The sequence below is a fragment of the Pyrus communis genome, chromosome 12 (genome assembly GCF_041283825.1).
Source record: "Pyrus communis isolate YQ-2024b chromosome 12, ASM4128382v1, whole genome shotgun sequence".
In the NCBI taxonomy this organism is placed as follows: domain Eukaryota; kingdom Viridiplantae; phylum Streptophyta; class Magnoliopsida; order Rosales; family Rosaceae; genus Pyrus; species Pyrus communis.
In genome coordinates, this window is record NC_142576.1 from 25,380,466 (window position 1) to 25,444,054 (window position 63,589).

The following is a 63,589-nucleotide window of genomic DNA, read 5'->3' on the forward strand; positions in this document are numbered from 1 at the left end:
GAAGCTTGATGATTTTTGCTGCCAATAATTGATCGAAAATTGCATCAGCCTTGGTGATATCAAAAGTGTATACTTTTGATGACTTACTCGTTTCCTCGGTGGCCAAACGGGTTTTGGCGTCTTTGGTATTTACTTGCGCCAAGGCCTTGCAAACATAGGGTTTGTCTATTATTATCTCGGCCGCATCCACACTAACATACTGAGGGTCTTCACTTTCGGCCGATGCATAGCTCACCGTGGGGTTCTTATACAACGTCCCCCGGGATGGTGACTTGGATATCTTTTCTTCTCGGAGCAGATACTCATATTGTTCGACGTGTTGAGCAAGTTCGTACATATCTCGAATATTTGCCCCCAGAAACTTCTTTTTGTACTCCACGTCTAATCCGTTAAGGGCGATCCTGACGAACTCCACCTCCGGGAGTGGTACTCGGCACCAATTCCTGGCCGACTTAAACCTTGTTAGGTATTCCATTGGAGATTCGTCAGATGCTTGAGCCATCCTGGCCAACGACGATACGGACATCTCCATCCCTGGCCGATAAAATTGTTCATGGAACTTTTCGACCAACTCTTCCCAACTTTGCACGGAGTTGGGTGGAAGATTAATGTACCAGGCGAAAGCTGAGCCTGTCAGTGAAAAGTTAAACAACCGTAGTTTGTAGAAATCGCTATTGACGTCCCCACACTGCGCTGTGAACCGAGCCACATGTTCTAGTGAGGATAAAGATGATTCTCCGGCGAAGAGGCTGAAATCGGGGATCTTAAATCCTCGTGGGTATTCAAACCTTTCTACATAAGCTGGGTATGGATGGATAAATTTTGGAAACTTCGGCCCTTTCTTCAGGGCCGAGTCAATCATTCTCTGGACTTCGGTGATGTTTACGGAAGCGGCTTCTTCTCCCTGGCTTGGTCCCTCGGCTCTATTTCCTGGTCCTCTTCTTTCCAAGAGGACTGGTTGTGGCCGAGCGGACCCTCTCTCGGCTGGGATGGGCAAATTCGTCGGGAGCTGCCGAGGCTGGCCGACCTGGCCATCTTCGAAGGCTTTACTAACCAGTAGTTCAAGCATTCTGGTATGTGTATCGCTGTTACTACGTATTGCGTCTAGCAAATCATTCATCTTCTGACCAATCGACTGCTCGACCTGACGATATTGTTCATCTAGTCGTCTCCGAAGGAATGTCCTAGTTGGTGGATCGGAACCTTCCCCACCATCGTCATCACAATCTTCCACAATCCCTTCCATGAACATCCCAGCTGTTTGATTCGGGACTGCGGGGTTGTAAGGTTGCCCGCCGAGACAGACCTCATTCTCTCGGCGTGTTACACTTGTGGCCTCGGGCGGCGCAATTATGATCGGATTTTTTGTAGAGTGCAAATCCTGCCCAAGGCCTTGCACTGGCAAGTCAGTCGTTGACTTTCCCATGGTTGTTTTCTGCTTCGTAGACCGTGTCTCAATGGTCATGAACTCCGAAGGTTTAGCACAAATGGTCCCACTGGGCGTGCCAAAATGTTGACCCTAATAATTACAAGACCTACGTGGCGCGCAGGCCGAGCAACTAGTAAGCTAACTACGTCCTTCGGTTGAATGCGGGGCGTGCCAACTCGTCGGCCGAGCTCGGCCGAGGAGTACAATTTGTTGATGTCGCTTGGAGCGCGTCGTTGACTTCTGTATCTTGCGATTGCGACCGAGGAAGGAACGCTCTCGGTCTCTGAGTTCTACAGCCTGAAGACAAGGCTGCCAATTCTGCGGAGTTCAATAATCGTCGGAGCCCGATTCGGTCACCGTGATTATATTCGTGAGAGTATAAGCACGTCGAATCGAGACCAAGGTGTATGGGCACAGGTACTCGAACGTGATGTATGTCTTGATGGTAAACGTAGTTCGGCCGTCGGAATGCCGAACCCTGAAACCTACTTGCGAGTATCCAATCATAAAACCACTCGGCGTCCTGTACGCCGAGCAATGCGATTCGTAACACCTAACTATGCCGAGAAAGCTTAGCAAGGTGACCTCTGCCAACAAAGGTTCGAAAACCTTTCTCGACCGAGACTTGGATAGATAATCGGTCGACCTCGACGCAGTGCTGTTTATCCAAACTGAAGGTGCTTCTCGGTCGGCTGATTCTGCGGCAGCAGTGCTGTTTATCCAAACTGAAGGTGCTCGCCGGGCGCTTCCACAGTGCTGTTTATCCAAACTGAAGGTGTGTCGGCAGGAAAAGAAAAGGAAAAAAAAAAACTAAAGGTGTTTGAGAGGTTTTGCGCAGGGCAATTGTATGCTGATTCTGAAGATCCTTTTCTGTTGCATGATTTCTTGTATTTATAGTCCCCCATTCCTTGAATCTGACTCCGATTTGGATCGGGAGTCCTTTTCCCAATTCGCCTCTTCCTCGAACAATCCTACTCCTACTGGGATTCTGAATTTTCCTTCTTTTCGGGACTTCATTCCTTGCTGGTCGAGAATCCTAATTGCATCAGGATTTCCTCGACCTTTCTATTTATCCGGATTACCTCTGATGGGATTTGGCCGACCCTGCCAGCTGGCCCGGGCCTTATTATTCGGCCCATAGTATTTATCATCTCCTTGGGCCGAGCACATCCTGCTGCTCGGCCCAGCAATAATATTTCGGGCCCAAACAGATACCCAAGGGATCCGGTGATTATGGTCATTCATCGTACATCCTGCGATCAGTTTTTGTTAAGTACTATTTATATTTAATTTTAAAATTTAAATTTTAAATGATTTCTGATCTCACGATGTACGATGAATGATCATAATCACGAGATATTCCGAATCGCTGGGAAAAGAACCGGATTCTTTTCCAAAATTATATTAATTGGCGTTTCATGTCAAAATATATAATGTTACATGCAAAATTTCTTTTTACATGACACGACGTTTGGGATGATATACCTCACGCACTTCCAACCCAATGAGGACGTTAAATCTGATACGTTATCATAGTATTCCAGACCTTCCCGCATGACATTTCATAATTTGTTTTTGGACAACCGTAACGCCCCATTTTATGTAGTTTGGACACCATAAAATGGTGTCATCATTTATATTCTAATATAAATAAAGGGACACTTTGGATGTGGTCCTTAACTATCAATGTTCTTTGACTAAAATCTTTGTGATTTTTAGTTTTTGATCAAAATCCCTGACATTAATGTAATAATGTATTTATTTTATTTTTAAACTGAAAATGAAATTTGTAGTTATTTATGTTAATGAGATTTTAAATAAAACGCATAATTTATGGGATTAAAAATATTAAAGATAAAAATTATGTAGCTTACATGTAATTCATTAATATATTAATACTAGGGAATTTGATCAAAATCTAAAAACTAATAAGATTTTAGTCAATAAATATTAGAAACTAGAACTGGATACTAATTTTTTCATAAATAAATAACAAACTTATATGTCTCGTGTAATTTTTTATTTTTATATTACAAGATGTATTTTAATTTGAGTGAAATAATAACAAAGTTTTGAATTCATCAAAAAATACTTGAGGGTCGCCACGTAACCTACTTAAAAGGACACCTCCCCGCTTCCCTTCGCAACCATCGTCACCCCCCTTTAATTTGGTCTTCCCTCCTTTTCTCATTCGGATTCTTCTAATCGGCTCGTCTTCTTCTTCCTCAATTCGTCTCTTCGCACCCAGGTACCTCATCATCCTTCAATCCTTGATTATAAACTGTTAATTTATGATTAAATTGTGGCTTAATTTTGCTAATTGAGGTAATAACAGGACCGATTTCTTGAGAAAATGCGTTCTTGATCGAGTTTTATTATCTGCAGTCCTTGTTTAGGGAAAACAAATATTTGAGCTTTGAGTGGCAACTTCTAATTGATATTTAAATTGGTACATTTTCCTTATTACAACCAGTAGTAATTTCTCAAATTTCCCGTTCTGAGCATGTAATTTCTCGAATTTATGATTTATATGAGTTCTAAAGCTGTTAATTTAATGCTGAAATTCCCTTTTATTTAATACAAATTTTGAAAGTTTTTAATAATACAGGTCAGATTTCTTGTAGGTTTATGCTGAGGAGTTGGTTTTAACAAGAACCTAGATTATTAACCTTAATTTATTCTATCAGTTCAAAGTAAGGGATAAGAGGAGGGGTAGGGGTTGAACAGAGAGGAAGGAAAAGATGTCGGGCATGGGAGACGGATATGTGGGCACGGCCCAAGATGCCGTGAGGATCCGAAGGCTTGAGAAGCAAAGAGAAGCCGAGCGCCAGAAAATTCATGAGCTCAAAAGCAAGTCAGCCAACGATACAGGCCAGCCGGGTCTCCTCCAATTCGGGTCAAGTACCTCTGAGGTCTGTACTTGAAACCGAACTCATATCTAGGGCTTTAAAGTTCCCCATGCGCATATATTTCGGTGTCAGAAATCTTATGACTTTTTAATGTTGGTTCTGTGTACTCTCTGGTTTACCAATGATGAGAAGCATGAAAGTTGTGAGCCTATTCATTAAAAAAAAATTCTTGTCCTTACGATTTATGTGGTACCAAATAGGTGTGTTACAAACTTACAATAGATATAGATAACAAGTTTTGTACGGACAGATTTTTTATCGTTGATTAATGATTTTCTTGATTGATATTTCAGATTCTTGAGACGGCATTTAAGAAGGAAACCATTGGTTTGGTAACAAGGGAGCAGTATGTGGAGAAGGTAAATACTAAACAACTAGGATTGCTTTCTTTTACTTATACTAATGGAAGCATATGATGGTTAAAGTGCAGTGCTTGTGCTGTGAATTTATGTTGTAGAAAGAAAATATTAAGATCAAATTTGAGGAGGAAGAAAAGGAGAAACTTCAGAAGCTACAACAAGAGTGAGTTTCGTAACAGATGACTGTGTTGCTGTTTGATTTATGAACATCTGAAAGTGTTTATATTTGTCAATGACATGCAACAGTCTAATTTTGTTTTTCCTTTTATAATTCAGGGAGGAGCTTCTTCAATTACAAAAGCGAAAGAAGAGGAAGATAAAGGGGGGTTCTCGATTGTCCTTTGCAGATGACATAGAGGATGGAATTGAAGAGGAAGATGGTGAAAATAGCGAGAACTTCTCTCCTTAAAGAATTAAAAAACTTATTCTGGTTATGCAGTGCCTTAAGTTGCTCATAGGATGCATATTGTTCTTATTTTTAATGACCGACTGTCACTAAGGTTTATTGTATGGAACTTTGTAGATTGATTTAGCATTTCTTTTCACCATTTTATGTGACATATTCTCCCCTGATGAACATTAGGCGTAGATCTAGACTGATATTTGTTGCAACTCGCATGTATAGAAGCGTCCATTCTAATTTTTTGATGGGAGGCTATATTTAGATAGTTGATGTTTTAGTGGTCACTTGAGATTATTCTCATCTAGTGTTTTTTGTGGATGCCCACTAGAAACTTAATGCTGATTCTTGTTCTACAGAAAGCACAGAGGCTACAAGATTACGGTGCGGTAGACTTGGGAAAGATCCTACAGTGGAGACCAGCTTTCTGCCAGATAGGTGTAACATTTTTCTCTTTCTTGCTCTTATGCACAAACATTTTTATCCCTCCCTCTTATTTGTTTCTGTTTCAGTCTAACATTTGAACTTAAGAGGTGCTATGGATTTATTTCAGTGAGCGGGAGGCAGAGGAACAAGCTGAGCGTGAAAGGTTGCGGAAGCAGTGGCAGACTGAGCAGGACAATATACGAAGTAATTTTGCTATCCTAATTTTCCCTGTATTTACGTCCTTTGCCAATAATAAGTTAGTTTTGAAAGAAACTTTTATTGTGTTTTTTCAGAGGAGGCACTTCAAATTACTTACAGCTATTGGGATGGAACTGGGCATAGGAGAGTGCTCAAGGCAAGTAAAGCATGCTTGACTTGCATTTGTTTTCCCTTCATGATTTCTCTTTTAAAATTGAAACTATCGTTTTTTCTGTTCTTTTTCATATTCTCTTTGTTTCCATCAGGTAACGAAAGGTGATAAAATAGGAGATTTCCTTAAGGCTGTTCAACAGCAACTTGCACCTGAGTTTCGAGAGGTGCGAACCACCTCAGTGGAGAATTTGCTCTATGTAAAAGAAGATCTTATCATTCCACATGTAAGAAAAAATTGTTAGTGATGCATTTTCTTGGTAGAAGCTTTACTGAATAAATGCTAATTAATTTCTCATCACTTGTGTCATGGTTGTGGAAGTGCAGCAGCATAGTTTCTATGAGCTAATTGTAAACAAGGCTAGGGGAAAAAGTGGACCGGTAATGTTCAATATATCTTGTTATTCTTCTTCCATCATTTGGAAATATTGTATGAAGGTTTAGGTTTGTCTGAAATTTTATTGTAGGATGTGCTCATTGATGGTGACTCATTACGATTTTCTGTTGTATTTTGCATAGCTTTTTCATTTTGATGTGCATGAGGATGTGCGAACAATTGCTGATGCTACAATAGAGAAGGATGAGGTACATTCTCGTTTCTTTTTTAGTAATACTCTATTGCATAAAAGGTTTCTGTTAACTGAAGCAGCCATTGTTGACTAAAGAATTAGGAAATCAGACATGAATTCCATTGTAATTAATAAAGTAGTTGTAAGCAGTAAAGTTAGGTATAGGCAGTAGTTTCATAGCAGTGTTTTTATGACTTCTTGTACTGGTTTCATACCTGATCATCATTGCTTGTATTCCTATATAAATCCTCCGATTGGGAGATGAAAATATCAAGAAATTAACTCTATTTTGGCATGGTATCAGAGCCATTCTGATCCAAAAGGAGTTTCTATTCTGATTAACCTACCGGCACTACTGCCATCTACCCCATAAGACCTGCAGAATAGCAGGCCTTCTACTTTCATACAAATCCAATCTCTTTTTGGCCATATCTGCCAACATCACTACCCATATTGAGCTTGTTAACCATATACATTCCGCTGCATCTCTATCCATCTTCTGTCCATTTGCAATATCTCCACGAACCCATAAAACTTTCCAAAAAAACCAAAAAATTTTAAATACTACCCCATACCCTATAAACCATACCCGTTGGAATCACCCAACAAACCCGTGCCATTGCCTCTTCCTCCTTGCATTTTGTTCCTGCATCTCTCTCAGTGAGACTGACTCTCTATTGTTTCAATAAAGAGAATTCGTTGCAGTAGTAATGGGTGACTCCAAGACCACTGTTTCAGCTGCTGTTACACAAAATGATATGTCTCTGCATATCACCCCAGACAAGTTGGATGGGTCCAACTATTCCTCGTGGTCCCAAAGTGTCCGCATCTACATCACTGGCAGAGGCAAATGGTTTTATGTCAGTGGAAAAAAGAAGGCACCAGCAGAAGCCGATGCATTGTATGCTATATGGGAGGAAGAGAATGCCATGGTTCAATCTTGGCTTCTCAACTCCATGACTAGAGATTTGCGGGCCATTTTTCTCCGACTCTCTACTACAAAAGATGTTTGGGATGCTGTTACCCAAACTTACTCAATTGAAAAAGATGCATCAAAATTATATGAACTTCGCCGTCAAGCACTGCCGACTCGCCTGAATGGTGAGCCTTTATCTGCATATTATGGTAAACTCCAGCAAACATGGCAAGAAATAGATTTCTTACGTCCTGGAAAATTGAAATGTGCTGATGATGTTGCTGCTCGAGAGAGAAATTTCAGAAGAAAGATTGTATGATTTTCTGGCTGGCCTTGATCCTCATTTAGATCATGTTCGCAGTCAAGTTTTGACTCAAACACCTTTGCCATCTGTTCGTGCTGCTTATGCTCTTGTGAATGCTGAAGCAAGTAGGCAAACCATTATGTTGGTTGGCCCACAAGTGGAAGGATCAGCCATGGTAGCTGCTCCGTCTCGATTTCCCCGTGGAGTCTCGAATTCTCGATCAGTTGGATCTAAAGTTACTGATACAAGGAAGTGTACTTATTGTGACAAGGATAAGCATACTAGAGACACTTGTTTTAAGTTGCATGGATATCCTGATTGGTGGGTTCAAAAGAAGGAAAATCAAAAGAAAAGCATTGTTGGATCACAAGCACACCTGTCTACACCAACGCCTTCCGTGCCTCGAGTAGATCAATCTGCTCACTCAGTTTCTCCTACTACTGCTTCCACTTCCTTAGTCGACGCAGGTAACTTTGGTTTTGCCTTGAACACCACATTTGGTGCTCCAAATAAACCTTGGATCATTGATTCGGGGCCTTCTGACCATATGACCAATAACTCTTCATGGTTTGCTTCTCACACTACTCCACCTTTAAATACCGTTAAAGTTGCTAATGGTATTCCCACTCCAGTGCTTGGAGCAGGCTCCATCTCATTAACACCATGCCTATCTCTCTCATCTGTTTTACATGTTCCTAATCTTTCTCACAATTTGCTTTCCATTGGTAAACTTACAAATCAACTAAACTGTCTTGCCATCTTTTCTTCTACTCATTGTTGGTTTCAGGATATTCGAACGAAAGCGTTGATTGGTCATGGTAGAGAGAGGGGAGGTCTATACTACTTGGACTTACCACCAGATTGTGAGAAGACAAGTTACAGTTGTCAAGTGGAAGCTAAACAATTTGAAGCTTCTGAAAAAATTTGGTTATGGCACAAAAGATTGGGACATCCTTCCTTTCAGTACCTGCAATATCTATTCCCTTCTTTATTTTCTAAAGTCAAGGTTTCTAATTTCCATTGTGAAACTTGCATCTTTTCTAAAAATCATCATGTCTCATTTCCTTTAAGCTCCAATAAAAGTGATGTTCCTTTCTCTCTTATTCATTCTGATGTTTGGGGACCATTTCATATTCCTATTTATACTGGTGCTAAATACTTTGTCTCTTTCATTGATGACTGCACTCGAGTTTCTTGGGTATACTTACTAAAAAGTAAGAATGAGGTTATGTCTTTTTTTCCAATATTTCATCAAATGATTCAAACCCAATTTAATGCTAAAATTCAAGTTGTTCGATCTGACAATGGGAAAGAGTATTTGAATTATGGACTTGGAACATTTTTTCAACAAGAAGGTATCATTCATCAAACATCTTGTCCACATACTCCTCAACAGAACGGTATAGCAGAACGTAAAAATCGTCACCTCTTGGATGTGGCTCGATCTTTATGTTTTGCTATGCATGTTCCTAAACGTTTTTGGGGTGATGCCATTCACACAACTGTTTTTCTTATCAATCGCATGCCATCACGTGTTCTCCAATTTCAAACACCTATCCAAACCCTTTCCCAGTATCATTCTCTTCCTTCACTCCTTCATATTCCTCCAAAAGTGTTTGGTTGTGTCTGCTATGTTCATGTCCACATGCAAAATCGTGATAAGTTGGATCCTCGAGCCATCAAATGTATGTTTATTGGCTATTCTGCTACTCAGAAAGGGTATCGATGTTACTATCCTCCCAATGGGAAAATTTTTGTCTCTATGGATGTTACCTTTCAGGAACAAGAGGCTTATTTTTCAGAGGGAGATTCGGTCACTTCTCTTCAGGGGGAGATGGGGAGTAAGGAAGAAGAGCAGTGGCCACTTGACATTGGTGGTATGCATTTTTCGGATGAACACTTGTCTGATGCCGGTGATGGTCCAAATTTGCCTAATGATGAGGCAAAGAGTGGAAAAATATTGAAGGTATATGAGAGGACAAGAAAAAGGGGAGATAAAGGAAAAGAAAAAGAAAAAGTGGCTGATGAGATAGACCACCCACATATAGATCCCCTCATTGACCAACTCTCTGACCAATCAGCTGCTACTCATACGAATTATCCTGAGGTAACCACTCATTCTCCTTCTCTTCAGCCTACTATATTTGATGAGTCCAATCATGAGATTTCATTAAGTGCTGATCCAAATGAACCACATCATGAGTCTGGTTCTCGTTATCCTATTCGAGAAAATCGAGGGATACCCCCTGTTCGTTATGGTTATTCTTCTACAAAGGGTATTCAATATCCTATATCTAATTTTGTTTCATCTCATCGCTTGTCAGACTCTTATATAGCTTTTGCAAACCAATTGTCATCAGTCTCAATTCCTAATAAGTTACAGGATGCTCTTAAAAATCCAAAATGGAAAAAAGCTATGATTGAAGAGATGGAAGCTCTTCGAAAAAACTCCACTTAGGAACTTGTTAAACTTCCTGAAGGCAAGAAACCTGTTGGGTGTAGATGGGTGTTCACAGTAAAGCATAAAGCTGATGGTTCAGTGGAGAGGTACAAGGCCAGATTGGTAGCCAAAGGTTATACTCAAACCTATGGCATTGATTATCAAGAGACATTTGCGCCGGTAGCAAAGATCAACACTATTAGGGTTCTTATGTCATTGGCAGCAAATCTGGGGTGGCCTCTACGACAGTTTGATGTGAAAAACGCATTTTTACATGGAGACTTGGATGAAGAGGTATACATGGATCTTCCTCCTGGATTCACTACCACTTGTGATATTGGCAAAGTATGCAGGTTGAGAAAGTCCTTGTATGGATTGAAGCAATCACCAAGGGCATGGTTTGGCAGGTTCGCTCAATCGATGAGAAATTATGGGTTCAAGCAAACTCAGGCTGACCATACCTTATTTCTTAAGCATGATAAAGGTAAACTTACAGCCTTAATTGTTTATGTGGATGATATGGTGGTTACAGGTGATGACGTCGAGGGAATTCAAAAACTTCAAATGTATCTAGCCAAGGAATTTGAAATGAAGGACTTGGGTACTTTGAAATATTTCTTGGGTATTGAAGTTGCAAGATCAAAGCATGGCATTTTTCTTTCTCAAAAGAAATATGTTATAGACTTATTAACTGAGACTGTGATGTTAGCTTGTAAACCTGCAGACACACCAATTGAGCAAAACCATAGATTAGAAGACTATCCTGATCAAGGTTCGGCTAACAAGGAAAGATACCAAAGATTAGTTGGGAGGTTGATTTATTTGTCTCATACACGACCTGACATAGCCTATGCTGTAAGTGTGGTGAGTCAATTTATGCATAGGCCAAGTGAAGCCCACATGGATGCTGTACAACGCATTCTCAGGTATTTGAAGTCTGCTCCTGGAAAAGGCTTGATGTTTTCCAATCATGGACATCAAGAAGTTGAAGGATACACTGATGCAGATTGGGCTGGGTCAGTAACTGATCGCAGATTGACTTCTGGATACTTTACATTTGTTGGAGGAAATCTAGTTACTTGGCGCAGTAAGAAGCAACATGTAGTGGCTAGATCCAGTGCTGAAGCTGAATTTAGAGGTATGGCACACGGCGTGCAAGAATTGTTATGGCTCAAGATTTTGTTGAGAGAATTGGGTTTCAATTCTACAAAGCCATCAAATCTTTATTGTGATAACAAAGCCGCCATTAGCATTGCTCATAATCCAGTTCAACATGATCGTACTAAACATGTTGAAGTGGATAGGCACTTTATTAAGGAAAGGTTGGTTGATGGTACCATTAACTTGCCTTATGTGAAGAGTGATGACCAGCTAGCAGATATTTTAACAAAGGCAGTGTCAAGTAGGATTTCCATCTTTCACTCAGCAAGTTGGGCATTCGAGATATTTATGCACCAACTTGAGGGGGAGTGTTAACTGAAGCAACCATTGTAGACTTGTTAACTGAAGCAGCCATTGTTGACTAAAGAATTAGGAAATCAGACATGAATTCCATTGTAATTAATAAAGTAGTTGTAAGCAGTAAAGTTAGGTATAGGCAGTAGTTTCATAGCAGTGTTTTTATGACTTCTTGTACTGGTTTCATACCTGATCATCATTGCTTGTATTCCTATATAAATCCTCCGATTGGGAGATGAAAATATCAAGAAATTAACTCTATTTTGGCAGTTTCCAATACTAAAGAAATGTAAGACAACCATAACTAAGTTAATGCCATGGCTTGACCATGCTTGGTTATACTTTTCAGGTATCTATTTCTGGTAATGACATGGCTCTCTTCATATTCTTATATCTTTGCTTTTATTTTTGTGGCAGTCTCATGCTGGGAAGGTTGTTGAGAGGCATTGGTATGAGAAGAACAAGCATATTTTCCCTGCTTCCAGATGGGAGGTACCCTCTCTCTCTGACTCCCTCTCTCACTCTCTCTTCGTATATGTGTGTTATAGATAGTATCTATGTCTGGTAGATGTCTACAATGAAGTGTCCCTTTCGCCTTTTCGCTCCAGACAGGCTTGATAGTGTGGTATACTGCTTGCCATTCTATAAATTGCATCTCTCGAGTATTAACTACAGTGCTTAAGTATCCAATTTCTGTGTATGTAGACTACATACACAGAAATATACTCAAAACCACTGTAGTTAATGTAGTGTGACCAATACCTGACTATTGTTGATAAATTTAATTTTTACGTGGGATAACATATTGTGTGCACCAGCACGGGCGGTAAATAAGTTTGATTATGGGAGTGCAGTTCAAATCCCTAACCTCTCTCTTTCGGTGGGATGATTGCCTACCGTCTTTGCTACTTCATCTGAGTATATAAGACATGTTTAATATATTTGAGTAGTTAACATCAAACATAGAGTTGCAGATGAGGCTTCATGATTCTTTCTTCTTTTATAGCAATATGGGATGCTCACTTTTTGGTTTTGAGTAACAATATATCCACCTTAAAAGCGTATAGACCTACTATGCCTTGAATGTTTTCCGATTCTTTGATTGAAATAGCAGATAGTTCCTTCAAAGTTTGCATCGTTTCTCTCATAATGTTCCAATATCGATATTCTGTGTGTTTTAGTTCCCTGATGTTTCTATTTACAGAGACACTCTACACCTTTGGGTATTTGTGTATGATTCTTCAGCATTCTTTTCAGTCACCCGTTTTGTCTTTTTTTTTTTTCTGGCAGATATATGATCCAACGAAGAAATGGGAGCGTTATACCATCCACGGGGACTGATTCATCATCACAATTCACAAACATGGGAGACTGAATGCAGTTGCGAGTTGTTCCCTCGTAAGCTGCACAACAATTTTATTTTGAGGTTTGAGGTTCAGTTACTGCAGTTACTCGTTTTTTTTTCCCTTTCACTTAGTGATCAAAGTGGAGGTCAGGCAACGCAACGGTTTTAGCAGATTGTATACCTTAATTGGAAGTGTAACGAAATCTGTTACGAGCATTATGAGCATCGTTCATTTGCAATTTAATTTCGATTAGCTTCTTTTGGTCATGCATTTTCTATTAGGTTCTCCTCTGAAGATGTCTCAGATGGCATATGTTGTGCTTATGCTTTTATAAATGGTACGTTCATAAATAAATACTTAGATTTAGGTAATCTAATACAATAGTTGGCTCTAATTTTACAACTTATTCGAATTATAAGCGCAAAACCGAGAGCGCATTGACGTTATAGTATTTATATATCCAACCTCATTCAGTGGAATAAGATTTTGTTGTTGTTTGTTGTCTAATTATGATAGTCGTGCTTAAATCAAACTCGTTTTATTTCGGAAAAAGATATGAGCATTGGAGAAAAGAATTTGGTCAAAAGCCACCAATCAACTAGTTATATTAAAGTATCGAACTCATCATTTATGAGTGAAAACTATTAACTTATTAGTTTATATAATTTTCTTTTATGGAGCCTACTATTTTGTTTAAGTGCCTCAGCATCTAATTTGCAAAGAGCCTACTACCATTTTTTCAATAAAAAATATCAAGAGGGAATTCAAACTCAGAATCTCGTTTACAAACGCGAATGAACTTAATCAACTAAGCAACTTCGAACCGTTGACTTACTGCTTAAGAAAAGAGAAGAGTTTGACACGAAACTTCGAATAAAAACGTGAATGCTCTTAATCAAGTGCAACCGTTTTTAATCAAGTAATCTACAAGTTACACCGAATCATTTTTTGGCATATTCCTTCTACATATTGTTTGGCTGTTGAGGGTTTTTGTCGATTCTCCATTTCCTTGTTGCTTCGTGCCCACTCTTGTTACAGCACCCAGTACACCTGATCTCTGCCCTCCCTCTGCAGCAGCAACCCTCCAAAATGAGGTTCTCCTTCTCTCTCCTGCCTCAATCTCTCTCTCTCTCTCTCTCTCTCGCTCTCTAGATTTAACTTTTTGTTTTTTGTAGTGGGACCAGTCGGCACCCGGAGGTTCTGTGGGCGCAGCGCTCCGACAAGGTGTACCTGACGGTGGCGCTACCGGATGCCAAAGACATCACCGTCAAGTGCGAGCCTGAGGGATTCTTCAGCTTCTCCGCCGTGGGAGTCCAAGGCGAGCCCTTTCACTTCACTCTCGAGCTGTACGGTCCAATAACCCTTGATGGCTGCAAAACCAGAACTGGGTTGCGGAACATTCTCTGCTCGATCCAGAAGGAGCAGAGAGGTTGGTGGAAGCGGTTGCTGAAGACGGAAGAGAAGCCGGCGCCCTACATTAAAGTTGATTGGAACAAATGGTGCGATGAGGACGAGGAAGGTGAGACTTGTGACTTGTTTTTCTTTGTCCAGTTTCGATTATCGTCAATTGGGTTGTTTTTGTTTTAGCTGTTTGGTTTGTTATTGGTTTATTTTTCGAATTCTAATCATGTTTTGATTGATGGGGGGGGGGGGGGTGTGTCTGATTATGATTTGTCCAACTAGATTGTGAGATTGAGGTGAATAGTGAACCTAAGATGAACTTTCGTATGGATCACATTTCAATTTTCATTAAATCGGTTGCCTTTATTTTAGCTGTTTGATTCTGTTATCGGTTTATTTTTCAAAATTTTCTGATGTTTTGATAGATGGGGTTTGTCTGATTATGGTTTTGTCCAACTAGTTTGTGAGATTGAGGTGAACAGTGAACCCAAGATGAACTTTCGTATAGATTGCCTTTCGATTTTCTTTAAATGGTTGCATTTATTTTAGCTGTTTGATTCTGTTATCGGTTTATTTTTCAAAATTTTGTGATGTTTTGGTTGATGGGGTTTGTCTGATTATGATTTTGTCTAACCAATTTGTGATCTTGAGGTGAATAGTGAAACCAAAATGAATTTTTGGATAGGAATGTGAAAAATGAGCATGAGGTGGCACAAAGTTCATAGCTTGTGTGTTTTGAAACATCTGCAATATATGAGTACATGTAAAGGCCCTACTTTGGCAAGTAGAATCATATATCTTGCATTTCTCGTTGATGCACTTGGCATTGTTTGTCTGAGTAGTGAATGATTGAAAGGAGAAAGCAGGACTATCTGGTGATTTGATTGCCTCACTGTAGTGTGTACATAATGCTGGTTTCTAATTGCTCTAGCACGTTAGATTGATTCTCTTTGTGTGTATTTGTTGTTTACTATAAAGTTGTTGATACGGTGAAAAAAAAATGTTCCCCGCTGTGTTATCGTTACCTAGTTTTTATCTACCTCCAGTTTTTGCACAATCTTTCTGGAAATGCAATTATATGAGGGCTTTAGCGGCTTAGGCTAATCCATAGAAATGATATAGCGTCCCTGGTCTTTTCATACCGTTATTGTTAATATGAAATGCCATGATTGGTCAGGGGAATGCCAATTGGGCGTGATTGCCGTTTTTAATTTGACACAATTTTTAGTATCATGTGCCTGCAAATTGAATATAGTTCTTGAGAGAGATTTTCCATGGATCTGACTCAACATTTGTGTTGTCTTTTGCAGCTGATTTGGCCCCCGATGATGATGATGATGATACGGTAAATATGACACCTTATATCATTTAGAATAATGGATTAACTTCACCTAATCAGGTAAAATGGATTTTTTGTATTTTTGCAGTATGTTGGTCAAGATGGTGGAAGCAGTGACGATGACGGAATGCTCTGTAAGTATATTTTTCCTCTTGCTCCGTTGGTGATATTAGTTTCAGTAAATTTTATAGAAGTATGTGCATTTGGTAATTTTTGCTGCTTAGTCCTTACAAAGAGTTCCGCAAAGTTCCTTTTAAGGAACTAAATGCGGCGGCTTAAACAGCAAGCCAGTGGCAGCATCCTCTGTTTGCCAAACTCACTTGATAAACTATACGCATAGCGAGGCACATAAACTGTCAAAGTTGTTTTTTTCTTTTAAACCAAATTTGTAGACTCTCAGTACATTCAACATTTCTCCTTATTGTGTTAAAGTTTGTTTGCTGTCCAAGTCCTAAAAATATAAATGTGTCTCTGCATTTTAAGACATTTTGTAATCGAATGTGTAGTATGGAACGGTTATTCTATTTAAAAACTACAAGTTCTTCTCTGTTATTATCGAGTTACCTTCTGTCGTCAATTTGTCCTTGAAAAAGAAGAAACCCTAGCGATGCCATTTAGGACTTTGCGGTTTCAGTCAGTTGTTGAACGAATTAGAGTGAGTCATATGAAGTCTGTTGGAAATGTTAAAAGTGCTGCACCTGCATCTCTTTCTGACGGTTCTTTAACACCCGGTTTTGGCTTGTTTACAGATCTTCCGGACCTGGAGAAGGCGAGAAAGTAGGAAAACGGCGATGAAGTAGTGAGTAGCAAGCAACGATATGGGATGGACAGCAAGGGGCTCTTATTAGGTAGATTAGAATAGTAGACGGAAAGTTTGTTAAACTTGATGGAAGGCGAAATACTTTGACATCACAGATCCTTTGTAACTATTTGATCATATCCTCCTCATGCTCTAAACTTAGTATTATCTTTGGTTCTAACTCCATGGTTTCAAATTAATGTGACCTTAGCCCTCGTTCAGCCAGTCCGGGCTATAAACGAACCGAGCCAAATTCAACGAGTCTCTAGCCATTAAAATTAACTCCGTTGCCATGGATTTATAGACACAATTCGAGTTTCATTAAGTGATTTTTAACAGAGATGATATTTATAGAATAATTTACTATGATTTGGTCACGAAAATTTTTGAGTTCACTCATCATTGAATAGCCGAGTACTGTTCAATAACCTTCAATAACACATAGGAGTTGCAAAACCAATGGAACGATGAGAGCAAAAGAGAAACTCGGTGTATTAATCCATCAACTTATCGATGGATTAATCCCCAAACTTGTAACAACGGGAGACGTAATGATCACTTTGATTAACTTCATTAAAAATTTTGTCGCTTATTACCGCTTTAAACCCTTTATTTAGATGAAAGTTCAAAAATCAATACTCACGACTTTTTAGTACAGTTTGACCAGAATTCAAGAACCGATGCTCCAATATCTCAAAACAAATGGTGTAACGAAGGCCAGGAAGATTCCATCTCACTGAATCGAGGCGGGCATAACAAACTCCATTATTATTACATTACAAGTTTTGCTGCAAAGGAAGAATGACAATAACACCACTCGTGTACAATCTATAGCTCTTAACGATGATATTTATTTACACATGGCCACACATGCAAGCTACCCTTCTTCTGTATCCATTTACTGCAGCATCGAAAAGAAACCGGAGAAACCATGACAAACCGGAATCATAAGTGCAAAGTAAACTATTTCGGGCAGTTGGCAGTCGGAAGCAGCCGTATCTAGCTAGTCTGCCTTGGACTGTCGAGTCTCGACAACACGGACAGGAATGACCGGAATTGAATCCCACCATTCTCTTAGTCGTCTGCTGCTTTGGTTCTCCCCCTTACCCATACCTAGTCTCGACGCCAATGTCGATGAGAAGCAACAAACTATGGCTGCCATTATAACAAACTTCACCGGAACCACCGTAAAAAATATTGCCGTCGCACTCAACAACACCATCGCCACATTTGCATGCTGCAACAACAATTAAACTTTGTTAGTTGGATTGATGCAATTAACACAAGTTATCAATCTCTTATATGCATGAGAAAAGTCGGCGTAACATAAGCATTTCGACATTTGAGCCTCTGAATTTAGAATATCTTTCGACTCTTGCTACTACTACGATCTGGAAATTCACAGTGAATTGTAGAAGTGAACATATAGCTTGGCTGCATATATAAATACCTTGCGTGCCTTCGAAATATATATGGACCACAACTTCAATATTGAAACATTTGCTATCTGCATCATCTCATGCACAGTTTGCATTCCACGTTGAGCAGACACTATGCTTTCTATTGTACTCTGGTCCGAGGCGGTGCACACGACTATCTCATTGCATTTTATATCAAGTCTCTGCAGCCTGGCTCTAACCATCTTCGCAACCAGCCAAATGAATAAAGCGGCTAGTGCTATGCCAACCCACTCCCTGCATATCAAGAAGTTGTTCTTCACAAAATACCATTCACCAACTTGGAATTTTATTAAAGCTTACGCAGCACTGCAGCTAGCTAGAGAAACGACATACTGGTAGGTGACTATTAAAGTCGCAGCAACCACAGTGAGAGTAGTTGACGGTCTTTCCCACATGAGTACTTCTTCAAACCAAGGCACTGAATTCCGAAGGGGCCTTAGTAGCTCCTACACAATAAAACGAAGTCAGATTGATACGTGGATGTATGCGAAGGTGCACGTTAGACGGAATATTAAGTATAATATAAACTAAGATATTTTTCGCCATTTGGATTGATCGATCATGGAAATTCCTCTAGAGTGATATGGAGGGGGTTAGATACTTGCCAAAAAGATAGTAGCGCTTTCACTGATTCCCTCTTCTTTACGTTCCTTCGTGGTAGCTTTGGCAATAGCAATATCCTTTTCTTCCACTCTTGCTTGATTAATTGCTGTTTCTAATAGGGAACTGTTTTCGACTTGACCGCTTGGAGTTGGGGTTGCATTTTCGCTGCTGCCAACTTTCATCTCTTGGTCTAAACCTGAGATGATCATCGACTCTGACAAGTTCATGCTCCTTAGGATGGAACTAGCACTACATGGATGCCCGCTATTGCTCTTCTTAAGACTCTCTGCAAGCTCTTCCAGTACATAATCTCCCTTCGGTATCTCATCGAACAAAGAAAAAATTAAGAATCTTGTTGGTGGAGGGGGTGATATTCTTAGCATTTCTCTTGCTGCATGGAGCCTTGTTATTGCTAGGATTGTCCTTGAATGCATCTCCCATGCTTGCATCGGACAATTTATTTCATACTTTGCTAGGAAACGATGCATCAACATAATCTCCCTTGAGAGCGCAAGCCAAAGGTCACGCCTTGTAGAGCTTGTTACCTCGGGGAACTCCAGGACAATCTCCTCTGATCTAGAAATTTGGTGAAGCAATTCATTAATCTATAACAACAATATAAGATTTTAACAAACTTTGTGTAATTGTGTTTCTGTTTGGTCGATGTGGTATCCACACAGGGTCACCAGGAGCACTAGAAACCCTAGCGAAGATTTTGGTTTTTCAGCGTGTCAAATACTAGTTTCTAAACACTCGACACATAGATTGATTAGCTATTTGGTGCTTTGGGTTAGACTAAAAAATGAATGCAAGATTTCGGATAAATACTTAAATTCATAAATGCAGAGCATATGCCCTCACAATTCAGGAGAATCGTAAATTATAGCCTTGTCAAAAAGTGGAGCACCCCATGGCCCTGTTGAAGCTGGTTTCACCGTTTGCTCCATATCCTTCGAAAGGTCTATTTTAAGAGCGTCTTCATATGTTAATACTCCAGAAGCCTCGAAATAGAGTGCGTAATTCGTTAGTGTAAGCCTACCTGAAATACCAATGCAGGGTTAGCCATATCAAATCGATTACTTAATTACATATGGGGAAAAGAAACTATATATAAGACATGAGATGATCAAAGTTCTCTTTTCTAAACAAACCAGGCCAACTTGTTCCTCCAATGTGGCGCACTACTCGCTGTGTGCTAGCAGTTCCCTCGACGTGTAAAATGAATTCGTCGTCTGCAAGCTCCACACCCTTCGGTTTTGCATGTTTTGCCAAATATTTTATACATCTATAAAATCAAAACAGTACAAAAAGGGAAAAGTTGAAAAATCTTAAGGAAATTAATTACTCTTTGCATGTTATTATTTCAAAGAAAAAGGTTCAACTAAGGTATAACGAGTGTCTCCAACAGTATTAGCTGCTTATTGGGTATGCGTCGACACATCATACAAATGAAATATATGGTTATAGATGCATCACCTATCAATTTCCTTTAAATATTTGTCATAGGAAGGAAAATGGAGCCGGTTTCCCGTAGGCACCGTTAAAGTTTCAAAGGTAAATCTCCCATTAACAACATCTGTAACTAGTGGAACCTGCGACCCCATCCAAACAAATGCATCTTCTCCAACATTTTTCTCATTATCAACCTGCCAGACAGTAGGTGAAGAACGAATAGAAACAAAACATAATTACAACTACAACGAGGAACAAAAGATTAGGGTTCAAGCAACGACCATTACTTCAACCTAGAACTCAGTTTAGTCCAACTTTCCATCTCTCTATGTATCTCGAAAAAAAATTACAAAAAACGAAATTAAATCTTAAGAAATGAAATAGCTTACAAGAAGTGGCAGAAGGTCTGAATAGAACAGAGAGATGTCATCTTGTTCTGAAAGACATTTTTGCGGCAATTTTTTCTCTTCTTTCTCCTTCGCCACACACTCCTGCAAAACCCCAAAAATATGACATTTGAACAATAACAAAAGAAACAACAAAGGGCGATCCCGAGCCAACAAGGCTCCCACTTTGCGAGGGTTGGGGAGGAAGGTCTATCGTACACAGTCTTACCTTGCTTTGCAAAGAGTAAGGGTAAGGCTGCGTACATGTTTTTCCTTGCATACAAATATAAATATATCAATGCATCATAATAGTTCAATGCAACTATTTTTTTCTCTTCAATAAAAAACAACCGTTTAGTGGTATTCCTATCCACCTCTGTGTGAGAGTTTAGGTGTTTTTAGGTTCGACTTCCATGAATGGTGAATTCTTCGATACCACCATTTTTTTACTTCAACATCATCATGAAGCTTAGCCAAATCCCCGTTAGTATCAACAGAAACAATCAAATTACAAACATAATTAATTACCGTAAAAGATTCCTCGTCAGCAGAGGTAGGCATCTCCCAACCGAGCATCATGTCGAAGGTGAAGCGGCTAAAAGAGCCATTGGCAATCTTTTCCTCAATGGTTTTGCACATGTCACAATTCTGCATAACCTTGGCACTGCAAAATTCTACGAATTTCCTCCCATAACTATTACTATTGTTGTTATTGTTACTACTGATAGTAGCAGCACCAACCGGCGCCGTTTCATCCGTCTTCCATGTAGTTTCAAATTCCTCCACCAATTTGTCCACCGGGGTATCCAGTTTCCTGAACGTAATATAATTATGTAAGGGTATATAATAGGATTTAATAAACAAACATGCATATAAACATGAAGACGTGGGCGTAGCCTCATTGGTTGGCTACAGCGGATGTGCTCTCCTGTGCACCCTACTTCGAATCTCCCTCGACATGCGGTTTATATTAGTTTAACGTAGAACAACGATTCGTATATAAAAGACACTCATATATATTATATATATAGTCAACATCGATTTAAAAATTCAACAAATACGAAGAAGAACAATATTTGCAGGTGCAAAATATTATATATGTATGAATTACATATCATATATGATGGACTTACAAAGCGCATTTTTGTACAACGTTGTTTGCAATGGAGGAGAGGTGCTTCAACTTCATTGTGGACATTGTTGTATTGTTGCAGAACAGCAGAGAAATTAGAGCAGAAGATTACTTGGTTTTTAATAGGGAGGGATGAAGGAGGAAGGAGAAGTTGAAGGAGAGGCAGAGGCTGAGATGTGTTTCTTCATGGAGCTGCCACGTTTGGGTGGCCATGCAGCATTTGCTATTCCACCTGTTGCACGTTCCTCGTTTCTCTGAGGCCGACTTGGGCTGTCTTTTCTTAACCTTCTGGGTCGAGTTCGGCTGAATTATCCGGAATTAGAAACCAACCGAACATAGCTGATCTCACACTCTTGGCCCTATTCAAATTCAATTATATTGCTAACTAGTTGGTAATTAAGTTGTTAACAAGTTAATAAAGTGAGTTGGTAAGTTGACTTGATTGTGGCTATAGATAAGGTAAAATTCCTTCAAAGCTTCTTTGGGCCCAAAAAAGATGGATAACTGTGGCTTGCCACAAATTGTTCCCCTTCTTTGCAGAAAAAAAAAAGTTAATAAGGTACTAACTATTCATTTGTGCCTACTTTCATAATGTATCATTGGTGTTGTTTGTCTTTAGGTTTTCATTTAAAGATTATTTTTGTGAAATTTCAATTGGACAAAAAGTGTTTAGTTATTTAAGTCTGATCAAAATAAACACGTATAAACACAATATTTTCGATAAATGATAAATATTGATAAACAAATTGAGTGAGCTTGCTTTATTAGGAATATCCTCCAATAAGAACGTAATTAACAAGTAAATGGTTAATACATTGTGGAATGAGCCAAAATGAATAGTTAATCACGTATTAAGTCACCAAATTAAAAAGAGTAATGCTATGAAGACTAAATTTGCAAACTAAATGATGTGTCGCCAATAGGAAATGAGCATGTTTATTAATGTTTAAGTAATAATTCAATCATCAACTTCCATATCATTTAGTTTACAAAATTTAATCTACAAATAAGTGTTGATAATCCCACCCCATTGTCATATTTTCCCACCCATATTTTAATAAAAATCTCAAAAGTATTAATAACATGTTTATAAAAAGACTTTTAAACCCCTACCCCATTACTCCCCCATCGTCTCTCTCCGTCCCCGTTTCTCTATTCTGTTTCATCTCTCTTTTCTCCGCTTCTGCACCGACCACCATGGCCACAAGCACTAAGGATTAGAAGGAGCACGACAAAGTTGTGGTGGTGGAGGAAGGGCAAGAGGAATGCTCCTCTCCTCTAGGGCAAGTCACTTCTCGTTTGGGGCTTAAATTTCAATTTCCATTGAATTTGAATGGTTGTAGAGATTGAGAGTGTCATCATGACGGTAATTAATTTTTTACTTTGTATTTTTTTAATTACCCTGAACTTCACTGCTTGATAGTTGCTACAAGTGCAAGTGACTTGTTGCCGTAGTACAAAATCTAGAGATACATAGCTTGTGGACAAGATTGAGAAAATGGTATTGGATTCTGGGATTTTGGGTTGGCTAATTGACGCATTTTGCTGCTAAAGGAAGTTCCAGGGGAGACCAGAGGTGGAAACAAGATAATGATGGTGTGGTGCTCATGCTGTGATAAAGGTTATTTTTTGAATAATAGAGGGTGGGAAAACAAGATTTTAATTTTTTTTATTTTTTATAGTGGGTGAGATTATAATGAGGTGGAGAAATAAGACAATTGGATGAGTCTAGTAGCATTCTTACAAATTTAATCTCTCTAACATTGCTCAGTTAAAAACAAGTTGAAATTTTGAATCTCTTGTCAACGCTAGGAAAAAAAATCTCGCCAACTCAATGGTAGATGTGAAGAGTGAATTAAATTGTGCACACTTTTTTCTCTTGATCGCAATATATTTATTTTAGTCTTAAAATTAAATAAATAAATCAAAAAACAAACAAAAGAAGACAAAATGTGTTGGGATTACTTCCATTTTTATGTTTTAATCTTAATTTTTGTTAGGAATTGTTTTGATCTAAATTTTAATAAATAAGTAAAATATGAAGAAAAAGAAAATTATTTCTTTATTGAGAAAATTATAACAATGACTCTTTAATTTTAATTCAATTGAAGAGTTGGTCTCTTAACTAAAAACCCGTAACCTTAGTCCCTTAACTTGGAAAGAAATTCTCTCCAGATCTCTTCTACTAAGATCACCAGATTAAGTGATCCGGGCCTTTAAAATTTCATCCAACGGTAAAAAATTATTATAGTTTTAAGGGATCAAAACAAATAGGGCCGTTAGATGAAATTTCAAAGGCCCGGATCACTTGATTCGGTGATCTTGGTGGGAAATGGTCTCTTTTCCCTTAACCCATCAAAACATGCAGCTCTGGTCCTTTTTGTCAACTCCATTAGAACTTCTGTCAAAATTAATCATGGTATAAGGATCATTGCATTGAAGTTGATGGACCATTTCTCTAATTGGGTTAAAATAACATTGCTAACTTTGGATTAAAGTTCAGGGATCACTGCTACAATTTTCTCATTTTAATTTTTCATATTTGTCCTTTAATTCAGCTTTATTTACATGACACGTAACTTCTTGTGACTAATTCTAAAGGTAAAGGTGTTGATGAAAGTGACGTAGTGGCACATTTTAACGAATTAACCGATCAATTGCGACGCTTTCCTCATATTCTATTTCTCGCTTGCTAAGCAATGAAGGGCTGCAAAAACACACTAATGTAAACTTACCTTCAACCTACAATCATAAAGTCGGAAACAAAAAGCTCCGAGCTTTGAATTACTTGCTCCTGTGGATTCCCAAATCGGAGCCCTCAATTCAATGATGAAGGTCTCCGATTCCTCCTCTCTGATTCGCCTTAACATCGGTCAGCTCCCTCTCTCTCTCTTGCAAGTTGCAATCCAATCCAATTTAATTTGAATTTTCTGTTTCTTACAGTATAAATTTTTTTGTTGAATCGATTCGATCGCGCTCGAATGGAAGTTGAAACCCTAATTTTTCATTTTCTCAGAAAAGCCAAGCTATATAAGTAAACCAATTGAATGTTTTGGCGGGGCTATTACTGCAATCTGTGTGTTTGTGCATGTGTGACTGATTGGAGTTGTCAAAAATTCAAAATTGGGGTTTTAACTTATAAGCCTTGATAAGATTACACTTTAGAGAAAAACCACTTCAAACTCACAACTTCAGATTAAGAGTATGAAAAGTGGATAAATGAAGAGTCCTTCTTCTCCAATTGAGCTCTTGAAGTGGTTTTGTTTAAAACTTATAGTGATGGTGTAGTTTAATAGAGCTTGAGGATTAGCTGCATAATTTGGATACATTCTTTGTCTGTTAACAGGAGGAAAGAAATTTTGTACTACTATTGATACTGTGACTCATCGTGAGCCCGATTCGATGCTTGCTGCAATGTTCAGTGGTCGCCATAGTCTATGTCAAGAAGCCGAAAAGGTATAAACTTCTGCCTTTGCGACACATTTTAAACAGGTTTCCATTATGACTATTGATTTCCCCACTACAACCTCACCAGATGTTAGATAATTATTTATGTACTTGAATGATCATGTTTGAGTAGGCTGAAATGGCGCTCAGTGGAGACATAGGGAGAACCATCTATGATGGCCTCCGCATATTCAACAAAGACCAATAGGTGTGCTGGTTAGGAAGTGACTTAATCAAAACAGAGGGTAGTGCTACGAAAGGAGATGACAAGGAAGTAATTAGGAAAAATACAGTACTGTGTGATTTGTATGAAAGTATGATCCATATAGGATCAAATGAAGGGTTGGGATTCAAGTAACTATCCCAAATAGTCGGACATGAATCATATTTTTTATTTATTTATTGTTATGTAATTATGAATGAAAACATTATTTTCAGTTTGTATAATGATATTCTGCTCCCGGGCTTTTTTTTTCTTTATAGGGATATGTTTTTCTTGATAGGGATGGCAAACATTTTCGGCACATCCTTAACTGGTTGAGGGATGGCATTGTTCCCACATTAAAAGATTCAGAATATTCAGAACTACTTAGGGAGGCTGAATACTATCAACTTCTAGTAAGTATGGGTTTTACATTTTATATTCATTTACTCTTATTTATTAACGTCATCAATGGGCTGCACTCTAGTTCATATTGTGTACTTGTTTACTCAAATAGTGAATTTTTGTTCCGTAATTTAAACCGATGGAAGGTTCAAATCGAATGTATTGAAGAGGATTAAAGGACAAAAAGTAATAGGGGATGTGTGGGAGGTAAAAAAGGGTGCATACATAGCACCACCGCATTAAAATTACATTCTTATGTACATGTACAATATATGGACTAATATTCTCTTTTTTTTAGACAATCTGCAACATAGGAATCTTAATTTCCAAACTGTGAATCTGGACCTCATATTCAAGCAGTGATCAAAGTAGTTCATGTTTCAGATTCACAATCTAATAACATAAACTGATTATATTCCAGAATGTCGAAAGACTCAAAACAAATCCCTAGAGATTAAGTATTTGCTTTGTAACTATACAACTCAGATGTAACATTTTTGTATATCTCTAACTATGTTGAAGTAGTGGAGTTTATACATGGGCTGAGATTCATTCATCAATCTACTAATGAATTTACATGTCAAACATATCTCCATTTTTATACACCTTCATTTCTCCCATCACAATGAATACTGCCTCTTTTCATTTAACAGTCAGATTGTTCAACAATGTTGTGAATTTCTGAAACAATTTTCAGGGTCTGATAGATGGAATACATGCAGTTCTAAATAAGAAGAGGGAGGATGAAGAGGTAGATACAGAACTAACACGTACTGATATCATCAAGTGCATACAGTCTCAGAAAGTGCGTTTTCGAGGTGTCAATCTTTCTGGCCTTGACCTTTCCAAATTGGTAATTTCTCTGGTTCTCAGTTCTGAATAAAGTAAAAATAGTACTAGATATGTGCCTTGTAAAATTCGGTTTCTAGAAATTTGGAAAAATACACTACAATAAGCTAATATCCATTTAGAACATCTAGTTTCAGAAGTACAGGCACATAATGAAGCCCCGAATAGATCTATACATTTGCATTTTCTCTGCAACGTCCTCACTGAGCCTAGTGTACCAAGTTTTTTTTACCAAAAAATATTTTGAATTTGTAAAACAACATCTATTACAATCTGTATTAAGAATCAAAATTTCCTATATCATGTTGAAACCATTTGCTTACTGCTTACATAAAAGTAGGCATTGCTGGATTATTTATGAATTTAAATGAAAAGATGTTATGGATGGTAAAAGATGCATGATTATCCATCTATTTGATGCCTTGTCTCTGATGTCGATCCATGAAATTGCAGGACTTGTCATTAGTTGACTTCAGCTATGCATGTTTGAAAAATGTCTTTTTCTCACGTGCAAATCTTCAATGTGCTAAGTTCAAGGTAAGCTTTAGTTATAAATGGTATGTCTGGTCTGTTAAAAACAACTGCTGTTTTTTTCTACATATTAAATGTTGTTAAAAAGTCTCACTGTATTTTTTGTCGGCGTATATAGTTTTCGTTTCTTTTTATAAGATCAGTACATGACTATTGAAGCTTTTATATTTTGTCACAGGATGTCGATGCTGCGGGTGCCATCTTTCACAATGCAGTTTTGCAGGAGTATGAATTCTAATAATTTCCAGTTAATGATGATATTATATTATTAATCGGTTGCTTGATTAATGCAATTATCTTTTGCCTAGGGAAGATGTGAGTTTACTGGGGCAAATCTCCGTGGAGCTTTGTTGGCTGGTGCTAATCTTAAGAGCGCAAACCTACAAGGCAAACTTTTCTGCATTCTGGTTTCTGATAATATTTTATTACTATGTTATTTGTTATTTCCGAAATCATGTTGCCTTAAATTCCTTGGCATACGTTTCTGTTCATTTAAACTTCAAATATTTTTTTAAAACTTTTTTAATATGGATTTAGCTTATGTGTCTCTCGTTTACCCAGAGTTAAGGCTGAATTTTCCTTTTAATCGTGTTCTGTCCCTTTTCAGATGCATGCTTGATAGATTCTAGCTTCTGCCAGGCAGACCTGCGTTCTGCACACCTACAGGTTCTGCATTTGTCAATCGGAATATAGTTCACTTGTTTCTGAGTGTTTGTCCTTTTTGGGTTTTCAAGAACATCCAATAATGAGATAGTAACTGTTTGTTTGAGATGCTCATATTACTTCGACTAATGAAGGCTTAGGATTTGGTGCTTACGTAGTGAATGATGCATTATCTTCTTGCTCTTAATTTTTCAGAATGCTGATCTTACAAATGCCAATCTAGAGGGAGCTAATCTGGAAGGAGCAAATTTGAAGGTAAAGTGGAGGTTGTGTGTCAAAAGAAAAAAACAACTTAGTCTAGTATGAATCTTATGTTTAAGAGATTAAAAGAACTCCTATAAATTCATTTTGAGAACATAATTATCCTGTTTGACTTCTAAAAAAGCTTATGAATTGCCATATTACATCTTTTTTCATAGCTCTAAATTTTCTGGGACACATCTTCACGGGTTTGCTAACACATTGCAATAGAAGGGAATATATCTTGCTCTCCCTTTTTCGAGAAGAAAAGTACCATGAAAATAGTCTTCATTTTTCTCCAAGTACCGAAACATTTAAGCCTTTTTCTAATGCTTTGTTTGGTCTGAGATTATAGCAGGCAGGGGATGGAAATGAAACATAGGTTCTTTCATTCCTACGTTTGTTTCACCTTAAGGGAAGCGAGATGATTTAAAAAGATCCCTAACAGTGAAGGTTGGATCACTTTGTGGTGAATTAGTGTTTCATGGTTAAATGAACATAATAAATGCTGGTAGTGGAACTCTAGTGTTAGGTAGAGAACAGAATACGACCAACATGTTCATCATGTTAGATTTGGGGTCAAATCGAAGGTGTGTTTGAGAAAATGTACGAGGTGATTGTGCTAGGTAGTCATCGAAGACGAGTGGTGAAGGTTTGGTGAAGGTATAATAAAAAAAACAATGTGAGATATGCCTTGAGTTGTTTTCTACTTTCGATCTGGTGAGATCTTACTTAGTAAAGTAAAAAATAACGCAACAGATACCACACATTCTTTTACTTTTTAGGGAACTTAAATGGTTGGAATTTGGATGAGTTTCATTGCAATCTGAGAATTAGGAAGTCTCATTTATGAGAAATCAAATGTAAAACCTATTTGATTTGCTTATTTCTTATATTCTATTATGTGATTAAGAATGCCTTCAATTAGACATGTGTCATAATCATATAGCTGGTAGGTGAGGCTGTTTTGGAGAAACACCCCATGTTTACATGAAAAGAAGTTTATAGAAAATAAAATGTAGTTCATCTTATATGACATTATCCATTATTGTTCAAAGAAATGAATCATAAATGACAAAAAAATCTCCCTCTCCTCCCTTAATTTATTTGTTTGGTTTGTCTTTTTGCATGTTAGGGTGCCAAGTTGAGTAATACCAATTTGAAGGATGCAAATCTTCAACGAGCTTATTTACGTCAAGTGAATCTTCGAGATACGGTAATGAAAGCTGATTGAAGTTCAAACAATTTTGGAACTTCTATTTTGGCTATTGGTTTGGTAAATTTCTCATTTTTGGCTTTTAGCTTCCCTTTTTTGTTAGAGACAGCGAGGATATATATGGGAGAAAGAGAGAGATAAAGAAGGGTGGTGGGAGGAGATTGAAGAAATCGGCTTGAAAATAAAAACAATTTTAAGTTGTTTTCGTTTCAAGTTTTTATTTCATTCATCCTCGATATTTCCCTCACCCCTCTCACCGCCTCTCTTCATCCTTGTATTTCCTCTCTATCTCTAACTGAAAAACGCAAATGAAAAGCGAAAAAAAAAAAAAAAAAAAAAAAAAAAAGAAAGAAAAGGTTGCTGAGTGGGCCTAAGTTGCTAAAACTAGACAATGAGTTTAGGATTTACTTTCCTCCCTTGAATTGAAGTTCGGATGTCCAGTTTATGTGCATTATATGTACATCCAGTGTAGAAATTGCAGCATTGAGAACGTCCTTTCTGTTGGTAGGATAGTTGCTTGGTGTGTCAACTGACAGCGTGCAATCGAGGATGTAACTCTAATTTTTATGTTTTGAACAGCATTTGGAAGGTGCAAGGCTTGATGGTGCAAATTTGCTTGGAGCAATCAGATGACATTGAATGATATTTATACTGTGGAGGTTTGAAATTCTGTTTGTGTATAATAACATATTTATTCGTCTTCCGTCTCCTTACATTTGCCAGATTTTAGAAAGTGTTGTCCAATTTGTTTATCGGCGATGCCCTAGTAATCAAATCATGTGGTTTGTACATAAATCTTGCACCCAAATTCAATTCATGTGGTGATAGAATGTATTGGTAAATGTTCAAATCAAATTTTTACCTTCTTTACCCCTCCCCTCTCCAATGCAAAGAAGGGAAATGATAACCATATACCCCTTTTCTCTTCCAATTTGACCATTTGCCTAATTCTCATTGTTCGAGCACCGCGGGAGTCGGATGAGCCGAGAGAGAGAGCAACCCACTGAACTCTAAACCAGCACCTCAACACCGTCCATGAGACCCTCGAGGTGTTGGATCAAACCGCACCCTGTACACTTGAGAAGGTGAGCTGGGAGGAGGCCATAGAGCACTCGAAGAGAACATGGTTTCCTACTTCACCGTGCTGCAAGGTCGTCTTCTGCTTTCGCATGGGAGTAGGGTGGGTGCAGGACCTACCCTTTCCTCTTGTATCCATGCATCTGTGAAGCATGCTGTTGACACCAGTTGTAAGCTGTCAATACCGCAATCGTTTGGTGCACCTGATACGAATATTACAGCGATTAAGCGAGCAATGACGCAGGTTGCAGTTTCCATGAAATATGTTGTGCGTGAGATGAATGAGCTTAAGTTGACACCTTCCGGAGGCTAGGAAGACTCACAGACGCATTTCAGCCTATTTGAAGGTTTTAGTATTGTTGATTTTTAGGTGGGATCCACAGTGACGGATTCAAGAATTTTTTCTCGGGTGGGCGACACATAAAAACTTGGTGTGATGTTCTTGCTTAGGTTTCCTTGTTGGTGGGCAGGTCTTAGTGACGATGGCGCCGGAGGGATTTGAAAAAGGAAATTTTATCATTACGAAAGCCGAAATTTGGTTGAAATGAGTTTAAAATGGAGGACAAAAAGCACTTTTGATGAATGTGCTTTTGGAACTAACCACAAGGTGTGGTGCGATTGGCAAATTGCCACCTTCAGTTGGCGGATTCCTTGGTGCTTTTTTGGGGGTTCGAAACCAGCTGAGAGCACTTTGTGGCCAGAAGCAAGCCGAACCTCAAACGGAGATTAGTCCCATCCTTGGGATGTGGGGACACTTTGTGGTCTTTACCAAAAAAAGAATGTGCTTTTGAAACTAATCTTTAGTAAAAATACAAGTAAATTCTGAAAAAGCATTTGCGTTTTCAATCACTTTAGAAGCATTTCCAAACGAACCATCATTAGGACTTCAATAAATGATGAAATAAAAATAATTTAACTATAACAGTATTACCAAAGGAAATTCAAAATCCAAAGTTGTCTCAATGCAATTGCAATCAGTACCCTACTGACTACGGCAACTGTCTCGTTTTGCAATGCAGGTTGAGTGAAGAAAAAGGGGAAAACTGCAATTTCCAGTAAGTTAACGGAGACGAGGGCTACGTGCTCAAGCGCCACCACCACATGCTCTATTTTGCCTTCTTTGCAACGTTCGAGTTTCGCAACCTCTTTACTTGATTAGATGTCACGAACTCGGCATCGTCTCGGATAAAACTCCACCAAACATAAGTTAGGGGAATCGTGGTGGCATGCCAGGCAGCGTGAGCATCCAAGAATCCGTAATATGGAGGGAAGTCATAGATTTCTAGGAGCATTGCAAGGCCTCCTCCCACTACTACCACCCACAGCTTCCAACGTGATGGATGGCGAGTGACGCCAGCCCAAACTGCCCAAAGAAGAAGTTGAACCACCGCCATGACAACACAAACCTGCATGTTCCACCCTACAAAGATTTTTTATTATCTCAGTCAGATTGTCGACATGAGATTGCTATGCACATCAAGAAACTACATGTTAACAAAACTTTTTTAAGATTAAAGGAGATGCAATTGATCAATATTCACGTTACTGAAAAAAAAGTAGTAAACTGCCATACCGTAATCCAGTTTATAGAAGTTGAGGTACAATATGTGGGTGGTTACGAAAGCAAGCAGTGGAGCAGCAACCATGACTCTGACAGCATCATCTTTCACATCAAAACTTCTTAGTATGGACAGAATAAGCGAGTACCCAAGTATTGCCACTGCACATGAGTAGTCTAATTTCTCGGTCAAATCCACGTCCCTGTAGTCCATTAGACACATTGATGATCAAGAAATGTGCCAAGTAACCAAACTACCCCCCATTTTAGTAAGTAAGGATCACCAGATGAGGTAAATTCAATGCATAAGCAAACCATATTTATCATTCGTCTTTCATCAATAACTAGTCTTTCCAGAAAGATTTAGGGAAAATTAAAATGTCACTTAAATAGCACAGTAATAACTTTAACATACAAACCAACGCTCACAATTATTTTACAACCCATTCAAGCATGAGGAAATATCCAAGTCCCAATAATAAAAGGAAAATTGTGAGTTTGCAAATGGGTGGCACAAGTTAGAGTAGAATAAAAAGCTTACTTGCTATGGAACAGAGCACTCGCGAACCAGGAGGTCAATGATAAGAGAGCATAGATGTGCCATAAACTAGCAAAATAATAGTATGTCTTCTTATCCCGTCTCAGAGGCAAGTTGTAGTATAAAAGGATGAAAAAGGATATCCAACCATGAAAATGCGTTGCAAGGTTAAGCACAGAGAAAGCTACGGAAGCAGGCTCCTAAATAAAGGATAACATGTCAAATAGCACCAACCACAGAACTATGATACCATTAAAATATATTGTAAAAGAAAATGTTGCCAACGCATATCGTCCGAAAAAGGCAAACCTGGATCCCGTAAACACGCTTGAAGGGCCATTTACCATGATATTTGACTGGACCGTTACCAGCTGCTTCTCTTTCTTTCTCTCTGTCAACCATACAATAGTAACGGCAATCACTTTGGCAATCCCATTGTTTCCACTGCTGATAAAGAGGTTCACGCATGTACCATGGACGATCAACAGAGACCCCATCAGAAGAGAAATTGCAATTCGGAAAGCATCTCTGCCCTACACAACCGGTTTCTCCACATTCTTTTAGACAAGCCCTAAAGTTGCAAGTAATCATATATCAATTTCCAAATTCACAGTTTGAAATCCACATGACAAGTTACAAGTGTCAGCAAAATAACAAAATGTCAATTTTGCCAAAGAATTAACACACAAGGAACTTGTACAGCTTAGAAATAAGCCAATTATTACAAATTAATTTCTAGTGAGGTACTTACCGAAAAGAATTCCAATTGTGTAATAAGGATTGATAAATAGTTTTATGGAAGCTATTTTATTCAAGGGATACTTATTATGTATTAATTCATCCACTAAATAACTGATTGGTGAATTACCATATAGTTATGCGAACACAAACATTTGAGGGAAAAGAAAGCTCCCTGTTCGAAATTCAAATGAGGAGCACTAATTGCTAATAACGGGGAGAACACCAGTGTGGCCCTACTCACTGGAACGGTGTGGGCGACAACTGGCCCTTTCCATTAGACATTCCAATGAAGACGGGAAATATAGCCATTCAGGATTCAGCTGAAATTTCAGTCATTTGGAAGATAAATGGCTGATTCAGGAAAGAACACGTTCTGCATGCTAGAATAACTTAGTAGGCTACATTGTGTTCTAAATGATGAATGACAAGAGGTGACAATACATAACTTTTAAACTTACGAAATGCGAAAACCTCAAAAAACATACAAGCGGATGTGGCAAACGAGTAACAATAGGTACAAAGGCAGCATACCTCAAAATGAACTATAAAGGAATATCTAAAAAAAGATAAAAACAATTACCTATAGCGCGGATCAGCATCACCAGCACTGGCATCTAAAACTGTGAAGCTGACAGCCCATGACACCACCACAAAGAAAGCAACCCAATAATGCTTTAACATCTGAACATAGAATTACTGATTGATAAGAGTCTAAAGGTGTCAAATTTGACCACTACAAGGTGCTGAGATCTTAACTACTTCAATGCATTTTCTGATATTCTTCGTTACAAAAACCAACCAAGGCAAGAATGAAAAAAAAAAAAGAAATTTACTACTCTATACAGCGAAATGTCTGACCTTTCTGTTGGTGCCCATGTAGAATTAAACTTCTCTTTTAGCTAATTGTATATGTAATTTATTAAAAACAACAGCTTTGTTTCAATGCCTTATTTGTGGTCACGTCCACTAACAACATTTTTGTTCAAGTACACCATCCCATATAAATTCTAATGGAATGAAGCAATAAATTCAAGTAGAGCAGGGCCGACTATATTCTAGATTAATCAATGTCGCTTTTTTCTTTCATAATTGTTTATCAAAGTTCCTCTCATAATTTGACTTCCAATTCATGATTCTGTATTTGTAAAGCAATTTGAAAATATACAAGGAAGAGAACATATTCAATTGTCACTAGAGTGCATGGAAATATCGGTAGACACGAAAAATCATGAGAGTAACCTCTGAGATTTAACTCTATAACCAACACACCTCTGAATGATAGAGGTGAAAAAGCCCCCAATCCCAAGCAATTCGACTATGTAAAATCCCACCTGCAGTACCAAAACAATAAAATCGAATCATCAATTCACTCTAAAGTTTGATGATTGGTCAAACTTTAACCGAAGCATATGTGATACTAGCTAGTTTGGGATTACTGTGCCTTTTTTCAAAACTATAATGCAAAAAGTGCTTTTAGCAAAAAAAAACAGTGTCAGAATGTTTGGTAAACTTTTATATAAAACTGCTGTGATTGTGTAAAATGACTAATAAGGGCATTAATCATTCATAGAAGAATGTCTAATTTATCAGCAAATCACACAGAAAACTCATCAATCATTCATAGAAAAATCACAGATTGCAAAAACACATACTAAAATCCATATCTTTATATATCCAATTTTTCAAAATAATAGAGAGGATGATGATTTGGCTTGCTGGTTCAGTTGATGTCGGTGTCACCGAAATCGTCCTCGAAGCAGGTGAAGAAATCGGCATCGGCTAGCTTGCCTTCACCCGTCAGGGTCTCGCGGAACGCCTCGAGTGGGTTGACGAGACGTCCATGGCCATGGTGGAGCCCTGGTCTTCCATGCCGTTGAAGAAGTCCATCATCGTCGGCCTCAACACTCCGAAACCCAGATTACCCAGAATCGCAGATCACCCAGATTACCCAGAAATCTAAATCTTCCAATTCTACCTTCCAATTATTCAATTTCAATATTCCAACTATCCAGAAATAGATGTTGAGAAAAGGAAATATACCTTTTTATTGGTGAAGAGTGCTCGAACAAGATGAGAGGGAGAGATCAAGCTCGAACGGAGTGAGAGAGCAGGAGAGTGGGAGCGAGCGAGAGACAACAGTGAAGGAGAGTTTTAGGAGAACGATGCAAAAGGGTAGGTTTGAAATTTTGAAAGTTTCATTTAACGAACACTGTTCATCCGTGTTTTGGCTATAAAAAGCCGGTCTTGTGAAGCTCAATTTTGCTGCTTTGCATCTTTTTTTTATCTAAAACCGTAAAACTAAGCTGCTTAAAAATGGTTTTTCAGAATTTAAGCTTAAGCCAAATTGGTACCAAGTATACAATGCCTTGTAAGTGACTCGGATTCACCCCTTTAATTCCTCGGAATTCTTTAGCAAACATCCAGTCGTTAAATTTAGCAATATATGCCATGTACACCGATGCAATCTAGAATTAACCATGAAATCAATGTGATATGTGATAGTATCTTCCAAGGGAACTCAGCTGGTGCAGATGGCGCTATGCACCTCGGTGCGGGTTTCATCCCCACCGATTCCCCTCCCCTAACAACGAACTATTTAACCCACTAAATCGTTCTACTAAAAAATACTCAGCTGATAAAACAAACGACGGAATCGAAAGCGATAGAGTAGAACAGATATTTAATACAGGATACAAGATCAATACATTTTCCATTGCTGTAACAATTTGAAAGATTCAATTTTTACGATTTTTATAGTCTGCAGAGTATGCAAATAAAAAGTGAACTTTTTGAAACTGGATCGGTTCAATTGGGTGCTGAGAAATCATTGACTGCAATGAGGGATCTGAATCGGAGTAGTTTGTAGGGGTATGATCGGAGAAGCCATGGATGCGTGCGTACCTGGAGGGGCAGGATCGTGGGCAGCGGAAGAGCGATCAGCAGATCTGAATAGGAAGTGGGTTAGTCATCCTTCGGTCTAGTTTAAAAAGAAAAAAAATGTTTTGGGTAATGTTGCCACTTAGTACTTCGGTCTAGTGGTATTCATCTTTACTTGTAAGTGAGATTGTGAGGCTAAACTCATCCCTCTTCCTTAGTGTAGATAAATTGTTTGTTCAAAAAAAAAATGTTATGGCTAATCCTAGAGAGACTAAATTTTTAAACCAAATGATATAGTTGTTGATGATTATTACTTAAGTGTTTATTAACGTTCTTATTTTCTATTGGTGACACATTATTTAGTTTAAAATTTTAATCTATCTAGCATTACCCTTAAGTTATATATTTAAACAAGAGTCGTAAGATCTCGTCACTTTAATGGTCTAACAACTTTTATTCATGTGCTAACAATAATGTGATTCAAATTCGTCTTTGGTGAGGATTAAACTTAAAATCTCTCACTTACAAATAAAGAAGGAATACAATTAATCGTACTACTAAGTGACTATTCTCGTGTAACTTAAATGTGCGCTTTTCATGTGCAATAGAAGTTTGGAAGGTCATCTGGAATAAATTGGATACTTGTTTTTCACTCATTCCCTAGCCCAATCGTTGTTGAGGCCCAACTTACTTTCACTCATTAGTTGATTGTCTCGCGTGACATTCACGTGATTCTTTTATTTAGAGTTGCTAAATTTGGTTTTTTTTTTTTTTAATTTTTTTATTTTTGTCAAACGATAGGTTTTATTAAATTAAATGTTAGATTAGTCACCAACGAAATTTGAACCAATGCAGACATGCAAAAATTCAACACCTTTCAACCACCAATTTACGTCACTCCAGACTAAGTTCACCTCTCACAATTCTTTCGTTTGGTTACCATTTTTTGTATCCAATATGTTCTGTTGTTTGTATTTACAGTTTTATTTGCCTGCTTCATTTGGATATATATGGGAAATTGATGGTTGTCCTCTGTAAGGATCGTAGTTGAAGCTTTAAAGACAAGAGAGGCATCCATGCTAAGATTCTTGCTTATCCAAGTGTTGCCAAAAGAGAAGAAACATCTTCCATCTTTTGTAGTTCGCCATCGCCATAACTACATTTCTTCAATTTTCGTTTCTCCTTAAACGTCGTTTTATTGTATTTTCTACTAAACATAGCAACTTGCGATGCTTTGAAATATGTTTATCTCGTGTTTTCTTCAATATATTAAGTTTTAACTACTAAACGGTACATTTAAAACCTACATCAAAACGCAAGATCAATGTGTAAAATATACGTATGAAACATAACATGTACGAGACAAAAATAGGATGATTCTCACATTAAGTGAAACTAAAATACTAAAAACCTTTTTTTTTTTTTTATGGCGAGAACGTCTTAGAAATGATGTGGTCGGCATCTCAACTCAAGTTTTTCTTTGTATATTATTAAGCCATGCGGTCGACACACACATGATTCACGGCAAGAGTCGGAGACCTCGATGTAACGTGCCAAACCACAAACCAACAGTCGATCCGCAATGCCAGACTCAGGACAAAGTCTTGGCCAAGAAAAACAAGAGGACTTTGATGTAGTAATAATCTTTTTTTTTTTTTTTGGTTTAAAATAAAGTGATCTTACCGACACGCGACAGATGTTGGATATAAAGAAAGATTGAGTAGACTTTATACCACCGTTTCCCGCGTACACCTCGGCATAGTATGAATATGGTATCGACATGTTATAGTGCTTGTTGTGTTTGAATGTGCTTTTAAAATGTCTGAAAATATTTTTGATTAAATGGATTTTGAGTTCCAAAATCACTTTAAGTGCTTTTTAGAAGAAGTATTAGATATGTGTTTCTTGCAGGAAGCACTTAAAGTGTTTTTTTATGATCAACTTGGATTTTTACTAAGGATTAGTATCAAAAATATTTTCACAAAAAGAAGTTTCAGTCATTTTAAAAATACATCTAAACAAACCCATTAACTTTTACGTAGCTACGACATATCGACTTTTTTTTAGTAATGACGAGTTACATGTAGTATCAACACATATTTAAAGGTTGTATTTAATATAATGGCTTAAACTGGAGTGAGTAATATTATATTTAATCCAACACACAAATGTGTAACAATTGAGTGCATGTAGACTCAAGAAAATAGGTGGCCGATGGTCAATTTACTTTGCAATCAAACCGCGGATGAACTCTAATATTAGTTGTTTATTTATTTGAAGAAAGATGGGAAAGGAAAGGTCGTCTTTTTTCATGTTTTCCTTATAAATAGGCACACATTCGGCTTCATATCTCATATAACATACGCTGCACAGAGAAGTTAGAGAGAACTGTTTGTTTTAGACAGAGAAGTTAGAGAGAGAGAGAGAGAGACAGTGAAAATGTCAGGAATCATGGGCAAGATTGGAGGTGCCCTCCACATTGGAGGCGACAAGGACAAAGATGACGACCACCACAAGGACAAAGATGGCGACCACCACAAGGACAAAGATGACCACCACCGCAAGGAGAAAGATGACCAGCACCACAAGGAGAAAGATGACCACCACCATAAGGAAGACGACGAAGATGACCACAAAGACAAGGGCGAGAAGAAGAAGAAGAAGAAGGACAAGAAAGACAAGAAGGACAAGAAGGACAAGAAGGATGATAGCAGCGACAGCGATTAATCCATCGCATGTGCATGCATCTGCCCAATAATCAGGTAATTATTTCATTAGTTGATTTCATTTTTTGCTAATCCACAAAAGAATTTTGATTAGTTAGATTTAAGAAACAAACAAAACTAGTCGTTAAAATTTTTGACAAATGCTATTTTTGAAACATATTGCTACTCAACATTGTCATGTTACAAGAATGACTTCACGGATAATTTTCTTATATTGGTTATGAGATTTATCTTTACAATATGACCTAAATGTGACCAACACATGGTTGGCCAGGTTTAATTAATTTGTTAGTTAATTCATTTATTTATTAAGTTTCAATTAATTGTTTATCTCCACATGATTATATATGTATGATTTGCCCTTGTAGGTGTTTGGGGCGTCAAGAGAGCATGCTCAACTCCTGTTTCCTTTACGTTGCAGCCAATACTTAAATTTCAAGAAGAAAAAGGCTTGTTTCACAGCCCAACCAAAAACCAGGAACCAAAAAGAAAAGTGTGTATTTGCTGAATACTGTTACTAGCTACATGTAAAATGTTTCTGGCACGTTTTGAATATATGATTTAATGTGAAACCTTCGTAAGCCTTTGATATGAAATAATATTTTGGACGAATGCTCACTGCTTAGTATTATCTGTGTTAATCGTTTTAGTTGTTTAATATACTCTTGTATTGCCGATCTTAGTAGCGTTTTTAATTAAACAAGACACTAAAGTATCATTTTTGTCAAAATATAAGTATTTACTTCCACTTATAGGTGAGAACTCTTAAGTTTAATTCTCGTGAATGACAAATTTAATATACATTATTATTCCTAATGTTATCTTTGAAACGAGAGAGAAGGACTTTTTTTTTTAATTGCATTCCAAGGCTAACAAAATATTTGATAGAGTTAAATAAATATATTATGTGGAGGAGTGGCCAATAAACACATGCTTCTCATCTTTTTGAAGATGATTAGCTTGTCGAATTTTTCTTCGATTTGTCGTGTGTTCAAGACATAAGCAATGCACCCAAATACTCTAAGATAATGAATTAGTGATGTCTTCAAGCCATAAACAATGCAGCCAAATACTGAGAAAAATTAAACATGCGTGTTCTTATTTAGTAGTGAAGAAGTTTGGTATTGTACGAGAAGGTAATGAACTAAATGAATATGTAAGCTTTTTATTTATAATGATTTCTGATATTGGCACAAAAGTTATCATTTTGGTTCTTGACTATGGAAATCAATTGAAGTGCTCTATGAGTTTGTTCACAGTTTATCATTTTGGTCATTTCGTAAAAAATCTGTCAATATTCTCGTGTAGTAAAGTGAAGGGGTTGGTTTGACAAAAATACATTTAAAAGGTAGTCACGTGATCGTTCACGTGACAATTTAATGATAATATTGATATTTTTCACAGAATGATCAAAGTAATTTACAGTGAACAAACTCAGGTACAACTTCTATCAATTTTATAGTCAGAAACCAAATAAGTTATGCCAATTTCATAGCTAACTTAAAAAAAGAAAAAAAAAAAAAAAAAAAAAGCCGAATATGTATATAGCCCAAAGTAGTTAAACAATTTACCCTAGACCTTAATGTCTTGGTTCAACTCTCTCCCTCTTTCAATATCAGTTACATAAGAGCAGTTCCACTGAAGAACTGATAGGCGCTAACCCATAAAAAAAACCAACCCGACAACCAAGCTATCCACTCCAGCCCGGCACCTAGCCCAAGCCAGGTAAGAGACCGGCCTAAAATCGACAGACCCACATGTCGGGTCATCTGACGTTAGCCGAGCCATCAACCTCCCTCACGATCAACACGTCGCAGAGAGATCTTGGTGCAGAGCTCCTCAAGGCTGAGTTTGATTCCAAGTTCTTGGTGGAGAGTTCCTCGGGGTTGAGGTTGATTTCGAGCCTACACTTGCAACACGGTGGAGGCACAAAACATGGTGCCTTGGGAGTTTCTAAAGACAACCAATGCACAACCGCTAGCAACAGCAATGGCGTGGCTATGAGCTCCCAATTGATCTCATATTTCGGGGTTTCAACATCAAAGGAGATCAAAGACAACAAAAGAAGAAGCATCGCAACCACCGCTAAGAAAACCAGAACGGGGTATGAGGAGGGGGCTTCTTTTCTGCAACAGTGATGATGTCCCATCAAAGATTCTATGGCCTTTGTCAATGGAAGTTGATGTTTCTACATAGAAACAAAGTGGATGGAATTTGAAATTTGAAACCCAATTGACATACAAACAAGGACTTGTGTATATCAGGGAAGAAAAATAAGGAGCCCAGAGAGACACTTTTGAGAAAAGTGGGAAGAAGAATTAAAAATTAAATTATTATTATATAATAAAAATTAATAATATTTTAATAAAATTAACTAGGTTATTTAGTTTTAAGGGTGAAGATACATTTGGCCTATTTCATTGGGGTCTATCATTATTCACTGAGTGGATAAATGTATTAGGTGTTGGCGCATTTGTGTTAGGGATGGAACTGTGGTAAGAAAAAAGAAATCCAATGAAATTTAGACCCCAGACACTATTTTTTTTTTTTTTTGTCAAACACTTTAAGTCTATGCCGTGTGATGGGGGTGAAGGATTTTGTAAATTACATTAAAGAGTAATTATATTAACAAATCCCTTTATAGGAAAGGAATTGAATCCCATTCAAATCCATTTTGTGGGAATCTTAGGGATCTTCATATTTTAGTCATCATTGTGTATCATGCGGTCAGAAATTATTTGATTTTTTTTAATTTAAAATTATACACAAATAATATCTGACGAAAACTGATTGCACAATATACAATGAAAGGTTAGGATGTGAGGATCCTTACAAAGTAAATCTGGAAAAAATCCCTTTCCCATAGGAAAGGAGTCCTTATATATATATATATATATATATATTTAGTAATAAATACTCTTTTATGGTGGTTCAAACTACAGGTAAGAGAGCGGATCAACGAATATTTTAATTTATGTATTAAAAAGCACAGATAAGGATTGTATGTCCTCTCACTTTCGGTGCCTTTTGGTGCCCTCAATATTTTATATTACTATTCATTTTTGTCTTATTATATTTATAAAAAATAATATAAAATGTTGACGTGACTTAACCACGATCACATAAAACAGGAGGGCACGGAAAGGCATTGGAAATGGAAGGGCAGACAATCCTTTTCCAAAAAGCACCCCATATGTTACATAAAAAAAAAAAAAAACGTGCATTTTTGTTCATAAAAAGGTAGAGAATTTTTTTTTTTTTTTTGGTTTTTCCTCATAACAAATAACGGGTGAATTGAATTTTCAAATCGGCATATCAACTGAGTTTAGCCAAATTAACTTGAGCGGTGTGCTTTACTTCTTGCACTTAAGTTTGACATTTTCTTTTTTAACTTTTTTTTCTTTTTTTTTAAGTTTAAATTCTCTTCCTTCAAATTTGTAATTTATTATCGCAATTAAAGTCGCTTGTTTTAAAATAAATATTTAATAAAAATAATAAATAAAACAAATGTCGGAAGGAGTTGACAGTTTCTTTCAAAAGAAGCCACAATAAATAATCCGCACACAGAACGCAACAACTCGCAGCAGCAAAAGTAAGATCTATGTATAGGTGTCAATCTAGTTGAACAAAACCAACAAATTAAGACAGAAAATGAAAAAGATCAGAGGGAGGTTACACCATACATGCAACCAACTATATGTGTGATCAAAGAGACTAAAATTTTAAAATAAATTATATGAATGTTGATAATTGAATTATTATTTGAGTGTTTATTAATATGTTTATTTTTATTGATGACATATTATTTAATTTATAAATTTAGTTTAGACATATAATTTTCCTAACATTATCATTTTTTTTTAAACAAAAAAAAAGATAATTTATGACAAATTACAATTATCTATCTATTTCGAATACCGAAAAATCTTATAGAAACATTTCAACTACTAACCCACCGAGTTAAAAAAAAACAGCGACCCTACCCATTGTTTTCCTTTTCCTTTCAAAGAAAACAACCTAAAGCAGTGGGCTGCAGCTCAATGCCTATATATATATATTTTTTTTTTTCACCCCCGTCTCAACTTCATCGTCAATTCAAGCACAACAAGTTTAGTTCTACTCTCAATGGCTTCTCTTGTACTTCTGTTGTCCGTACTAGGGCGTCCCAGCAGTAACAACACGGATCCAAGTAACTTCTGGTTACTTCCCCCTTCTTCTTCTTGTTCTTGTTCTAATTCTGCCGCAGCAGCTGCCGCCTCCGCCGTTTCTAATTCTTCTGCTGCCGCCATAAAACCGCTGATTAGAAATGGGAGCTGCAAATACAGTGAGAAGATGGGTTTGGTGGATGATGATCTGCAGTTGGAGTCAAGAGTTTCTGTGGATTCAGTTTGGCCTTAGAGATCCATGTCCTGCTTTGCTATCTTCAAAATCTTAACTAATTTAATAATATTTGGGTCTGTTTGTATTTTCTTGTTAATCAGTAAGATCCTTTTAGGTTCTTTCGTCTTTTCATATAACTCTCTCAAGTAAGTTGCAACAAGAAACTTGAATGCAATGGCTTCCTATTGAACTGCAGAGAGACGCATCAATACATCAGGTTGGGCGCATTTTTGCTGACCACTTTCTACGTGATGATAATACTCATTACTATTTATTATGAGTTTAAATTTTAAAAATTCTCACTACTCTATTTATTATCATTAGTTAAGTTTAAATATTAAAATTTATTGCACAGATTTCGAATTTAAACACATTCATAAATAGGATTGTAAGCAAAAATATTGTTTTATCATTTTGCATCCCTCCAAGTGACACGTCGTTACAAAGACAAACTGCAACTTGAGAGGTTGCATTTTTTTTTTTAATGCATCTATATTTTTACACTAAGAGAATAAGAAATTCGGTTAAGTCATATAATAAGCAACTTAATTTGGTATCGAATTCGTCATCCACGAGATTCGAACATAAGACCTTTCACTTCCAAGTAAAGTGTGGATGCAAATTTCCGTCTTCTCCTTCTTGGACGAAAATGCATCAGCAAAACAATTAACACCTTAGGTCAAGGTCAACAGCCTCATGCGCCCACGATGAATGTGAGGACTTTGACCGAAGAACCTTTGATGCCAAAGTTAGAATTTGAGAGATAAAGTGTTTAGAGAAATTTGGAGAATTTTAGAAGATAATTGGACTTAGGTTTTTGGAGAAATGATGTGATATTTATAGGAGTGTGGTATGTTCTCTTTGGAGAGATGGGAACCGACCACATATAATGGTTTTTTAGTGTAATTGCAAGATATTATGTCAAAATAATATCTTGCAATTAATTAGAAAATTAATCAATTAATTTAGGTAATTAATTCTATTTTAAATGAATAATTGAAAGTTACAGAACCGACCACATATGATGGTTTTTTAGTGTAATTGCAAGATATTATGTCAAAATAATATCTTGCAATTAATTAGAAAATTAATCAATTAATTTAGGTAATTAATTCTATTTTAAATGAATAATTGAATGTCACATCCCGGCCCGGGGCAGATCACTTCCCGGACCCGCTCCACTACCGTAGCACGATATTGTCCGATTTGGGCTTACCATTCCCTCACGGTTTTGTTTTTGGGAACTCACGAGCAACTTCCCAGTGGGTCACCCATCATGGGATTGCTCTAGCCTCCTTCTCGCTTAACTTCGGAGTTCATACGGAACCCGAAGCCAGTGAGCTCTCAAAAGGCCTCGTGCTAGGTAGGGATGGGAATATACATTTAAGGATCACTCCCCTGGGCGATGTGGGATGTCACAATCCACCCCCCTTAGGGGCCCGACGTCCTCGTCGGCACATTTCCGGCCAGGGATAGGCTCTGATACCAATTTGTCACATCCCGGCCCGGGGCGGATCACTTCCCGGGCCCGCTCCACTACCGTAGCACGATATTGTCCGTTTTGGGCTTACCATTCCCTCACGGTTTTGTTTTTGGGAACTCACGAGCAACTTCCCAGTGGGTCATCCATCATGGGATTGCTCTAGCCTCCTTCTCGCTTAACTTCGGAGTTCCTACGGAACCCGAAGCCAGTGAGCTCCCAAAAGGCCTCGTGCTAGGTAGGGATGGGAATATACATTTAAGGATCACTCCCCTGGGCGATGTGGGATGTCACATTGAAAGTTACCTTGTGGGGAGGATTTGATGAGGATGGATTAAATATGTTTTGAGTAAATACCTATTTTACTCACTTTTGATCTTGATTGTGCTATGATTGTCTGCTATTAAGGGTAATATTGTCATTTTCACCTAAAAGTATACGTGTCGCCTCCATAATTTTCCTGATTATTTTTTACTTCACAAATACAACCAAATCCTAATACTGAGTGGCTGAAATGTTGCATTTCTAATTAAACGACCTATTTGGTAACCATAATTTTTTTTAGGTTTTATTTCCGTTTGGTAATTAATTTTGATTTTTTCAAATTTTCAAAATAACGAAAATTGATTTTAAAATCAAGTCAAAGTTTAAAATCTCTATACCAATATGCACATAAAAGTAACATTTAAGTTAGATTTCATTAAGTTAAATGATCTAACAACTATTTTCAAAAATTTCAAAAATGTGAAACTCTCCTACTAGTGTTTCCAATTTTTCTTTTGCTCTCCTTTCTCCTCCATCAATTAGGGGCCACAAAATTTGTGGGCTTGGCCGGCCATGATGGGCTTTAATAAAAAAGAAATTTCTGGGCCTACATATGTTAAGATTTTTAGACCCAAGCCCAGGCCACGTGCTGAGCTTTCAATGTATTGGGTTTATGCTTTCAATGTACCACAGCTAGATTACATTATTGATGAATTGGAAAGAGCAATAGGTTTGAATGAGATCCGTACCATGGGATGAACCAAGTTGTATCAGCTATCAAGGGGTTAAAAGTTAAATGATCAAATACTTGTTGAACATCATATCATAACTGTGTGGTTTCGTTTGACACAAGTTAGGGAATTCGGGAACTCCAAATCTTTTGCTTCATATCGAAATACTAGTAAAGAAGAATCTCACAATTCACACCGAGTCAAGAAATTATGGAAAGAAAATACATTGGCATTGAGAAGGTGTGAGCTATTGTTGGTACAAGATAGAGACCCAAAGAGAGAATTCATCCTTTTACGGTCATTTGATTTGGTAATAGTAATAAAGATAATAACGATGGAAAGAAATGAACGGTTTGGATCTGTATTAACGGCAAAAGGAAGAAAAAGAGAGAAAATATGAAAACAAATTCTCTCCCTTACCTACATGTATAAGCCCTTTTAGAGGGCTCTTATGGGGGATTTCAATAGTGCAAATTCCAACTTGAACCAAAAACCATCCACAGTGTAACCTACAGAGGCAGGCTACTCATCAACGTCGACCTTAAACTTGTCGTACCACTACCCAGGGCTTTCGAATTTAGTGGAGAATTCCTTGAACACTCTGATGCACTTCCCTTGATGCTATGAGAATGTGTCGAACCACATCGTGCACGTGTTATAATTGAAACCATCTTTGGATGGAAGTTCGGACGCATGGAATGACTTATTTGAACATGGAACTACAAATTCTCAATGGAGTTTGATCGTGCCTTCATCTTGGTGTGGCTAAAATTTTCAAGTTGTACATTAATAGTTGTGTTTGTCATTCTTGCGATATTTTTCTTTACTTATACGTGAGAGGTTTTAGGTTCGATTCTCGTCAAAGACGAATTTAAACCATATTATTACTAGTCAATTGTAAAGCTTAACCCACTCTCCTATCCCCTTAGTGTACATAATTAATATTGTTTGTTCAAAAAAAAAAAAAAATAGTTATGTTCGTGACATGCATGGAAGCATCCCCGTCCTCCAAATTGGGAAAGGATGCTAGGGATATAAACTAGGTGTTGACCCCAATATCAGGTTAAACGGGGTTGGATTGATTATTGTACTTGTCATGTCTACGTAAAGAGTCAGTGGCGGAGTCATAAATCATGGCTAGGGGCACGTAGGCTATGCCGTAATTAATTAAAGAGAAATGCTAAGTAGATTTTCTCAAAAGTGGAGCTTTTCACGAACTCTTCATCATCTCATGTTTTTTGTACAATTTACGTATCAATATTATAAAATATTGTGTCAAAAACATGAGATGACGAAGAGTGCATAGAGAGTCGCACTTTAAGAGTCTCTGAAGCATCTCTCTTAAACAAAATATATGGGAGGAAAGGTTTATTCTTGGTACTGGCATCAATCATTATTTTGAGACAAAATTATTTTACACTAAGGGGAGATTTAGGTTAAGCACATAATAGGCATGTCATAATTATAATTTGGTGTCACATTAGTCATTCAAATGAGTTGAATGTAAGACTTTCTACTTTTTTGTGAAGAAAAACACATGTGGTGCTAGTTATGTTGACATAAAGAATTATAAACTAAAGAGAAGAGTCTTTAGAGTTTTAAGTATTAACAAAATTATACTATAAGCTTAAAACTAATTATTAAAAACATATGGTGGCAAGACACTATAGAGGGGACTTATTTCAGGACAGAATTAGTTTTCAACACAATTGCTCTTTCATGTGTGGTGCATGTTTTAACAATTTGTAAGGGCAAAATGCTATATGCTATGGTGGAGCTGCAGAAGGGGCCTAGCGTATTGTGGCCTTCATGTGGTTATGCTGTTGTAAAGAGTAATGATAGAGAAGTCATATTTTGGGAGATTACATTGTACGACTTTTCTAATAAATGTGGTGTTTACTAATACAAGTAGATCACATTCTTATTAGAAACGTAGTACAATGCGGTCTCTCAAAATTTAATCTCCCTATCTATTAGATTGGATGGGTTTTGTGTCTAGTGTTTGGTGTATACATAGAGCGTTTCAATATGATTGATTGAATTCAAAACTGAATTGGTTAAAGAGAATGGGAAAGGCGCGATGGATTTGTATCCTGTGTCCACCAACAGGTTATGAATCCTGTGCTAGTCTGGACTTGGATTCAAAATGATCTAACCCATGATGCTCTTTGAATGCATGAAACAACGGTATTGGCCTCAAATCCATTTTAAAGGCTAATAACATGTCTCATCCAGCTCACCAAACATGCTCTTACATTTTGATTGGTTAAGAGACTTCCAAGTCTCAAGAGATTGAGGCCAAATGATTGTACTACAAAATGTAAATCGTAGAGATTAGAAATGCATCACATGTTCATTACCAAGCTGTGCGTGGAAAAATTGCTAATCTCTACTTAAGAAGTGTCATTGCAAATGTCTATAATTTTGTGATGATCATGTAATGCATTTTTAGTCTCGCTGTTTATAATTTTGGGCCCTTATTATTTTCATTGAAAGGTCTTATTGTAGCAACAACGATGAAAATATTGAAATTAGTGGAAATAATGACACTTTGAATCTTTAAAATTGAAGAAACTATCTATGAAATTGGACAAAATTTGATTTTTTGTTTGTCATACTAAAATTGACATAAAATTCTTACATTAAACATAAATATTTCATTGAATGGCATATGCATGAAAAAAATGCTGAAAATTCTTATTTTATTCTCTTTTCCCTTTGTCACTTAACTTGTTCGTACTTTGTCTCTTTCTGAGACTAACAACCAAAATAGCAAGTCCGAATCTCCCATCTGCGTCGATTATGAATACCAGATGCTCTATTGACAAGAAAAACAACTCATCGTACTTGAATGTATGATTGCAACAGCGCGAGTAATCCAATGAATGAGCCTTTTACAGTTTTTTTTTTCTTTTTTTTTCTGGTAAATAATCCAGTTATAGTTGTCTGGTGTGCTGCAACGTCGCAATCGTCGAAAAGGTCCTGTATGTAATTTGAAGAGCCAAAGACAAGTCTGATGATTTAAATAGAGCAAATGGCTAAAAGAAATTAGCTAGTAAATGAAGTTAAAAGGTTTTTCACTTTACAATATTGGAAGAAGTTCTAAGCCCGAATCTCCATCTCCGTTAATTATAAATACCGGATGCTCTAATTGACAAGAAAAACAACTCATACATGCTTGCATGTATGATTGCAACAGCGCGAGTGATTCAATCAATGAGCCTTTTACAGTTCTATTTTTCATCCAGTTATAGTTGGCTGGTGTGCTGCAACATCGCAATCGTAGAAAAGGTCCTGTAACTCCTGTTATGTAATTTGAAGAGCCAAAGACAAGGCCGATGATTTAAATAGAGCAAATGACAAGAGGTATAGGGTAGGGTTCGTACCATTTCACAAACCAAATGATGCCAGGTGTCAATGTTCAGCAATTTGTTGTTGTGGCTAGTTGTCTTGCCAGCAGAAATATTGAAACAAAATCCATTGAAAAGGTTCATAGTGCCTGTTTGTACATGGTAGTAGGATTGAGTCGCTGCACAAGAAGAATTGTTTATATTTACTCAGTAATATTCTTGTGATAAAATTATCAGAAAAAAAGAAAATATTCTTGTAATAAAACTTATACGTTCACATAGGGTTGTTAATTTTAATTTTAAATGAAATTAACTAAGAAAATTGTGTTTTAATAAACAGTTTATAGCTGTACTCCTAGAAATTTTCAGTTGGATGGAGAGCATCTTGTTTGCTTCTTCATTGATCCCACTTTGTTAAACAATTAGTATTTTAACCTTCTATGCCCCAAATTTATAAATAAAAAAAAATGATAAGGGTGTGTTGGGGGAGAATAAGACTCTGTAAAAATCACTTCTCAAATATTAAGGTGACTAAATTCTTGTTATCTAACATTACAGTATTGTGATATTTCTCTTTACTTGTAATTGGAAAGTTTTAGATTCGACTCTCATAAATTACGAGTTTGATACCGAATTACTTTAACGACCTATTGTGTGATTTAGTCCAAAAATCTCAGTTCTCTAGTGCAAATATATACTGTTGTATTAAAAAAAAAATTGTTCATACAACTCTGGTTTTAGGAGTTATCCTCTTTCTAGTTGAGACGACTAATAGAACAAGTCAGCATTGTTTTTTACACCCCCCACTTGGCATTCTCTCATCAAGCCGGCTTTCGCATTCCCTTCTCTTAAACTACACCCACCAAACCCAATACTTTCACATTCGAATATCACTTCCTCCTTCAGTATTTCATGTGTCTTAATTTTTTCTATACATCTTAAGAACCCTTAAAACCCATTGATTTGAAGGGAAAGTGAAAATCAAAGAAAGATGGACAGGCTCATAAGTTTGGAGCCATCAAACTTTGTTGCAATACGGATCGAACCGGGACAGAAATGCTACGGCCAGCTCACTTTACGGAACGTTATGTACACCATGCCGGTTGCCTTCCGGCTCGAAGCGTTGATCAAGAATCGTTACACGGTGAGGCCTCAGTCCGGGATCATATCTCCTCTCGAGAAGTTGACCGTAGAGATTGTTTACCATCTTCCGCCAGGGTCCAGCCTCCCGGACTCCTTTCCTTACTGCCATGATTCCTTCCTTTTGCATAGCGTGGTTGTGCCTGGAGCGGCGATAAAAGTGTCTTCTTCGACATTCGATGCGGTTCCAAACGATTGGTTCACCACAAAGAAGAAACAAGTGTTCATAGATAGTGGTGTCAAGATTATGTTTGTTGGTTCACCTATTTTGGCACAACTTGTGTCCGATGGTTTGATGGATGATATTCGAGAAGTGCTTGAGAAGAGTGAACCTTCATGGAGAGCCGCCGATTCTGTGGATTCTGAGGGCCAATCTTTGATTCACTTGGCGGTTGCTCAAGGCCGGCCTGACCTTGTCCAGCTACTTCTTGAATTTGAGCCTGATGTGGAGGCTCAAAGCCGGTCAGGATCTACTCCGCTTGAGGTTGCAGCCTCAAGAGGAGAAGCCTTGATAGTTGAGCTTCTATTGGCTCGACGTGCCAGCACTGAACGATCTGAGTCCTCCACTTGGGGACCTATTCACCTCGCAGCCGGAGGAGGCCACGTAGAGGTTCTGAGGCTTCTTATAATCAAAGGGGCAAATGTTGATGCGCTGACAAAGGATGGTAGCACGGCTTTGCACCTTGCCGTTGAGGAGCGAAGAAGGGACTGTGCGAGGCTCTTACTGGCAAGCGGGGCTAAAGCTGAAGTTAGGGATTGTAGAGATGGTGACACGCCTTTGCATACCGCGGCAAGCCTAGGGGACGAGTACATGGTGAAGCTGTTGCTGCAAAAGGGTGCGAATAAAGATGTAAAAAACTTTGCCGGTCTAACAGCCTATGATGTTGCAGCGGAGAATGGACACACGAGACTATTTGATGCCCTTCGACTTGGTGATAGCTTGTGTATAGCGGCGAGGAAGGGAGATGTAAGAACAGTTGTAAAGCTGCTTGAGACAGGTGCAGCAATCAATGGAAGAGACCTACATGGGTGGACTGCTCTCCATAGAGCCTGTTTCAAAGGGAAGATAGAAGTCATTCGAACACTGCTTGAAAAGGGTGTGGATATGGATGCTAAAGATGAGGATGGATACACTGCGTTGCACTGTGCAGCGGAGTCGGGACATGCGAATGTGATTGAGATGTTGATAAAGAAAGGAGCTGATGCTGAAGCTCAAACTAACAAAGGTGTGACTGCAGTGCAGATTGCTGAGTCTTTGCACTATGTTGGCATTACTAGGATACTTATTCATAGAGGTGCAACAAAAGACAATAGTAATATGGCACACATCTTGACCCAGGCCTCAGTTTCATTTGGGAAAAAATCCATGGGACTAGAGGAGGAGATCATCAAAGGAGGAATGAAGAAGAAGAAATCGAGTCGAGCTAGAACTCTTCATGGGAGCTTCAATCGTTCGATGCCATTGGCTGTTGTTTAGCTAGTAAAGCTGGAACTAATATTGGTGCATTGGTATTTTGAATTAGGGTTTTCACATTTTAGAGCTCACAATGCTGATGCTTTTGACTGAAAGTATGTGCGGAAGAAGTTGTTGACTCATTCGTACGTAGTATGTTCATTCTAAATTAAAACACCTAAATACGTATATTTTGTTATTAAAACAAATTTGATGTGTATCAAAATTGATTGTAATTCCTTATATATGCTAGTAAGTGGATGTATTGTATTGTACATTTGTCACTTGATCTACAACATATGACATTGTAAGCAATGAGTTATTCGTGAACGAAATTTTGTAGTATATATATTGCTTGTTTGAATCCCTAATACATATTATAATTGTTCGGTTACAAATCTTATAAGCAGGCAGTAAAATATCATCATTTACCAAATTACAGGTGAAAGGATACTGAATCTCTTCTGGGAGATAAGAGAGATTGTAGAGAAGTTTTCAATAACATCTCCTTGTCAATGGATTATGATAACTATGCATGCAATCACCTGCAAAGAAGATAAACAAACACAAAACCTAAGAGCCTATTTGATACTCTGCTTGAATCCAACTTTTTAAACTCAAAAACAATTTTCAAGTTTTAGGCCTTAAACTTGTTTGGTAGGACTATTTTAAAAAACTGAACTCAAGACTAACTAAAAAATATAGCATATTCTCTAAAAACACAAAAAGTGAGTTTTTAGAGTTTTTAAACTTAAATTCACTCATTTTTTTTCTCTCCCTCATTCCCTCTCACTCCAAATCTATCTATCTATCTTTTCTTCTTTCTCTCTCCCCCTTCTCCTTTTTTATTTATTTTTTTCGTCTCTCCTTTAATTCACTATCTTCATTCTCTCGGTTCTTTTTCTCGCTCCTCTTCCTCTCTTTATCTCCTCCGATCCTCTCACTTCTTTCCCTTTCCTCCAATCATCTCTTACTTTCTTTCCTCCTCTCCTCTTTCTCTCTCGAACCCCTCTTTTTGGATCTCTTTGTCCGGTTTAAGTTGTAAGATTTAAAATTTTCAAATCGCATACCAAACAAGTTTTTGAGTCTTAAAAGAAAATTGTTTTCAATAAAAATTCTTAAGAAATGTTTTGAGAAATTATAAAAAATTTTCAAATAGGATACCAAACAGGCCCTTAATAATCCACACAAGAGCTGATAGTGGCTTGGCTAATTGTGCCTACAACCACTCTCACACCCTTCGGATCAAACCTTGTTACTCCCCCCTTATAACTTCTGTTAAGAGTTATCGAAAAACTAGTAGCCCAATACTTGTGATCGGTCACCCGCTGTGATCCACTTGTTAATCAACCTCCCCAACCTTTTTTCTAAGAAATCTTGGCTGTACGAGAGAATTTTTTCGATATAGAAAAAAAAATTACACCTAATCAGATGAGACATAAACACCTGGGGTGCGTTTGTTGCACTGGACTATTTCGGATTTGACTAGCTTCAGGGACTAAGTCAGACTGGCTTAGGCTATACTAATTTGGATTGACTTAGCGAAGTGTTTGGTGCAGTGTCGGACTAAGAAGTAGAATAATAAATTTTTTTTTTCTTTTACTTTTTCTAGAATTCTCGAATGCTTTCCCTTTTTCTTGCTCTTTTGTTCCTTTTTTTCTTTTGGAAAAGTTGCATCGCAACTGGTGCAAAGCTTCAAGGAATTGGGGTATTCGAACTTTTTCTTGCTCTTTTGTTCTTTTTTGTTTCTTGAAAAGGCTTTGTAGATGGTGCAAAGATTCAAAGGATTGGAGTTATGCAATTTGAATAAGAGGTTTTGCATCAGAGCTTCCAAACAACGACCTTCCTTCCTTATGGATCTTGTTGGGCGATCTTCAAGTGGTCTCTTTGATTTGGGTTTCTCCGAACGGCGAGAAACTGAGATGCTCGCAGCGAGAAGGGCGAAGTGAGGAAGAAGTAGTTTTGGTTTGGGTTTCTCCGAACAGCGAGAAGCCGAGATGTGCACAACAGCTAAGCAGAGGGATGAAGTGAGGAACACGAAGTAGATGGGAACGGCGAAGCTGCATAAAGTTCTTAGCAGTCCGCCTAACTTTGGGGGGCCTCGCTAGGACCGGTGAGTGAAGCTTTTAACGTAGGCAAGTCCCCCTTAGTCTCATTAAACCTAGGCCACGCTGCTACCAAACAAGGGACTGGACTAACCCTTAGTCTAGTCCATTCCAATGAACTTTAGTGAGGCAAAACAAACGCCCCCCCTAGTGTATTATCACCTTCCCAACTGCAAATCCTTTGCGTTTTTGCCTCCTTTCCGTTCCTCCTTGGCTTGGAAGCCACCTTACACTTGTGATCCAACTCAACATGCATGGGTTTATTATAGTTCATCGGACCAAAACAATAATCTTTTCAAAATTGATTTCATTGTCTAACAAGGCCACCCTTAGGCCTTTAAGTGTGGTGGGCATTGAGCATGGAAGAGAACTCCATGTGGCCCAAAGCATGAACATTGTGGCATCCAAATTATCATTTTCTATTGGTTGTTGGGGGGGGGGGGCCCAAAAAAAAAAAAAAAAAAAAAAACGAATGTTAGCATTTTGTCATGTTGAGATGTAGCTGATGCATTCGCTATGACCATCTCTATCATCCTTCAAATGATATGAGCAACCTCAAGTTCAAAAAGGAGCACTAACTTTTCATAAAACAATTAATGAGGGGATTTCCAAGTAAGATGAGCCAGTAAACGCTCTAGTTTGAAGAGTCCATTTCATTAATAGTATTAGGTTTTCGCCAATGAATAATATTTACGAAGATATTTAACGAACTAATACACTCACAACAAAGTTGTATACCACTATTAATTAGCCACACACACATATCAAACTCAATCATGAGTATATATTATTATCGCATTCACATGAGTTGAATTTGAGCATGCCTCCAGCCAATAGAAACACCTATCACCAACTCAAAGCTAGTTCTTTCTTTATTTCATTTATAATATGAGTTGTAATTACATTATTATGTATTCATTGCATCTTAAATTCAAACTGTCTCTCTCTTTTTTTATAACTTAAATAGTAATATCGCCATTAAAAATATAAAAACACAAAACAGACAATGAAAATTTAGAAAAGTGTTAAGAGTTTGGAGGATGCATTTTCCCTTGGGTTAGTGGACAATTTAGTAAAACCAAAAGGGAGCAACCAGCGGTTGGTGTTGAAAAGGCAACTTTTCCATTTTGTAGTCTCATTGATCACCAACCGTGAATTATTCTCTAAGGTGAGTTGGTGACTTTAGGTATTTTATGTCGAAAATCAATCTGATACAAAATAGGGTTACTATCAGTAATGGTTTTTGGTCAATTTCGCAGTTGCATCTAGAATAATTGCTATGAAAAATCTATGCGCAACTTTAAAATAGATAAAGACATCTTTTACACGTATCATTATTTTAGTATTTAAAACAATAAGCACAAGAAAAGATTAATGGATATTTTGCTGATTGTTCAACAAATTATACGTCTGTAATGATGTATTTTTCGTAATTATATAAGGAATTATGCTAGATTAGTCCTTCAGTGCATGTCACAGGAGCCAACCCTCGATTCAAAGGAAGAAAGGACAAACACAAACACCCACCCCCATATCCTAGCCTTTTTCTTGCAGAAACAAGAAGCAGCAACTGCAAACCAACTCAAGGTCTAGGACATATTTTTACCATCTCGCAACCTATATGGTATGATTGTATCGTCACGTAACATTTGAGGCAAAAAAAACGATGGCATATAGATAAAAATTTGCACATATTTTTATTTTGTTGACCCGTAAAGCCTTTAAAGTTTTAAGTTTTTCTCCTATGAAAAAGCACTGTACATTTAAACTTTGTTTTGGGAGGGCTGCAAAGGAAGGACAACCTTCCCAAACTTTGACATAACAACAGACCACAAGCAATATATTATTTTTATACCAACGGCAGAAACAAAAGAATTCAACAATTTCTAAGAGCTGAAAACCTATCATCCGAACAACAGAGGAAACTGTCAAATATCTCGTCCTTGATATTTGCATTGGATTTGACTCAAAGTGAATCAGAATCCTAGGTTCATATGAATGGTCAAGCTCAATTTGAGTTAACTAGGACAAAGCTAAAAGCCAAGGTCACAGCCCAAGGACGACGAGAAAGAATTTGTAACTTTAGGTTCATTTGGGAACGGCAGAGAAGAAATAGCATCCATACAAAATTGGCTTCCTCTAAAAACAAGATAAAATTTGACTCTCAAAAGCGATGAATACCCTTGATTATGGTCTGGAATCGCTACTTCGAGGCACCCTCATAATAGCTCAATATCGATTTCAAGAGTTATATTTTATCGTAATCAAAGGTGATTCATACCATAATCAAAGGCGATTCCAAGCTCCTCATTGACTCTCTCCAGTAGAACATTAGATGCACACAATGAGGAGCTTGGAATCGCCTTTGATTGGGGAGATTCTCTCTTGCAACATAAGCATATAATTTTTAGTAGCATCACCCATCCAATAAATTTTTGTCACATGTTCAAAAGATGAACTCCTCAGCCATAATAGAAGTTTGACATGTGGTGAATCAATGGCAAGAAAATACCTCTCCTTTAACTGAGGTTTTGGGTTTGGAAAACTTCCCAGTATGTAATATATATATATACACACACACACACACACATATACAAATTCTTTAAAAGAAGGAATTCCTATTTTTTATATATAGGGATTAGTTGTGGGAGCCCACACCACATTGAACTTTAACGATATGAACCGTCTATTTTCAAGTTGCATCTTATAGATCATCTTTACAAAATATTAGCCAAATCGGAAATATTTGAGGAATCTAATTGAGTTCAAAGAAATTGACGAACATTATGATTTCAAATTGAATTGAATTTTTGCATAGATGGTCTATGAATCAAGACTAAACAAAATAGACGGTTCGCATCGATGAAGTTCGATGTGGAATTGGTCCCACAACTAATCCTTATTTTTTGAAGAAATATAAATGAAGATCCCTTCCTTTATAGAACTGCACACATATACATATGTACAAAAATTCTTGAATGCTTTGAAGTACTGGATGCTTCGAGTGTTTGAAATAAAAATCTAACCGTTAAAACACTTAAAATACCTAATACTCCCAATCACTCAAAAAAAGCTTAAGTGTGAATGTTACCGTTGATTTGGACTGAGTATAAATAAGTTGATGATTTAAGTAGGAGAATCCAAATGAAAATGTCTATAAATGGAAAACGACTACTGCTGCAAGCAATTTGAGCCCAAGCATCGGCAGCGAGGGACGAAGACAGGGCCATGCGGTACACTGCCCTACTGCAGTAATAGATCTCCATGTGACATGATAAAACGTGACCTTCACTTGCCCCCGACGAAAGTAAAAGGAGCGTGGGCATTGATTTTAGTTCACTCAAAACCACGAGACAGCAAAAAATTCCAAATCATGCAAGTTGTAAATCTTATTGGATGTGCGTGTTTCGATAGAGATAGGGCAAAGGCAGAAGAACTCCAAGTACTACCGACACCTAGCGTGCGTGCATGTACGCTATTCTTATTCCGTCCCTCCCAGCTGAATCTGGCCGCATTTGCCGAAGTCATACAAGGAAAGGGATCAGTCTCGGATCCCTTCTAACAAATCCATCAAATTAATTAATCCAGACTCTTAAAATTTGATTTAACTGCTACAAACATGAAGCTCTTTTAAAAGTTATAATAATTTTAATCATTTGATCAAATTTCAAAGACCCGGATTAGATGATTGAATGAATTTAATGGAAGAGATCCGGAGATGATCCCTTTCCACCATACAATTCAAAGCTAAACTAATTTCTGAGTAATGTTATTCATATCATGTTTTTATATCACCTTAGATGACATCTGATGTGGACAACCACATCATTTGAAAAATTTGCAAAACCCAAGGAAATGAAGAATAAAGACTCCTTGTATACCACAATCATCGTTTAATTAACTAGTTTTTCTTAATTATTAATTTATTAAATAATGAACTAAATTTAAAAATCTGATTAATTGAAATGATGTGGACAATCACATCAAATGACATCTAAGATGGTATGAAAATATGGTATAAAAATATAATATGAATAACTTTACTCTTAATTTCTCCCTCACCCTCACCGACATTTTATATAGCAATGTGATCTCAGATCCCCAAGTCAAACTTTAATTAATTGTTTTTTTTTAAAGAAATCAAACTTTAGTTGTAGATGATGATTACATTTAATCACTTTTCGTTTCTGGCACACTGTATTCGTTTATTTGCCTTTCACCTCAATTATGATCTGTATCAACCAAAAGCCTCTCATAATATGTTTTACTAGAAATACTTTTATTAGAGACATGTATTTATAAAGTTAAAAGTGTTTCATACAGAAGGTACTGCCTCGTAGCTCTCTTTCATCATAGGAAAATTACCACTGCATCCTCTTCAAACTGCACGTAAAGTTTAACGCCAAATTAGTATAGGCCTTAGGGCCTGTTTGTTTGACATCCTTAGCTCTCAATGGATTGGACTAAACTAATAGCTAGTGTAATCCACTGTTTGGCGCAGCAAAGGCTTAGCTTTAATGATGCTAGCTCGGACTCGCCTCGACTCCGGGCCTCGCTAACTGGCGATAACTAATCCCGGTTGAAAGTATGGTATTAGCCAGGACTAGATCTTGCCGCTCTCTTGTCTTCTCCCTATCCGTCGCAAGCAGCCTTCCTCACTGACTGCAGCCCCCGCGACTTAAACTCTTAGAACCCGGTTCCGATTACCACCCAGTGATTGGAAAGGAAAAGAGCCGGAGGGAAGAGAGGGAGGGATTTGGACAAAAAAAACAAAACGAATAGAGAAAAGGAGCTGAACGGGAAAATCGCCATGGCCGCCACTCGAATTGGCGATCCTAAGCTTGAGAGGGATGAGTTGGGGTTTTTTTGGGGAATTGAGAATTTGGGAGGCAAGTCTCTTGTGATGATAATTCCAATCGCGTGTGTAACAGAGGGAGGAAAGTAGAGTAGTGAATGGGGGTGAAACGGGACAAAAAAGATAGAGGGGAGGGAGACAGTGGTACTGAGAAAATGAAGGAGAAAAAGGCAGAAAAAATGGAAAGGGGAAGGAGGCAATGTGCGAAGATAAAAATGGTGGAAGAAGATGATTCTAGCGAAAGGGCAAATGATAAAATAATAATAATAAATTGGTAGATTACATTAAATTAATGATAAAATATTCTATATATATATATATATATATATTTAAAAATAGAATATTAGAGTCCAGCTTATTAGTCCGACACTACACCAAACGCTTCACTAAGTTAGTCCAGTTTAGTCTAGTCAAAGCTAGTCCAGCTTAGTCCCTAAAGCTAGTCCAGTCCGAGACAGTCCGGTGTAACAAATGCACCCTTAATGTTCTTGTTTGATTTCCTTTCTTTATCTTTTGCTATTGTTATTTGTTTCACTCACAATTGTTCTCGTACTCATTTGTGCTTATGTGCGCACACCACCAATCATTCCAAAACCTTAATAGAGACACAATTTCCTACATCTACATCAAAATATCTCACATCGACCGTATATTTGAGAAAAGAAGATTTTAAATATCCTAATCCCACTTCAACTAATACTGAGCCTTTTGAAATAAAATTTCACACTTTGATGGATTGTGCATGTAGTAATTACTAAGATAAAGACAATATCAGTGTTATTGGAAGGGACCTTCGGCCTGTCTCTATGGTAATTCGACATGCTCGGCTTCCCAACTGAAGAATTCTCTCGCAAAATACTTCTCTAACAACACGTACTACAAAGGGAAGATCCCTAAGTAGGATGCCAAAAAGAGGAACTAGGAAAATGTTTTTCTTTCAAAACTCGTTGGGGACTGCAGTAATCGGCACTCCTCTTTTGCTCACAAATCCAGATTCGAAAACGTAGAGGTCCCCAAAAACCCACTCCACAGATTATCCCAAGCTAGCCAATCATCTTGCACTTATCCAATCTACTAGTTCAACTCAACGCAAAACAACTTTGGCAAAAGAAAGCTGTGGTACGTTAAAGAATGTAAACAACTATGCATGAGCAGATATCTGAAATTGTTGTCTCTTAGACTCTTACCGACCGTTTTCTTCTTGCAGTCAGACTACTACCGAGCTCGGCACCGGTCTCAGACAATCCCTCAGAGGAACATAGCTTGCCCTCACACAAGTCAACTCAAAGGTTTTTGGAGAGATCTGAGAGGCATGGTTCAACTAATGATGCACCAAGACTCTTAACTACTGGAAAATTCCACAATCTTATACCGATCCAAGACATTGATATCTGAAATCGTTGTTTCTAACCTGGAAATCTCATACGTGAAATGCAGGTGAGGAAGAAGTAGGAGAACTGGAGAAATATGAAGAGAAAGTAGAGCAAGAAAATTTGAAATAGTTAAAAATTGAAGATTTATTACGATACAATGGTTGGAGCTCAAACTAGTATATATAGGGGTCGTGGTATATGATTTATTAATTAGTTAGATTTTATGGGGTGATTTTTGAGATTGTCAAAGCTATTGGCAGAAAAAGTAATTAGGACGAGAGATAGGGAGAAAGTAAGAACAAGGGTTCATTTTGTTGCTCTAATGGGCGTTAGTGTCATTTCAAATTAACTTCTGCAAAGCATGACGATAGGATCAGATGGAAAACTGGTATCTTCTTTGAGCGGCTGGTCATATTAGCATATTAATGGACTATGTTAATATTTAATTACAATAAGCTCAAAGTTTACAAGAGACGTGGGTCGGTTTTAAAATTAAGGTATTGCAAACCTAGACGTAGTTAGAGATTAGAGCAGTGTGCTTAATTTTCTGCACTCAAATTCAACTTCTCTTTCTGAAAACTTGAGTAAAAATGATTTCTTATATTTTTCTTAGTTTTCTACCGCTTACCATGTTTATACTTGTGTCTTATTTTCTAACCAATTTATACAATTTTGTCATTTACATTTTAGTTATGAAGTGAGTCGAAAAATAGGATAGGTGGACAGACATGGTATCACTCTTTACTTATATCTAAAGAATTTTTAATTACATTCAATCATTTTTTTTAAGGTGAGTTGAGACTAAATTGTCACATCCCGGCCCGGGGCGGATCACTTCCCGGGCCCGCTCCACCACCTAGCATGATATTGTCCGCTTTGGGCTTAATTTTCTGCACTCAAATTCAACTTCTCTTTCTGAAAACTTGAGTAAAAATGATTTCTTATATTTTTCTTAGTTTTCTACCGCTTACCATGTTTATACTTGTGTCTTATTTTCTAACCAATTTATACAATTTTGTCATTTACATTTTAGTTATGAAGTGAGTCGAAAAATAGGATAGGTGGACAGACATGGTATCACTCTTTACTTATATCTAAAGAATTTTTAATTACATTCAATCATTTTTTTTAAGGTGAGTTGAGACTAAATTGTCACATCCCGGCTCGGGGCGGATCACTTCCTGGACCCGCTCCACCACCTAGCATGATATTGTCCGCTTTGGGCTTACCATTTCCTCACGGTTTTGTTTTTGGGAACTCACGAGCAACTTCCCAGTGGGTCACCTATCATGGGATTGCTCTAGCCCCCTTCTCGCTTAACTTCGGAGTTCCTACGGAACCCGAAGCCAGTGAGCTCCCAAAAGGCCTTGTGCTAGGTAGGGATGAGAATATACATTTAAGGATCACTTCCCTGGACGATGTGGGATGTTACAAAATACTAAACGTAACAAATCCTTCATATTTAAGTTTGAATACAAGATTAAAGTCAAACCATGTCTCTAATTAAAATGTTTGTGACCTAAGCTAAAACAGTAAATTGTAACGAGTTGCCCATGTGAAGAAATTACATTAACTTAATCTATTTTTACAAGAGAATGACGAAAAAATTCTACTTCCTAGAACCCTTAAGATTGTATTCATTGTTGGCAATACCAAGGACGATTGTTACTTATGCTACAAGTACGTAAGATTCAAATAGTGTTTGAAATTTATTCATTACGGTTGATATTTCTGTAAAAAAATATCATAGAAGCTTTTAAATTTAGAGTAAAATCGACAGATTTTGTTGATATTTCAGACTTATGGGTTAAATATCAAATTAACTCTTATATTTCGTCTAAACCAATATTTGACATTCCCTAAACTTTCATTTAAATTTCCACAGTTTTTGAGCAAATTTTCATTGAATGCAACCAATATCGACTTGATATCAATATATCCACCGATATTTCTAGAAATTTTGCATATCAATATTTCCACCGATACAGATATTTTAAACATTGAATCAAACTAGCAGTCTCACTAATTGCATAATCAAAGAGCAAACAAAATAGAAATTTAACTTGTTTAGAAGTCAGGTTATTATTTTGAAAAGCTTAACAAAAAATCCTAGAAAAATCAAAATCACATGGCACTGTCATGTCATAATTTACTAATATTATCGTGCGTTTTAAGTATAAATTCTGATCCCATTCCACCAACTCACTCAGCAATAAAACATGTACCTGCAGCATTTTTGCATACTAATCAAAGGGTATATTTGGTAATTCACACAACATTCAGTGCATTACCTAATAATTAATTGAGGAAAATGTTAGCCTCCCAACAGCAGTGCAAACAAGTGGGCCCGCCACCAACCTCCCACAAACTTCAGTCACCAACTCTGAGGAGAAGAAAAAAGAAAAAAAGAAAAAAAGAAGGAACTCACCAACTTTCTCCCTTGTTTTTTTTTTTTTTCAATCATTTTCATCCAATTTTATAAAGCATTACAAGTTACACAAAATAACACGTTACTAAACTTAAGTCAATCCGACGACAACAGCGTATTTTCTCATCTGCATTCCGAGTCTGAATCTTTATTTTTAAAATTAATTTGATTTGACTGTCATTTGTTCATATATATAATTTTTATTTAAAAAAAAGAAAGTGTTATTGACACTCGAAAAATCTCATTCTACACTACTCATAAATGTATTTTTCCTTTTAAATATAGAAAGTTTTAAGTGTAAAATGAAGAATTTGGAGTGCCAATAACAATTCTCTAAAAAAAAAACCAAAAATTTAGTAAAACTTTACTAATGCTTGTGGATGTTTGGACCAAACGCTGTTCGGGCGCGTGAGAAACTAATAATGCTGACTCAACCGGGAGAGCTAGGTTTGGGATGACAATCCTCTTTGTGATGATTCTAATCATCCTTACAACTTAATTATTCGTCGTATATGGTGCAATTAGTTTTTATTAGGTATTATTTATGTTTGATTTTAAATAAAAAATTTAAAATAATTTCTAACCGCATGATTTACAATAAAGAGTTACGATGGGATCCAACATCTCTAGGTTTGTATGCATTACGAAGGTAGTGTATTTTATAATACAGCACCAATCATGGGTGGCTTACACTTGCCGTCATTTGATTTGACTCTTGAGTAGGTGGGCTACATATTCCTACTCTTTCTTTCTCACTAAAAAGACAAATTTACCGGATAAATAATTTTGTGAAACTCTCTCCTTTTTAAGAATTCATCTCATTATACAATTTCCGATTTTCTTTCCCCTTCATCTTTCATTCTAAAATAATCTCTATTGTAAATTCAATCACATGCAATATATATATATATATATGCTCCTTAGAAGAGAGGTCAAATCCGTACTATAAACTGGGCAAGCAATAAGGGCAATTCCACCTGTTGCCTTTAGCTTCACGGTCAAAAATGAGGAGGGCAAAATGTTGGCGTGGCTGACCCTGTCATGATGTTTCAACTCTTTTTTTTTTTTTTTTTTTTGTCTGCATTGCACGCTTGATCTAGGTGAGTGAAGCTCATGTGAGGGCTATCGTGGGGCAACGGAAAAAAAAAAAAAAAAGTCTCAACTGCTAAGCCACGTGGCGTGAGTTCAACCATTCGATTTCCAAAGGTCAGGGATTGAACGTTCCAATGTTTTCATAATTTTAAAACTAAGAGTTTTTTTTTTTTTTTTTAAAGAGAGAAAATTAGAAATCTCTAAAGAATCTAAACTATTATTTACAAAAATATAAAATTGTTATATATATTTTTCCTATATATACTCAACCATCATTTTCACTTTTGCACCAAAAATCTAACATGTCCGTTACTTATTAAATAACATAATTATGTGTTTGAAAAATATATTTGTGAATAGTAATCGTCATG

At 37.3% G+C, this 63,589-nt stretch overlaps 7 protein-coding genes and 2 pseudogenes across 14 annotated transcripts; 6 read left to right on the forward strand and 3 right to left on the reverse strand.

The window, feature by feature from the left end:
• The first annotated feature begins 3,549 nt into the window (after positions 1-3,549).
• Positions 3,550-13,191, forward strand: LOC137745790 (protein XAP5 CIRCADIAN TIMEKEEPER-like). 5 transcript variants are annotated; one of them, XM_088681445.1, is made up of 14 exons: positions 3,609-3,677; positions 3,815-3,878; positions 4,054-4,341; positions 4,632-4,697; positions 4,796-4,860; positions 4,974-5,077; positions 5,457-5,535; positions 5,651-5,727; positions 5,817-5,878; positions 5,988-6,119; positions 6,220-6,273; positions 6,412-6,477; positions 11,997-12,071; positions 12,870-13,191. In XM_088681445.1, the coding sequence occupies exons 3-14, from the start codon at positions 4,171-4,173 to the stop codon at positions 12,918-12,920; spliced, it is 1,002 nt and encodes a 333-aa protein (XP_088537571.1). In that variant the 5' UTR covers positions 3,609-3,677; positions 3,815-3,878; positions 4,054-4,170; the 3' UTR covers positions 12,921-13,191. The 5 variants fall into 5 exon arrangements, with proteins under 5 accessions (XP_088537569.1, XP_088537570.1, XP_068341904.1 ...); XM_088681443.1 differs by lacking the exon at positions 3,815-3,878 and having other exon boundaries at positions 3,550-3,677; positions 4,974-5,086; XM_088681444.1 differs by lacking the exon at positions 3,815-3,878 and having other exon boundaries at positions 3,550-3,677.
• LOC137744198 (uncharacterized) lies at positions 7,514-8,648 on the forward strand. The gene is made up of 2 exons (XM_088681446.1): positions 7,514-8,148; positions 8,469-8,648. Exons 1-2 carry the CDS (start codon positions 7,650-7,652, stop codon positions 8,501-8,503), a joined length of 534 nt encoding a protein of 177 aa, XP_088537572.1. The 5' UTR covers positions 7,514-7,649; the 3' UTR covers positions 8,504-8,648.
• Positions 13,192-13,879: 688 nt separating the features above from the next.
• On the forward strand, positions 13,880-16,645 carry LOC137745352 (HSP20-like chaperones superfamily protein). Its single transcript, XM_068485296.2, has 5 exons — positions 13,880-14,019; positions 14,101-14,444; positions 15,637-15,671; positions 15,754-15,799; positions 16,415-16,645. Exons 1-5 carry the CDS (start codon positions 14,015-14,017, stop codon positions 16,444-16,446), a joined length of 462 nt encoding a protein of 153 aa, XP_068341397.1. The 5' UTR covers positions 13,880-14,014; the 3' UTR covers positions 16,447-16,645.
• A 567-nt stretch (positions 16,646-17,212) lies between these two features.
• On the reverse strand, positions 17,213-21,745 carry LOC137744606 (uncharacterized). The gene is made up of 10 exons (XM_068484380.2): positions 21,499-21,745; positions 20,894-21,179; positions 20,369-20,470; positions 20,004-20,173; positions 19,679-19,812; positions 19,389-19,566; positions 18,530-19,103; positions 18,258-18,370; positions 17,915-18,158; positions 17,213-17,701 (listed from the first exon to the last, which is right to left on the reverse strand). The coding sequence occupies exons 1-10, from the start codon at positions 21,561-21,563 to the stop codon at positions 17,468-17,470; spliced, it is 2,100 nt and encodes a 699-aa protein (XP_068340481.2). The 5' UTR covers positions 21,564-21,745; the 3' UTR covers positions 17,213-17,467.
• Positions 21,746-24,144: 2,399 nt separating this feature from the next.
• On the forward strand, positions 24,145-29,920 carry LOC137745155 (FH protein interacting protein FIP2). The gene is made up of 11 exons (XM_068485056.2): positions 24,145-24,369; positions 24,844-24,953; positions 25,428-25,562; positions 26,249-26,404; positions 26,854-26,937; positions 27,110-27,156; positions 27,245-27,318; positions 27,539-27,597; positions 27,790-27,849; positions 28,970-29,050; positions 29,630-29,920. The coding sequence occupies exons 1-11, from the start codon at positions 24,324-24,326 to the stop codon at positions 29,681-29,683; spliced, it is 906 nt and encodes a 301-aa protein (XP_068341157.2). The 5' UTR covers positions 24,145-24,323; the 3' UTR covers positions 29,684-29,920.
• A 1,067-nt stretch (positions 29,921-30,987) lies between these two features.
• Positions 30,988-35,976, reverse strand: LOC137745307 (uncharacterized). 4 transcript variants are annotated; one of them, XM_068485244.2, is made up of 7 exons: positions 35,866-35,976; positions 34,234-34,295; positions 33,545-33,645; positions 32,533-32,794; positions 32,227-32,423; positions 31,701-31,888; positions 30,988-31,547 (listed from the first exon to the last, which is right to left on the reverse strand). In XM_068485244.2, exons 3-7 carry the CDS (start codon positions 33,643-33,645, stop codon positions 31,234-31,236), a joined length of 1,062 nt encoding a protein of 353 aa, XP_068341345.2. In that variant the 5' UTR covers positions 34,234-34,295; positions 35,866-35,976; the 3' UTR covers positions 30,988-31,233. The 4 variants fall into 4 exon arrangements, with proteins under 4 accessions (XP_068341345.2, XP_068341347.2, XP_068341346.2 ...); XM_068485246.2 differs by having other exon boundaries at positions 34,204-34,295; XM_068485245.2 differs by having other exon boundaries at positions 35,005-35,939.
• Positions 34,553-34,899, reverse strand: LOC148692592 (small acidic protein 1 pseudogene; annotated as a pseudogene).
• A 2,210-nt stretch (positions 35,977-38,186) lies between the features above and the next one.
• On the forward strand, positions 38,187-39,179 carry LOC137744159 (uncharacterized). The gene is made up of 2 exons (XM_068484029.2): positions 38,187-38,603; positions 38,936-39,179. Exon 1 carries the CDS (start codon positions 38,281-38,283, stop codon positions 38,566-38,568), a length of 288 nt encoding a protein of 95 aa, XP_068340130.2. The 5' UTR covers positions 38,187-38,280; the 3' UTR covers positions 38,569-38,603; positions 38,936-39,179.
• Positions 39,180-49,763: 10,584 nt separating this feature from the next.
• LOC137744830 (protein VAPYRIN pseudogene) lies at positions 49,764-51,389 on the forward strand (annotated as a pseudogene).
• Positions 51,390-63,589: the final 12,200 nt, after the last annotated feature.

Excerpts from the sequence above, each read along its gene's own strand:
- LOC137745790 (XM_088681443.1), top strand. The coding sequence starts at position 4,171 with ATGTCGGGCATGGGAGACGGATATGTGGGCACGGCCCAAGATGCCGTG. Across the intron at positions 4,698-4,795 it reads GGGAGCAGTATGTGGAGAAG|AAAGAAAATATTAAGATCAA; the intron begins GTAAATACTAAA and ends TTTATGTTGTAG. Across the intron at positions 6,478-11,996 it reads CTACAATAGAGAAGGATGAG|TCTCATGCTGGGAAGGTTGT; the intron begins GTACATTCTCGT and ends TTTTTGTGGCAG.
- LOC137744198 (XM_088681446.1), top strand. The coding sequence starts at position 7,650 with ATGATGTTGCTGCTCGAGAGAGAAATTTCAGAAGAAAGATTGTATGAT. Across the intron at positions 8,149-8,468 it reads CACTTCCTTAGTCGACGCAG|GATATTCGAACGAAAGCGTT; the intron begins GTAACTTTGGTT and ends TGTTGGTTTCAG.
- LOC137745352 (XM_068485296.2), top strand. Across the intron at positions 15,672-15,753 it reads ATGATGATGATGATGATACG|TATGTTGGTCAAGATGGTGG; the intron begins GTAAATATGACA and ends GTATTTTTGCAG. Across the intron at positions 15,800-16,414 it reads TGACGATGACGGAATGCTCT|ATCTTCCGGACCTGGAGAAG; the intron begins GTAAGTATATTT and ends GCTTGTTTACAG.
- LOC137744606 (XM_068484380.2), bottom strand. The coding sequence starts at position 21,563 with ATGTCCACAATGAAGTTGAAGCACCTCTCCTCCATTGCAAACAACGTT. Across the intron at positions 20,471-20,893 it reads CTGACGAGGAATCTTTTACG|GAGTGTGTGGCGAAGGAGAA; the intron begins GTAATTAATTAT and ends GGGGTTTTGCAG. Across the intron at positions 17,702-17,914 it reads ATATTTCGAAGGCACGCAAG|CATGCAAATGTGGCGATGGT; the intron begins GTATTTATATAT and ends TTGTTGTTGCAG.
- LOC137745155 (XM_068485056.2), top strand. The coding sequence starts at position 24,324 with ATGATGAAGGTCTCCGATTCCTCCTCTCTGATTCGCCTTAACATCG. Across the intron at positions 25,563-26,248 it reads CTGAATACTATCAACTTCTA|GGTCTGATAGATGGAATACA; the intron begins GTAAGTATGGGT and ends AACAATTTTCAG. Across the intron at positions 27,319-27,538 it reads TAAGAGCGCAAACCTACAAG|ATGCATGCTTGATAGATTCT; the intron begins GCAAACTTTTCT and ends GTCCCTTTTCAG.
- LOC137745307 (XM_068485244.2), bottom strand. The coding sequence starts at position 33,645 with ATGTTAAAGCATTATTGGGTTGCTTTCTTTGTGGTGGTGTCATGGGCT. Across the intron at positions 32,795-33,544 it reads GATGCTGATCCGCGCTATAG|GGCTTGTCTAAAAGAATGTG; the intron begins GTAATTGTTTTT and ends TTGCAACTTTAG. Across the intron at positions 32,424-32,532 it reads AGCGTGTTTACGGGATCCAG|GAGCCTGCTTCCGTAGCTTT; the intron begins GTTTGCCTTTTT and ends TCCTTTATTTAG.
- LOC137744159 (XM_068484029.2), top strand. The coding sequence starts at position 38,281 with ATGTCAGGAATCATGGGCAAGATTGGAGGTGCCCTCCACATTGGAGGC.